The sequence below is a fragment of the Arachis ipaensis genome, chromosome B9, assembly GCF_059453495.1.
Source record: "Arachis ipaensis isolate K30076 ecotype BB chromosome B9, ASM5945349v1, whole genome shotgun sequence".
Lineage (NCBI taxonomy): Eukaryota > Viridiplantae > Streptophyta > Magnoliopsida > Fabales > Fabaceae > Arachis > Arachis ipaensis.
Window position 1 is genome coordinate 10570671 of NC_142444.1, and position 72089 is coordinate 10642759.

At 35.4% G+C, this 72089-nt stretch overlaps 5 protein-coding genes and 1 long non-coding RNA gene across 6 annotated transcripts; 3 read left to right on the forward strand and 3 right to left on the reverse strand.

Annotated features, from left to right (window-relative positions):
* Nucleotides 1–2417: 2417 nt before the first annotated feature.
* On the reverse strand, nucleotides 2418–3599 carry LOC107614969 (uncharacterized). The gene is made up of 4 exons (XM_016317093.1): nucleotides 3465–3599; nucleotides 2967–3254; nucleotides 2805–2906; nucleotides 2418–2669 (listed from the first exon to the last, which is right to left on the reverse strand). Exons 1-4 carry the CDS (start codon nucleotides 3597–3599, stop codon nucleotides 2418–2420), a joined length of 777 nt encoding a protein of 258 aa, XP_016172579.1.
* An 8867-nt stretch (nucleotides 3600–12466) lies between these two features.
* On the forward strand, nucleotides 12467–13566 carry LOC107619589 (uncharacterized). Its single transcript, XR_001615697.3, has 2 exons — nucleotides 12467–12605; nucleotides 13054–13566. It is a non-coding gene; the product is annotated as an uncharacterized LOC107619589 (long non-coding RNA).
* A 1083-nt stretch (nucleotides 13567–14649) lies between these two features.
* On the reverse strand, nucleotides 14650–17427 carry RPL4 (ribosomal protein L4). Its single transcript, XM_016321090.3, has 2 exons — nucleotides 16357–17427; nucleotides 14650–14898 (listed from the first exon to the last, which is right to left on the reverse strand). The coding sequence occupies exons 1-2, from the start codon at nucleotides 17201–17203 to the stop codon at nucleotides 14855–14857; spliced, it is 891 nt and encodes a 296-aa protein (XP_016176576.1). The 5' UTR covers nucleotides 17204–17427; the 3' UTR covers nucleotides 14650–14854.
* Nucleotides 17428–25841: 8414 nt separating this feature from the next.
* Nucleotides 25842–28745, forward strand: LOC107617685 (ras-related protein RABD2a). Its single transcript, XM_016319512.3, has 8 exons — nucleotides 25842–26031; nucleotides 26987–27059; nucleotides 27251–27298; nucleotides 27378–27425; nucleotides 27586–27657; nucleotides 27760–27915; nucleotides 28081–28184; nucleotides 28433–28745. The coding sequence occupies exons 1-8, from the start codon at nucleotides 26018–26020 to the stop codon at nucleotides 28527–28529; spliced, it is 612 nt and encodes a 203-aa protein (XP_016174998.1). The 5' UTR covers nucleotides 25842–26017; the 3' UTR covers nucleotides 28530–28745.
* A 9038-nt stretch (nucleotides 28746–37783) lies between these two features.
* On the forward strand, nucleotides 37784–41914 carry LOC107617684 (ras-related protein RABD2a). The gene is made up of 8 exons (XM_016319511.3): nucleotides 37784–38176; nucleotides 39221–39293; nucleotides 39485–39532; nucleotides 39613–39660; nucleotides 39820–39891; nucleotides 40535–40690; nucleotides 40859–40962; nucleotides 41603–41914. The coding sequence occupies exons 1-8, from the start codon at nucleotides 38163–38165 to the stop codon at nucleotides 41697–41699; spliced, it is 612 nt and encodes a 203-aa protein (XP_016174997.1). The 5' UTR covers nucleotides 37784–38162; the 3' UTR covers nucleotides 41700–41914.
* Nucleotides 41915–43396: 1482 nt separating this feature from the next.
* LOC107617941 (RGG repeats nuclear RNA binding protein A) lies at nucleotides 43397–47409 on the reverse strand. The gene is made up of 7 exons (XM_016319834.3): nucleotides 46894–47409; nucleotides 45737–46061; nucleotides 45584–45649; nucleotides 45311–45443; nucleotides 44936–45091; nucleotides 44685–44741; nucleotides 43397–43902 (listed from the first exon to the last, which is right to left on the reverse strand). The coding sequence occupies exons 1-7, from the start codon at nucleotides 47078–47080 to the stop codon at nucleotides 43729–43731; spliced, it is 1098 nt and encodes a 365-aa protein (XP_016175320.1). The 5' UTR covers nucleotides 47081–47409; the 3' UTR covers nucleotides 43397–43728.
* Nucleotides 47410–72089: the final 24680 nt, after the last annotated feature.

Sequence of the window (72089 nt, forward strand, 5' to 3'; positions counted from 1 at the left end):
GATGACCTTAAAATTAACTTTCCCTGAGAACACGCAGCACAACAAAATTCACTAGTTTTAAGAATCTTCTGGTTCTTTAGTGAATGTCCATGAGAATTTTCAATAATTTTCCTCATCATGGTTGTTCCCGGATGACCCAATCGGTCGTGCCAAGTTATGAACTCATTTGGGCTAGTAAACTTCTAGTTTACAATGGCATGTGATTCAATTACACTAATCTTCGTATAATACAACCCAGATGAAAGTGAGGGTAATTTTTCTAATATAACTTTCTTATTTGAATCATGAGTTGTGATACATAAATACTCATGATTTCCCTTATTCATTGTCTCAACATGATATCCATTTCGGCAAATATCTTTAAAGCTCAACAAGTTTCTACGAGACTTGGTAGACAACAGTGCATTATTTATTATTAATTTTGTTCCTCCAGAAAACAAAATTATAGCTCTTCCGGAGCCTTCTATCACATTGTCTGAGCCAATAATAGTATTAACATATTCCTCTTTTGGCACAAGATGGGTAAAATATATATCACTTTTGAGAATAGTGTGCAAACTTGCACTATCCGCAAGGCATACATCTTCATTACATATCCTTGTCATTCTCTTCAAAAACAAATAATAATAAAATGAGTAGTATGCACAGTTAAATTGAATACTTGATCAGAATTATTTTTCTAAGAAACACTGTACATAAAATAATGTCATATACTAAAATTTTATTTTAAAATTTGACACATTTAATAATTTCAAAATTCATAAACATTAATATTTCATTATTTATTTACATATATACTTCACAGTCCCACATATTAAACTATTCCATCATTGATCAAATGACCAATATTTCCTTCAGGATCCTCAAAGAAATCAGATACATCATAATGAGTGGTGGAGTTCTCAGCATCATTTGAGACAAAATTTGTTTCCTTTCCTTTGTCGTCCTTTTTCAAAGATGCCTGGTAAAGATCGACTAGGTGCCTTGGGGTACGACAGGTACGTGACCAATGGCCCTTTCCACCACAACGAAAACACTTATCCTCTGTTGATTTATTCTGCCCAATATTCCTTTCTCTATCCCACTTCTGGTGAGATCCTCTCTTTTGAACATAATTCTTTTTCCTTCCATAATTTTTCTTATTATTAAAACCTTGCCATTTACCTCTTCTGGGTAATTTGCCACATTTACTTCAGGAAATGGGGCAGCGCCAGCTGGGCGCGCTTCATGATTTTTCAATAACAACTCATTGTTGCGTTCAGCAACAAGAAGGCAAGAAATTAACTCATAATATTTTTTAAACCCTTTCTCTCGATACTGCTGCTGCAGGAGCACATTCGAGGCATGGAAGGTTGAGAAAGTTTTCTCCAACATATCATGATCAGTTATTTTCTCCCCACACAATTTCATTCGTGAGGTGATTCAAAACATTGCAGAATTATATTCATTTATAGATTTAAAATCTTGTAAACGCAAATGTGTCCATTCATATCGGGCTTGAGGAAGTATCACCGTTTTCTGATGATTATACCTTTCTTCAAGGTCTTTCCAAAGATCTGCAGGATCTTTTAATGTAAGATATTCTTTTTTCAATCCTTCGTCAAGATGACGACGAAGAAAAATCATGGCTTTAGCTTTATCCTTCTGGGATGTATTATTTTCAGCCTTAATGGTATCTCCAAGATCCATTGAATCAAGATGGATTTCAGCATCTAATATCCATGATAAATAATTGTTTCCAGATATATCAAGAGCATTGAATTCAAGATGAGAGAGTTTCGACATAATGAAAAATTTGTTACCTGAGTCTTCCTAAAAATTTGATCAGAGTCTCGTGCTAATAACGTGTTATAAAATAACTAAATAAATAAATAAGGAAGAGGTAATATAAAATAAAATGTAAATAGAAGACTCTAATATTAATATAAGTAACTTGATAAAATACTTTATATATATATATATATATATATATATATATATATATATATATATATGCAGCAACATAAAGATAGATAAAGAGAAATTATTAATAGTGTATAAAGAGAGAAGATAATTTTATTGTTGTAAAGAGAAAGAGAAAGAGAAGTATTTGTAACTGTGTAAAATCCATTTGCCTCGTTCATGCTTTTATAGGCAAATAAATTCAACTATTCAAACTTTATTAATTGTACTTTTCCATGAGAATTTGCTCCTTACATAGGAAATTAGATCCACCCTTAAATGAGCATTCATCCTTATCTATCCATGCTGTAACAACCATTAAATTAAAAATTTTTAGACTGCGTTTATAAGAGAGATTGAGATTTTTTTTTTGAAAGTAATAGCTCAACACTTAAGTGGAGCATTGTAACAAATTAAAAATGATAAAGACGTAACAACTCCTATGTCATATCTGGCATGGCCATCAACAACATGAGTTATTTACAACACCATTCTTTAGCACATGAGAAAGATTGCTCCACACAGTCACCAATTCTTGTTATCTTTCCCTGAAAGATGGAACCATTTCTGCTTCTCCAGATACTCCATATAACTGAGAAGAATCCAACTAGCCAATGCTTTCGCCTCTCTTTTCCCATTGGCACTGATCTCCAACTCTCAAAATGCTCTTTCACCGTACCAGGGACAATCCACGTTTGTCCAAATGTCAAGATCCAAGCACACCACACCTGCCAAGAGTACTCACATGTAATAAATAAATGTTGTAAATTTTCAATCTCTTTCTGGCACAGCACGCACACCAGATCATTCTGTTGTAAGATTCCCAGTCTACTTAGTCGGTCCTTTGTGTTGACCCGACCTACCAAGACAAACCATGCGAACAACTCCACTCGAGGCAGAATTAGTCCTTTCCATATCTCCTTTGTAAATCTGAATCGCATAAGCTCCTCATCCAAAGTTTCTTCCTGCAAAACTTGCACAAACGAATTAGTAGAATAAATGCCTTCCTTGTCAAATTTCCATACCACTCTGTCCTGCACATTCGCTATCAGTCTAACAGATTGCAAGACATTAAGCATTTGGTTCAGTGTATCCGTCTCCCATTGTCTCAGCTCTCTTCTCCATTGTAATTGCCATACCCACTCTATCCCATCCCAAAACCCACAATCCCCAATTACCGATCCTCTTTGGTTTGAAATTAAGAAAAGTCTCGGAAATGAGTCTTTCAGCTTTCCCACTTGCAACCATGTATCCTCCCAAAATCTGGTGGATCTTCCATCTCCTACTTCTATAGCCAGGCCATCAATCATCTTCTGCTTGACATGTTGATCCCTTATTTGCACATGACATATGTCCTTTCACGGTCCCCCTTTCTTTGGTAACGTCTGAGTTGACAGCAAGTGATTTGGATTCAAGCTGTTACATGAGCATACAACCTTCTTCCATAGAGGACATTCCTCCTTAGAGAACCGCCACCACCATTTAAATAGTAAAGCCGAATTACCGACTACCGCGTCACCTACCCCCAATCCTCCTAACTTCTTCGGTGCCTGTATCAGCTCCCACCTCACAAGGGCCATGCCAGGTCGACCATCATCCTTGCCCCAAAAAAATCTCCTCTGTAAGGATATAAGTCTTCGAGCAACCGCATTAGGCATTTTGTATAGACTCAAGTAATAAATAGGCAGGCTGTTGATTACCGCCTTAATAAGTACCAACTTCCCAGCGTTACTAAGTATCTTAGCTTTCCACAAGCTGAGCTTCTCTTCCACCTTTTCTATAACCGGTTTTCAAGTTTTTACCAACCGCGGATTTGCTCCTAAGCTAATGCCAAGGTATCTTACCGGTAAAGCTGCCTCTTGACATCCTAGTAGCTGGCACATCCGATTAACCCACTCCTGGCTGCAGTTCACTGGTATCAAGTTAGACTTCTCAAAGTTGATGCTCAACCTAGACATCACTTCAAAGCACCTCAGAAGTCTCTTATAGTTCCTCAACGTCTCCTCCTCCGATGGACAGAATAATATTGTGTCATCAGCAAATTGTAAGTGTGATAACTCTATATTATCCCTACCGACTAATAATGGAGACACCCTACCATTTCTAACTACCTCTCCGATCATCCTGTTGAGCACATCCACCACTAGGACAAACAAGAACGGAGATAATGGGTCTCCTTGGCGTAGTCCCCTTTCCATTTTGAACGGTTTTGATGGAGAACCATTAACCAGTATAGAGATAGAAGCCGAAGTAACACACTCCCTAACCCACGCCCTCCATTTTCTTCCGAAGCCCATCTTCTCCAGCACAGTATCAATAAAGCACCATTTGACTCTGTCATATGCTTTTTGAAAATCCAATTTAATAATCGCTGATTTCTTCTTCTTCAGCTTCAACCATTGCACGGTTTCACAAGCAATTAACGCTCCATCGTGTATCTTTCTCCCCTTCACAAAGGCACTCTGTGATTCTCCGACTAAGCCTGGCATAACCCTCCTCATTCTTCGTGTCAACACTTTAGAGATAACCTTATAGACACACCCCACCATACTGATAGGCCTTAGATCTTTTATCTCCTTAGCCCCAACGAATTTCGGAGCCAACGCTACCCATGTGACATTAGCATCTGCTGGCAGTCGTGCTGTCTCAAAAAACCCCATCACAGCTGCAGTGAATTCCGTCCCTATCTCGTTCCAACACTTTTTAATGAAATTCATGTTGTAGCCATCACTCCCTGGAGCCTTCGAAGATTCACAATTCCATACTGCCTCCTTTACTTCCTCTATTGAAGGTAATGCCTCTAATGTTTCCGCTTCTTCCCTCTCCAACCGATTCACTAAACCTTCCCTAAAGCTTACCTTTGGGGATGCTTCCTGATGGTATAGGCCTTTGTAGAAGTCCCGAATAGCCACCTTGATTCTTGCTTGATTCCTCACTACCCTCCCATTTATCACCAGCGACTCAATTCGGTTATTCCTTCTTCTCGCTGATGCTATATTATGGAAGTACCTTGTGTTCCGATCCATCTCATTGGCATACCGAGACCTTGACATTTGCTTCCAATGCATCTCCTGCCTTATATACCACTTTTCGCAGCACCTCACTAATGCCCTCCTCCTTGCCTCTATTGTACCATCATACCGTCCGCTACTCACCATATCATCCACCTTCCTTATTTCATCCTCAAACTTCTTAATTCGCTCAGCCATATCCCCAAAGTGCTGCTTATGCCACCTACGTAGTGGGTCTGATAGTGCTTTCATCTTCTGTAAGAAATGAACATCGCCTAGTTCTCTCCATTCTTCCTTTACCATATTCAAGAACCCATCATGCGTGAACCATGAGTCCAAGGTCCCCATACTCAATTAAGAGAGATTGAGATTGTCAATGAGTTATAACTCAAATAGCATAGTCTTTCCATATTCAATTAAGAGGTTGCGAGTTCGAGTCTCCTATCTTTGGTAAAACAAAAAGAGAGATTGAGATTAAAATTAAAAGATTAAAATTAAGAGATAAATACTAAATTAAATTTTTGTATTATATTTGGTATAAAATATATTAGATTGAATTATGTCTTAATATTATATTTAGTTTAAGATAAAGGGTTAACCACCAAAAATGCTCCCGAATTATTCAAACACTGACAGAATTGCACCTGAATTTTATTATTGACAAAAATATCTTTAAATAATTTAAAAACATAACAACAATACCCAACAGTAAATATATATTTTCAAAAAATGCCTTAGAGATTTAATTTTGATGTGATTTTTTACAAGAATAATTAAAAAAATGAGATATTATTATTCTTAAAATTTGATAATTTTTTTCTAAGTATATATTTTTTGTGATTTTTTAAAAGTATTATTAGTTGTTAACAAAAAAATTACAAAAAAAAATATATATATACACAACGAAAAATCACCAAATTTTAAGGATACTAATATGTAATATCTCATTTTCTTAATCATGCTTGCAAAAAATTGTACCAAAATTCAATCTCTAATATATTTTTTGAGAAATATATATTTAATGTTAGATAATCTTGCAAAAAAACTAACATTAAATATGTATTTCTCAAAATATACATTAGAGATTGAAATTTGATGCAATTTTTTGCAAGCATAATTAAAAAAATAAGATATTATTATTCTTAAAATTTGGTGATTTTTTGTTAAGTATATATTATTTTGTAATTTTTTAAAAGTATTATTGGTTGTTAACAAAAATAATTATAAAAAAAATTATATACTTAACAAAAAATCACCAATTTTTATGTATAATAATATATTATTTTTATAATCATACTTGCAAAAATTGCATCAAAATTCAATCTCTAAGGTATTTTTTGAAAATATATATTCATTGTTGGATATTGTTATTGTGTTTTTAAATTATTTGAAGGCATTTTTGTCGATAGTAAAATTCAAGTGTATTTTTGTCAGCGTTTGAATAATTCGGGAGCGTTTTTGATGGTTAACCCTTAAGATAAATATAGAGATTAAGAGGTAGATTTGAAATTTGAAAAGTTAAATGAGAGTATCTTTTAAAAAAAAAATAAATGGTCCTTGACAATTACTTTGAAAGATAACAAGACCCTCAACAAAAAAAAATATCCTTTCTAATTCCTGATTTTTATTTTTATGAGACTGATTAGTCCTTTTGTCAATATTTTTTATTATTGGCACATGGACTAATCAATCTCATAAAAATAAAGATCAAGGCCAAAAAAGATATTTTTTTATTTGGGGCCTCATAATTCTTTCGAAAAAATTATCAGAAATCGAGTTGGATATTCACTCTATTTTAAAAAAAAATTATTAAAATTTTAGTCTTTATTTTAAAAAGATTTATTTCCTATATTTTTACTTTTTAAAAATATTTAAATGACTAAAATTTTGTATCAAAAATTTAAAATTTTAATTTCAATCTCTAATCATTAAATACAATTTCCTCAATCTCAATTCTAATATCCGAAAACAAATCCTACCTTAAGACCACTTACTCTACTATTACTCTATGAGGCTTCAATACATTAGATTAATGGAAGAAACTATATAATTTCCTAACATAAAGATTCTTGTCCTTAAACAGGATCAAGATTAGGATCCTAAGTGATGCGAATAAAGGAAAATAGACTTATAAATCAAATTGGAAAAAAAGAAGATTTCAATCTTCAGTGCATGCCTCCATTGTATTATTGCCTTCACAAATCAGAACTATAATAATCTATGTCTGTTTCAGCCTCTGCATAAAAAAAGGCAACATAGATTATGGTATGCCTTGATACAGAGAGTAGATAGAGGGCAAAAATGTCCCCAATAATACAAACAAGAAGTAAATAGACGTTTTTAAATTTTAAATTTTTTTTAAAAAATTTATTCCAAATATAAAATAACTTTTATCTGTTAATTTTTTTTAAAATAAAAAATAAATATATTTTTTTTAAAAACCAATTTAAATTGATATAAATTCACCTATTCCTACTTTGATACATTGCTAGCTACATTATAATGGAAACTGAAAAATCATATGTCTACAACGAAGAGTTTTGTACAAAAATAATAATTATTAATTGCAGTTGTTTAAAATTGACTAATTATAAATTATTTATCTATATCTTTTTATATTCACAATATTCCAAACCTCATCATTTGAAATCAAATTAAAATCTCTTTCCTACCCCAAAATTTTCAATGAATAAGATACTAATTAAAATTTAAATAATAGAAAACATTGTGAAAAAAATGTTTTCATTAATAATAAGTAACCAAACCTAATCAAATCTTATTGTAAGCATGCCTTCGAATGCGCATTTGTACTTTTATTTCTTCCTTTTTTTTTTAGTCTTCTTCTATTCTTTTTTCCTCTTTTTTCTGCATCATCGGTTTTTTTTTTTTCATTATGCACTCTTCTTTTATTTCTTTTTTTTTCTTTGTATTTTCGTAAGTCTTTTCCTCTTTCTCTTTCCTCTTTTTTTTACATTATCATTCTTTTGTTCTTTTTATTTGTTCTGTGTTTTGGAATGTGTTTTCATTTTTTAAAAAATTTTGTTACCTTTTGTTTCATTTTTTATTTTTTAGCAATAAATACATAAATATTTTAAGAAAACTACAAAAATTTGTAAATAATAACATAAAAATTTCGTGTTTGTGTAGAAAAATTATTATATTTGTCAATCAAAATTTTTTTTTATTTTTTTATATAATTATTTTATGTTCAATTTTATAAAATTTTGTGTTTCATTTTTCGTAGAATTTTGTAACTTTTTATTTATTTTTTTCTCCTCATTTATTTTGTCTATATAGTTATTTTGTGTTCAACTTTATAAATTTGTGTGTCTAACTTCACAATTTTTTTTATGAACTCTAAAGATTTTTGTTTACTCTTTTTTTTGTTTCTTCTCTTTCACAATAAACAAAAAAAAAAGAGAAAATGACAAATCGATCATTGACTTTTTGGTTCGTAAATATTTAAGTCCCTAAAAATGTAAAAATACATTTAATTTCCTAATCTCTTCAAAATCTGCACATATTCATCCTTATATTTAATTTGTTCTATTTTAAAAACTTTCTCATGAGTGCATCCATATCAATACAACGGGAGTCATGTTTAATTTGTCTCTTAGGTCAGACAAATCGAAGTGAACATGAGAGATTAATATGTCCAAGTTTTGAAAAGGTCAGAAATTTAAATGTATTTTTAAATTCTCAATAACTTAAATATTCACATATTAAAAGGTTAAAAATTTATTTGCCATTTCTCAAAAAAAAAAAAAACTTTATAAACAATAACACAAATTCTTCATTTTTTTCTGCTCTTCTTTTTGCTTTTTCAAAAAAAAATAAAAAAAACAAAATAGAAAAAATCACAGTAGTAGAATAAGAAAAAGTAGAAGAAACAAACAAAAAAAAGTTAAAGGTTGTAGCAGCAGAAAAAGAAAAAGAATTGTGTGAATAATTTTTGTTGATCCAATCAATAGTAATTGACCAATTTAGTAGAATTTAATTATTAAAAACGCTTTTACGTATAGCAACTTCGATATATTTATTTTATCCAATCAAATAATCACTAAGAAGGTGAAGAAGTAAAATTTTGTAAAATCAAGGTTTTAATAAGCACAAAAAATAATAATTGTATTTGGTGAAATAACTCTTATCAATTAACTAAATATAAATTTAAATATTTATTAATATCTAAAGTTATATTAAATTTTTTTTATTTTGATAAATATAAATAAATTTTAAAAAATATCTCTTTAATAAATTTTCATAAGCATTCCTAACTTTTCAATGAATACAAGTACATACATTTTTAATTTATTAAATATAAAATCAGATGTTTATACTTTTAAATAACACAAACCGTTATATAAAAAATGTTACCAAATACATTGGTGATTTAAGACTTTTATGACTTTACTTTATCCGTTCAATTAAACTATTTTCATTTTAAAAACACAAGACCGCTTAAAATCCTTGTTAGAAAAATCTCTATTCTGATAATAAGTTGATTTCACTATTTTATTTTTTTTATAATTACATTTTATGTTAATGTTGACTTAGTGTCAAACTATCAATCTGTTTTAGAAAAATACAAACATTTCATTTCATTTGTCCTCTTTTGTTGTTGTATAGGAAAGTGAATATATTCTTCTGACCAAAAAGAAAAGGATAGGGAATATATTCCATTCTGAAAACCATGATTCTGTTTTCCGAATAAGGGCCACGAATCTTCGATCGTCATGATTCCCTTCAGATTCTAATGAGAAACGATATTATACATTTAAAATAACGTTTTATGTGTCAATTTAAGGGGTTTTTTTGGATTTAAATTAAATAAATATAAAATTTACGAAAATACATATAAAGTATAATTAATTACATAAATGCACAATCGACCATATTTCGAGGGCTAATTTTTTTTATATGAGATTGATATGTGAGTTATACTGAGTTATGGAGTATTAGAGAGATATACACCACGTTCAATTTTTTGTTTTAGTGGAAAGAAATCGGACCGTCCGATTTTATTATAGAGAGAGAGAGTGGATACACAAATCAAACCCAAGGTTTTCTGTGTACACAAATCGGACCCAGAGTTTTCTGTCAATACACAAATCGGACCTAGGGTTTTCAGTACCTCCAATCGAACGGTCCGATATGTCTTGCACAATCCTCATACCCTGGTAAAACACCATATACTTTCATAATTCTGTTATACACCAACTCTCTCTCCATATTAAAATTAAAAAGTTCTATTTCGAGTATCGAAAAAAATTTCAAAAATTAAATACATCTAAATATGTGTCATAAGCGTTAAATGAAATCTCAGTACTGAGAATGAGATACATGCGAGAATAAAATATGAGTTCAGTATCGAAAATATGCACAATGTGCAAATTAATGACTCATTACTCGAGATATGGTCATTTATTTTAATTCAAATAATTTTAAATTTTAAAATTATAAAAATATTTCATTTAAAATTTAGATGATTAAAATTTAAATTAATAATAAAAATAAATATTGTATTAATTATTTATGAGTATTGCAAATTTTATATTTATTGAATTTAAATAAAAAAAGCCATCAATTTAATGGGTTATGAGTATTGCAAATTATTTATGAGTATTTGTTATGATATTTAAAAGTTATTGATTAATTGCTAAAAATAAATAAATAATTAATTTTAAATTTAAAAATATAAAATTTAAAAAATTTTAAATATTTAAAAGATTATAAAAAATAAGTTAGACAAAAATTAAATACCAAATAAAAATAGTATAAAATTTATCACAGACATATTGTAAGTTCTATTAGACAAAATGCAAGACTTTTTTTTTTCGAATGAAGATTTTTATATTTCAATACACTAAACATATAAAAAATACAATAAAAAATTTCCTTTATTATACTATTAATATACTGTTTCTTTAAAGTGCATTTTAGCTTTAAATTTATTAATTAGATTATAATTTGTTTTATTTTATTGTTTATCTTATTGGTTTACTTTTAAATTTTACACAAACAGGTGAGTAACATTCACTCACATTTAAGTTAATACTAGTAAAAAAAAAATGTTCTACTAAATATGAGGTCTCTAACATTCTCCCAAATTTAATATGTTATCTCAAATAATTAATAAAATATATAAATAATTAAATATGCAAAAAGTACACGTCGATTAATTTTGGTGACTCCATTTATTTTCGTTTAGCATTTTTTGAGGACCTTATAGCAGTAGTTACACACAAGAATAAAATCTACAGAGATTAACATGAAGTATAAATTAGAAGTTTGTCACGGTAAATTTTAGAGGGTTAGATTTAACAGTGTTTGTATAGTTTTCTGGAGTGTTTGAGAATACTCTAGATGGTTCCGGAACGTTCTAGAATGTCCTAGAAGGTCCCGGAATACCCTAGAAGGTTCTAGAAGACTCTGGAAGATCATAGAGTATTCTAGAAGAGTGTAGATGTATATAGAAGTATAAAGAGTGGTATGGAATAATCTAGAAACATTTAGAGAGTTGTGGTAGGATAGATATTTGTAAAGAAGGTTCTGGATGATTAATCTGGACCGTTGATTAGATTTAATCATAACCATCCATTGAGGAGGTGGATGGCTATAAATAGGGGTGAGAGTTAGAGTTTGGGTGTGTGTGAATCATTTGTAACCAACACTTGAATAATAAAGTGTTCTTTCCACCAAAGCTTCCTTTCTCTTGTGTTCTCTTGTGTTCTTAGCCTTCTTGCTAAGTATTGAGAGTTAGGCTGACTTGGTCTTAGCTCAAGAGGTTGAGTAAGTCCGAGTGCCGGCACGGTAGCGTTGGAGTGTGTCCAAAGCCGTGACAAGTTGCTTGAATATGTGCATAAAAACTAGAAGTGTACTCATACAATAATTGAACATGTCAACTAATATAGTATCGAAAAAAAATATATCATACCCCTAAATAATTTTTTATTCTCAAATAAATGTTTAATTTATTTTCAAATCAATGTAGTATTATTTCAATGAAACTCCAAAATTAATATTGGATGAGAAAGAATAAATATAGTAAAATAGTTAGACAAATAATTATTACCATTAAATTCTACCATTAAGGATACGACTTAAAAATATTAAATACTGAAAAATGGCAGTTTCACAAGACAGAAATAAAAAAAAAAAAAGGCATTCAATAGATAAATTCAAATCTAAATCACAACATTAAACACCATAAAATAAATGTTTATCATTAATAACTAATTTAAATTAATTTAATGATTAATTTATTAATACAAAAAATTAAAATTTCGTGCATACAATAATTCATTTACTAATAATAAATCCTTTAAATAAAGCAGATCAATTCTTTACTTCTGAATACATGAGATATGGTAAAAAACTAAAAACTATCTATGAATGACAGACCCCACAACAATAATTACCATGTAAAAAACGGATATCGCCAGTTAAATCCAATCGATTCATATCATAATAGGCTGCTAAGAAAAGGTTATGTAATTAATGATAATTGGGAGGAGATATCAGGCAAGGCTTCGTCACGTTGGCCTATAAATTCATATCACTTCACACACAAACAACACGTCACTTCTTCAAGCGGCAGTGTTTATCTCAACAATTCTGTGCAACTGTGGAAGCTGAAGCTGCTTCATCAGTAAGGTAACTCTTCAATTTTTTTTGTCAAATTTCAATTCTATCTCTTTCACAATTACTCTTCTCAATACTCCAGAAATAATTCTTCTCTCTTATTGTTATTTTTTCTTTTTAGTGTAATTTATTTATTTTCTTTATAAAATAGCAAAAAACGAACATTTTCTCTAAAGTTGAATTTTAATCAAGTCTTTCAAACTAACCTGTTTCAAATGAGTCCAAAGATCTCGTTTTATCCCATTTGAATTGAACTGTTTTTTAATTAGCGTTTACTTGAGCTTATCCGGAGAATTTTTAACTAAACCTCCATACAAATCGATCCTAAAACAACAAACTAAAAAGCCTATGATCTGTTCCACCTATCTATATATATAGAAACTTGACTCTTCTAAATGAGAAAAAAAAATATTAGTAACCAAAGAGTTGGAGAAGTGCACTAAGCTTTGTGTTTTATAAGTTTTTGAAGATCAAGATCATCATCATGAGCAAGAACGAAGGCAAACACTACGTGGTGTGGAAGGGAAGGGAGCCAGGGATTTACAAGTCATGGGACGACGCTAATGCGCAAGTTAACGGCTACTCGCGAAACTCCTACAAGGGCTTTGACAACTATCCCGAGGCCAAGGAGGCCTATAACCGTCCTAGCCTTTGGGAGAGCGACAAAGCCTCGTCGCACTCCCAAAGTGCGGAGTCTAAAAGCTATGGGAGTTCCACCAGCGGTGTTACGTCTGCCGGATCCTACCAGTCTAATGGCGGTTCGCAGTGGCAGAGTTCCAAGAAAAGTTATTATTGAGGAAAGAGAATATGACTCTACTAATGAAGATAATGGGATAATAATGTTGTGATCAGTCTGTTAAGGTTTAAGTGTTAGTAGTATGCGTGTTTCATTTTGCTTTAGCGTTTTATCTGTGTTTTTACTCTTCTGTAAGACTGTAACTAATGAATAATTGGTAAAATCTTTTTGCCTTAATTTAGTTTTATATAGAATTATTATTCCTACAGGACTTCTATTCTCCATCTAGGGTTTCTTTCTCCGTCATCTCCATTGACACTCGAACCCAGAGATGTCCTTTACAACTAAAGATCATGGCACTATCGAACTTTACTCTTCAAAGTAAAATTCAAACTTTAGAAGATCCAAATCCAAAACTTTAGAAGATCCAAATCCGACTTTAATGGTTAAGATCAATACAGACAGGTACATAAACAGTGAAATAGAAGAAATTTAACCCACAAAATTGAAACTACCCTTTACAATAACTAAACACATTTTTTTGTGTCACATAAATCAACAGAGGGACGACAAATGACATTTGAGCTACAGCTCATCGGCGACACACGGGCCCAAACCATTCGAGTTGAGTTACGTTGGTCTGGCAACCCATGATGGCCCAAACCATACGGGCCAGGCTGCCTGTTGACAGCCCAAGGCCCTCCACCATAAAATGTGAATCATTAAAAATAAGGATCCATTCTTGCACCGACATAAAGTTGAATGGGATGGTCCAGGGTTCCGGGTAAAGAACTACCAAATTTAAATATTTAATACATTAAGAATGACCTCATCTTCAATAAGATTATATTCAAAGCTGATTAACAGCCTAGACACAGGGCTAAAAGATACGAACATGATTGCATGACAATTTGACATAGCAAGAAAATAACAACTAACAAAATAAGAGATCAATATACATGCACTTGAGCAATAAAGACTACACACAAAAAAAAAATTAGAATAACAATTAGATTCTCGAGGAATTTTTTTTGTTTTTTTTGTTAGTTTACCCAAACGGTACAGGTTGAGGACTAATTAGTTTTTGAAAAAAAGAAATACCGATTAAGTTTTCAACTATAACAAACAGGATATATATGTCCAATTACCCATATATTTTGTTATTTACAGTGCTACAAGTCCTACCACGTCAGCATGAAAAACAATGTAGTTTTGGTTATCTCTTGAGTTTTCATATAACTTTACCAATTGCTTTTTATGGTGAAGGGACAAATTAGTATTTTTTTTTCCCTCTAGGCTAATTAGTCCAAGATCAAGATCTTCAGAAATCTAAGTGTTACTTTACTCAGCAAAAAATTATTATTCAATGAATTACAACATGTGGGTAAAGGCACAGATCCTTAAACACTATTAGGATTAGAATCCTAAGAAAAAGAAACAAAAATTAAATTGGTAAAAACAAGAACTCAGGCCTTCCTTCCACTGTATCGACATTTTTTCCTCTATAAGATACGGCAAAGACCTCTCAGTTTACCACATCAGAATTATCCTCCTTGTTTGTTTCAGGTCCTGTATCCCAAATTGAATAAAGCATAAGATCATAAATTTATCACCCAAAATAACAAACTACTTCCAAGTTATATAAAAAGTGAAAAGTTGCCATTAAAGCCAAATGTGGATTAGAATGAGAAATGTATACATACAAACAGAAGAAAACTCCCCAAGTTAAGAAATAACATATAGGTAATGAAAAAGTATATGAAACCAAGAGGTGATCAGTCAAAAAGTAAACAACTTAACTAATTTATAATTATATTTAATTAATTTTATTTGTTTTTAATTTATAATATTTGATATTAATTGCTTCTCACCCCAAATTAAAATTCTGAATGATACGTTGGAGAAATAGGGGCGGGGATCACGGAACTTCCAACAATCCCGATTCTTAGTATATAAAAAAATTTATAAAATATATAAAAGAACATCCATTTAGTATGAAAAAGAAACATTCTGATACTTAGTTGAAGAAACATCCTAATGTCTAGTATAAGCACTATCCACGTTGAGGTTTTGGATTCACCCATAGGCATTTGGCTGGTTTTTGACTGGTACCCTCTTGGTTCCCTAGCATTGTTGATAAGTAATTCTATTGAACTACTGTATACATGGTAGCCACGATAATAACTTTGGAAAGAAAAATCTCAAAATAAACTGAATCCAATAACTGATGGGATTATCCAATATGCAGAAACACGTTGAATAACAACAATGTAACTTGAATTAAGTAACAGCAAGTGGAAACCATAGCTTTGCAGATTAGAATTGTAGTTTCCGAAATAAATTAATCAGAATGCAACACATTTTTATAACACTAGCAGTGTAAAATGGCTTGGTTATTGTTTCGGACTTGGTATATGAATTTGTATGAAATCCATAGTGCAGAGAATAGAAAAACAAATAATTCTCAAAGCTGAAGAAGTTCAAAACTTTCAATAGCAGCAAAACTCTAAAAAACTTTTCAGATCCCAGTAGCATCTTAAGTAGTGACATGCTACTATACCATTTGGACAACAATAACCTTCAAGATGCTTGGCAACACTACCATAATGATTCAATTACAAAGTCCTAACAATGGAACCGCAAACTTAAGCCAATGAAAAACAACAAATGCAATGAACACAATTCAAGGTAACAACTCTATCAGCATTATTGGGCCAATATGAATAATCTGGCAATTTCAGGTTAGGACATTGATTAGGTAAACACATTTATGACACGACGACTTTAAAATTATAATTTGTATAAACTTAAGAGATTATTCAGCCAACTAAGGGTCCTTGTTCGAATAGTGTTCTTACAAGCATTTTTCAACATACTTCACTTCTAACTTAATTCCACTTCAAAAAGATTTAAAACTAAGTATTTTTCTAATTCTGAAATTTTTGGGAGCCTATCTAACAAATCATTAACACATGTAACTAGTAACCGTAGCAAGTAAAAATTGCCCAAGAACACAAAATCAAGTACCTTCTTCTGCTACTCCTTCATCTTCATAATCTTCTTCTTCTTCTTCTTCATCATCTTCATCATCACCACCCTGGTAATCAACCCCATACCTCTGATTCAAGTAATCCACAGCAGCAGGTGTAAGCACAAGCTTATCAGCATTCAAAATATCAAACAAATTCAGCGTCCTCGGCGTCAAAACCTTCACCGTCCCAATGTTCCGGCTCGAAAGCACAACGTTCTCCGGCACCTCCATCATCAAGAACATGGCCTTTTCCTTAGGGTCCAGTCCCCACCGCTTCATCGCCGCAATGAACTCCTTCGTCTTCGGCTTCCCCTGAAACTCCTCCGCGAAGTCCTCGACCACGAACGTGTTCACCGCCGCGCTCGCCATCGCGGTGGAAATCGCAAGCCTCTTTTCCTTCCTGTTTATTTTGATGCTCCAGTCCCTGGGCTTGGGCCCGAAAATGACACCTCCGCCGGGCCTGAGCGGTGTCCTGTTGGACCCCCTGCGGGCCCGGCCGGTCTTCTTCTGCGGATAGGGTTTTCTCCCTCCGCCGCGAACCTCGGCCCGCGTTAGGGTTGAGGCGGTGCCACGGCGCTTGTTTTGGAGGTCGGTGATGATTGCGCGGTGGACGACGGCGCGTGCGGTGTCGGGAGGGGCGGCGCGAAGGTCGAGTTGCGCTTCGCCGATTTTGTCGCCGGAAAATGAGAGAAGCGGTAGGGTTGCGGCTTTGCACGCGACGGAGAGAGAGTGAGAGAAGGGTTTTGATGGTGAGGGTAGTTTGGGGATTTTGGTATTGTTGAAGAAGATAGAGGAAGAGAAGAAGGAGAGGGAGGTTGAGGGTGGTGTTGTGAGTGAACACATTGTTGTGGTTTATCCGAGTTTCGCTGAGTCAGTAACTCGCACTTCTGCTGTTGTTGCTGCTGCTTCTATCCTATCCACTAAAGGGATAGATAGGGAGTGGTGGTTACTCGGGAAATTGGTAAACCAGCTAGCTTAACTTAACTTCATTATTACTGGAGACTTGAGAGTTGAGACCCTTTTCTTTCTCGTTATTTTTCTTTGGAAAAGTATACGGAACTAAGTATGACGAGCTATTAACTGAATAACTCAATTATTTATAATTATTTTATTTAGTTTTATTCAATTATAATATAGAATATTTGTTATTAATTGCTTGATATATTAAAATTAAGAGGTCTGCTACACATACAAGTTTTTTTGGCTTACAAGTTTTACAAGTCTAATAAAACACATGCATTACATTTAATTAACGCATTACACACTTCCACATTCAAGAGTAAATAAAACGCACGTTATTCAACAACTTCCTGTTTCCAAAGCGCACTACTCACTATACATTATGAACGACTATTCTTCTTCTTCCTCCATGAAAATAATTTTCTTGCCAAATTTGAAGATAATAGAACTTCAAAAATACACACAAACGATTACAGAAATACACCCAAAGGATTACAGAAATACACCCAAACGGTTACAGGAATTCACCCAAACGATTCTAGAAATACACCCAAAGGATTATAGAAATACACTTAAAGGATTACAAAAATACACCCAAAGGATTTAAGAAATACACCTAAAATTCGTTGAAGTACACCTTATGCATATTTCAGAACTCTTTCTCTTTCTCCTCCTCATCTTCTGCTGCTTCTTCTTCTTCAAAAACGATTTCAGAGCTTGATGTCAAAAAACAATGGAAATTGAGAATAACGAAGAAAGAAAACAGAGAGAAAAGCACGTAAATGAAGAAGAAGAACAGAAAGAGGAAGAAAAACGTGCAGCAAGAAGAAGAAGGAGGAGAAAGAGAAGGCAAGAAACGAAAGAAAAGAAGAAGAAAAGGAAGAGGAAGAAGAACGTGCAAGAAGAAGAATAACGAGAAAGAGAAGGCAAGAAACGAAAGAAAAGAAGAAGAAGAAGAAGAGGAAGAGGAAGAAGAACGTGCAGCAAGAAGAAGAAGAAGGAGAAAGAGAAGGCAAGAAATGAAAGAAAAGAAGAAGAAGAAGAAGAAGAAGAAGAAGAAGAAGAAGAAGAAGAAGAACGTAGACCTTGCATCGCGTTTTTAGGATTTATTCGTTAATTAACTTGTAAAGCATACAAGCCCTAATGACTTGTATGCAGAGTTTTTCTGTAAAATTAAATTGAGTAATACGTTTAACCAATTTCGATAGGAATCACGGAAGTGGACTCCCAGCTTTTGTTTCTTCACTTTTTCTCTTTTTATAACTACGGTGCATCGGTTCACTCTTCCACACAGCAACAGCGCCGACCTTTTTCATTTAACGGGTTAATACTCAAATTCGTCCCCGAAAGATTACGCGATCTTCATTTTCGTCTTCGAATGATTTTTTTTTAATCAAATTAGTCCCTGAAAGATAAAAAAAAAAGAGTCAAATTAGTCCTTCTATCAGTTGGACGATGACATGGCATGTTAAATGCCACGTGTCACTTGACATGTAGAAAAGATTTTTATAGTCAAAATAGTCCTTAAAAGTCCAAACGTATGTCATTTTCATCCCTCAAATTTTAAAAATTAGTCAAACTAGTCCTTATATAATTTTTTTTATTTTTTCTTCATAATATTAAATTTGAAATATTTTTTGATATTACTAATTTTAATAGAAATGTAATTGACAAACAAAACATTAGTAATTGTATCTTTTTCTTCTTAAAAATTTTTTTCAATAAAATTATCTCTCTCTTTTAATTCTTCTCAAAATCTCTCTTATTCTTTTCTATTCTAAAATATTTTTCTTACATACATTTTGCTGGAATATATATATATATATATATATATATATATATATATATATATATACTCAAAATTGAAATGTATGTATTTATTAACCTAAACAAAGTTATATGCTCGAAATCAAAATTTATGTATGTTAAGCTAAACAAAGTTACACCACTATTTTTTTCTACTACATCTTTTTTTTTGTCTATTACGGTATTACTTACGTATAGAATGTAATGATAGTAATACTTAGAGTCAAAATTTGTGGATCTTCTTGAATTTTGACTCTAAGTATCACTACCATTACATCCTATATGTAAGTAATACCGTAATGGAAAAAAATATGTAGTAGAAAAAAAAATAGTGGTATAACTTTGTTTAAGTTAACATACATAAATTTTGATTTTGAGCATATAACTTTGTTTAGATTAATAAAAACATACATTTCAATTTTGAGTATATATATATATATATATATATATATATATATATATATATATATATATATATATATATATTTCCAGTAAAATGTATGTAAGAACAAGGTTTTAGAATATAAAAGAATAAGAGAGATTTTGAGAAGAATTAAAGGAGAGAGATAATTTTATTGAAAAAAAATTTTAAGAAGAAAAGATACAATTACTAATGTTTTGTTTGTCAATTATATTTCTATTAAAATTAGTAGTATCAAAAAATATTTCAAATTTAATATTATGAAGAAAAAATAAAAAAAATATATAAGGACTAGTTTGACTAATTTTTAAAATTTGAGGGATGAAAATGACTTACGTCAGGACTTTCAAAGACTATTTTGACTATAAAAATCTTTTTTACATGTCAAGTGACACGTGGCGTTGACCGTGGCGTTGACCTGCCACGTGGCGTGCCACGTCATCGTCCAACTGACAGCAGGACTAATTTGACTTATTTTTTATCTTTCAGGGACTAATTTGATTGAAAAAATCATCCGGGGACGAAAATGAAGATCGCGTAATCTTTCGGGGACGAATTTGAGTATTAACCCTTCATTTAACCATCCTATCTGTCATCTCCTGTTCGATTTTTTGCTGTCTGTGCCACTATTAGCAGTGTTATTTGTGAGCGTGGTGCAAATATTGTTCAAAGTTGTAGTGCATCCTTTAATTCATCTACTCATCAATTGTCTCTACCCTCTTCATCAAATCATCCAACTCATGGTTGCCTCGTCGCTTCTTCTCATTGTGTGCCGTAATTAGCGGCGACATTCGTGAGCGTGGTACAAGTGGTGTTCACAACTTGATAACATCCCCATTCTCCCGCAAGGACCATCACGCCTAGCCTTTCCTTCACAAAGAAATTGTCGTCGTGGTGCAAGGCTTCCGGAAGAGGCATCGTCCATGGAGTTTTCAATCCTAGAAGGAGTATTGAATAACACATTGATCAATTCAACGGAAGGCAATGAAGAATTGAGTATGGGTAATGTTGTTATTTAACAGGGATCTAAGGTATGTTGGAGAGGTTGGTCTTGCATTATAGAAAATTTTATGACAATGTGTTATGTATGTTTCTTATTCATGCTAATTAGATGTTTTTTTAGTTGATTTATTTGGGAAAATCTGGTACAATAATGTGGTTACTCGAGATATTAATGAAGAGGTGTGTTTTTATCTTGAACATGTTTTAGTTAACACTAGTTTATATATCGGTATGAGTGGATATCTCTTGGTGTAAACGCTCGAAAAACTATTTTGCTTGACTCCTATATGTGTTTGCACTATTTTTTGATATTTTGTATTGAAGTGGTTCGTTATATAGTAATGATCTCAAGTTGATAAAGGTTTTTTTTTTTGTGTCTTTGATTAAAAGTCGACGAAATTACCGATATCATTGTGATGGAAAAAGATGAATTGGAATTGAGACATGAGGTTTGAATTATTCCTTGTTGTTTGTTACCACATTATAATTAGTTCGTTCATGCTAGTTTTAATTGGTACTGCCATTGAACATTTGGTTTTGTGAATTGCATTACAGTTGCCGAATTATAGTGGAATCAGTGAAAAGGAAATCCCAGTCATAGGAATGTGTTTTAATTCGTTGTCTCTGGCATAGAAATTTTATGTAAATTATGCAAAGAAAGTTGGGTTCGTAACTAAAGTTAAGAACACGAATTTCGACAAGATGAAGAAGGAATCAAAGATACCCATTAATCAATCTATTCACTGCACCCGAGAAGGTTATTGGGAGTCTCAAGTGAAGGCAGCAACTCAGAAACACAGAATAACAGCCACGAGATGTAAAGCAAGGATGTATGTCATGTTGGACATGGAGAAGGAAAGTTGGATTGTGTCTAAATTAGAATTGAGGCATTCCCACCCCTGTTCGGCTAAGAAAGCGATCCACTATTATGAGTACAGGGAGTTGACCATCCATGATAAGTGCGTCATTACGGATAACAACGAGGCTGGCATAAAATCCAACAAGACATACCTAGCACTGGCTAACGAGGTTGGTGGGTCTTCAAACTTGAGTTTTTCAGAAAAGGATGTCAGAAGTTAAATCACAAGCAAACTCCGCTGTGTTGACGAGAACGCGGACTTTAAGGAGATGATGAATTACTTCGTTCAAATGAAAGAGATCAATCCCAACTTCTTTTATGCCATAGATGTTGACAATGATAATAAGTTCAAGAGCGCACTATGGATATATGCAATGTGCAGGGCTTCGTATGAATATTATGGAGATGTGGTGTCGTTCGACACCACGTACGGAAGAAACAAATCTGTATACTTATGGGTCAATTGCAAAAGCATTTATTTTTTTAATTTGTTTTTATGTCCGTCATTTGTTGCTGGTGTTTTCGCAGGCATGGTCTACTGTTTGCATTATTTATCGGTGTCAACCACCATGAAAAGTCTACTCTTTTTTGTTGTGTTTTATTTGGGAGCGAGGAGATCCTTAGTTTTGAGTGGGTGTTCACGCAATGGGTGAAATGTGTGGGGAACTGTGTAAAACCCGTGAAATTAATGAATGATTAGCCAATAAATTAATTACTAATCCAAGAAATTATAAAATCGAATTTTATAGTTTAATGAGGCAGAACTAATTAAAACATAAATTTTGACACTAATTTTAAAGAATTTGACCCAAGATTGAGCCGAACGGACCGAACCGGACCCGAACAGGGCCCAAGGCCCAACCCAACTCAACAAAACAAAAGAGCTTCAACACTTTCTCCCCTCTCTCATTAAGAAACACGCTGGAATCACAAAGGAGGAGAAGGAAGAACTCAAAACCCTTCGTTCTTGATTCAATCTCACATAACTTTTGATCTAAAATTTCGATTGTCGCACCGTTTGCGGCCATGTGTTCACCGTGTCGAGCTCTACAAAGCTCAGTACTCAATTTGGTAAGTAATACATATCTTCAGTTTCAATTCTCTCATCCCCAATTTCAAAAATTCAATGTTGTGAGGTGTTGAGATTTTGATTTTTTTATGTTTCAGGATCCAATTAGCTTGAAAAATTAGCGAGTTTTTTTACTTGAGGTACGGGTAAAGTAAGGGCCCTCAAACCCTAGTGAATCTCTTGATTATATTTGTTTTGGTATTGAAATTTGGTATATGAATGTGATAATATGTGTTAGGTAGTGTATATGTGAATTTGGAACTCATTTGAAGAGATTGGAAGCTTGGTTGAGCCTTGGGTGCTAAAGTTGTGGTGTTGGAGGCTTGTGATCTTGCCATTTTGGGTGTCTTTGGCTTAGGGGAGAAATCGACCAATGTATGATTTTGGTTTCTCGTATGTAATATATAATATCTTGTGAAAACTTAGGCTATACAACCATAGGATAAGATGAATCACATGTTGGTGTATATGTGGTAGTTTTGATTATTAAATTATGTGTTATTTGATGTGGGTATTAGGTATGTTGGTTGTTAAATGGACGTGGTGAATGGTTGATGAAATAATGATTATTTTAAATAACAATGATATATTAATGATTGAGTATAGATGTGGTATTGATAGTGAATGGTTGAGGTTGGAATTGGTGAAGTTGTGTATGGAAGTGCTATGATATGAATGTGAAATAATAAGATGTGCTTTGGTATGTTTTGGTGTTGTTTGAAGGCTTAGAGTGTTGGTATGAGTTATGATTTTGGTAAAATAGAGGTTGGAGAAGTTTTGTGAAAAACTGAATTTTTGGACAAACTTTGGCGAGGCATAACTCGGCTTTCGGACTCCCAAACTTTTTTCAAACTTATTTTATATAAAAATTAGGTCCGTGAAGTTTACACCGTTCAAAGAACGGATGAAAAACGATTTTTAACGAAAGAGTTATGCGCGTCGGAAGTTGGAGATGTAAAATATGAAATCTGCAATTGTATCAGCTTTTTAAGGAAAACGCAGGTGGCACGTACGCGGACTTATGGCTGTGTACGCGGCCATTTGCCTTTGTCCGGAGAACTTGCGTATGCGGGCAAGTGCTGCATACGCAGGATGGAAAAATTGACACCCCGCGTATGCGCAACATGGCATGCGTACGCGGGCCCCTATTTTTCAGCAAACTGAGTTTTCTGATTTAAATATGATTTTGAGCCTCTAAACCCCTATTTTTACTCTCTAGGACCCTAGAATTGAGTTGTAATTATAGTCAAAAGGGGTTGAACTATGAAGGGGTAGTAACTTAGGAGTGAAGCAAGTTGTGAAATAATTGAATGAAAATAACAGCAAACAAAAAATAGAATTGAAATGACTGAAATAAAAATGGAGTCTCCCAATACTTATATTTTCTGAGCGTCAGTGTGACTAGAAATTTTTAAAGTGAGTGAGTGTGTGAATGAATGGAAGCTCCTCTAACTTATTGAAATTAATCCTATTTATAGAAAAAAAAGTTCTAAGTTAATTGGTATAACTTTGGACTTTAAGCAAATTTGAATTTCAAGTAGTTTTTGCACCTCAAGCAAACTTGGGCACCAAGTATAAGATAACTTGACCACTAAGCCTAATTCATTCTTATTTTCTCCAACCATAATATGCTTCATGCATGTATGATCTTTGACTTTAATTGTTGAATTCTTTCCAACGTTGACTATTTGTACCAAATTTGGCATAACAATAGGTTTAAACAATCCTTCCCAAATGGAATGGACTAATTACAACCTTATCAAATGCTTTATATAGAATTAAAAACGTTTTCGATGTGTAAATAGTCATTTCTAATCGTGAAAGATTCGAACACTGATAAAACTGATCATGAAATAACAAAATTAAAGTTGTATCCATAAAAGATCGACTTTCTACAATAAAACTATCTAAACCCTAAAAAACTACCTAAAAACCTTAAATTACCCTTCCCTCACTCATCATCATCATCACATTACTCTCTCTCTCTCTCTCTCTCTCTCTCTCTCTCTCTCTCTCTCTCTCTCTCTCTCTCTCTCTCAGAGCACAGGCTTGCCGCTCAAATCCTCCTTTTCCCCCTTCCATTCACCATTGCTATTTTCGGGTCCCTCTCTGCATGCGTCTACCTTCACTACCACTATCTTCAAAACTGATGAGCAATGGATTCTATTTTTCCCGATTCAAGCTCTTCCCACAACCTCTAGCGCCAACCCAGGCTTGCTTTTGCGACCTTGTGAAGCTCGGAGAACTCGCCGTTGAAGCTTAATGTGAAAACTTTGGGGAAGAGAAGAAAGTTCTACTTTTCGGTTGGAATTCGGGTCAAATCGGTTGGTATTTGGATTTTGCAAGTGGGACTAGGAATGCGTCGCTGAGGAAAGCGAAAGTGGTGGCTTTTTCGGCGCTGGAGACAGTAGCGACTCCGAATGCGAGTGGAATTTCGAAATGCACCGCCACAATCTCCTGCTCCAAAGGTTGAGTGACCAAATTCACCGTTGAACACCTTTAACATTAAACAGATTCAACAATGGCAGCAAAATGTTCAAGTATAGAGCAACGAAGTGGTCGTATCTATTCGAATGACTTTTCAATTCTTGTAGAAGAAGGAAGGTAGTTTCATTGGGAATAATAATGTTGGAGGAGGGAGTAAAGGTTAGGAATTTTTTTTTTGGGACTTTTTTTTATTATTTCTACTAACTAATATGAGCTATATTTTGTTCAATTTTAGATGGAGTTGATAATTTTGATGATGTTCTTTTTGTTCATGTTTTTAATTTTGTGGAGAATTTTCTAGAGTAATTCTATGACTAATGCTGATGATTTTTTTTTTGACAAATTTTCTGTGATTAACCCCATTAGCAGCACGCTTTAAAATAGGAAAAAAATGTTATAACCAGCACTGCAAAAAAAAAAAAGAACAAATAAAATTTTTTGGTAGTCTTTTAGAGTTTAGATAGTTTTATTTTTTGGAGTTGATCTTTCATAGGTACAACTTTAATTTTATTATTTTATGGTCAATTTTATTAGTGTTTGAATCTTTCATATTCAGAGCTATTTACTTGTTTTCATTCATGTAATTTTATTTTTAATATTTTTTATTTATTTTAAATTTATTCCTAGACGCTTTTGATTTTGTTTTTAACATTTTAGATAGAATTAACGTTTAAAAATAATTTTGATATAAATAAAAAATATTAAAAATAAAATTAAACATGAGTAATAATTTTAAAGAAAATAATAAGCGGTACTAACAAAAATCATGTTTTATTTTATTTTATTATTACTATTAATTATTTTCACTAGCAAGGATTGCGCATGACTGGATTTTATTTATTTTAATTTTTAAAATTTAATTAAAAAAAAAAAGAAAAAGAAAAGCAGCAGAACAAACAAATAGATCTTAGTTTTTGTTTCTCCTCTTTCAACTCCGTTCCGTTTTTTCTCCCAAATCCCCGGTTCCCTTCCACGTGGAGCACCGGATCCTTTCTCCGCCATTAACCCTCCTTTTTCCGGCGACTTCACGGCTCCCTCCGATTCTCCTCCTCCATGAATCCCGAGTAGTACGTCCCTCTATTTCTCTCACTCCCTCCATATTTTAGTATCGGCTTTGAATCTCTTGTGCCTCTTCGTGAATTGTTTCGACAAATTCAATTCCTTTCGTGGTTTTCGTTTGGAGTTCCTCGAAACAGTAATTTCCGTTGATTAGTTGATAACCCTAGATTGGATCAGCTTCATATATTATGCTGTGAGGAGGTTGATAACCTTAGAAGTTGTTTATTATTATTGTTATTATTTTTAAAAAGTACTAAAGTATCTTCTGTGGAAATGGATTTTTACTCTTCAAATTGTGTCCTTTTTTGGGTTGGTTCAGTGGTTCCTTGATCTTGACCATTATTGGTGAGCTTCTGTGTTTTACTTCCGAGTATTTTAGCATTTTTATAAAAATTGACCAAATATAAGAATGAAAAGAAAAGAAGAGAGAATACAAACGAGAATCTTAGTTTATGATCGAATTATAGCTCCCTTAACATTTTTTTTTCTTTTGCGGGGGGTGGGGGGAATAGGTTACGTTACATTCGAAATTCCTGAATAAATTTTTCTTTTAACCAAGTTAGGTTAGTGTGATGAGGACTAATGACCCACCTTTGGAATTATTGCTTCCTACAATAATGCCAATTGATAAGATTTAACATAACAATTGACACGGATTTCACCCTTGTGTTATTACATCATGTTTTAGGGCTTCAAATAGATGGATCCTAAGGAAATTGCGAAAGAACTTGTCAAGAGAGATTTAATCATAAAGGGACCAAGTTCAGACATGATTCTGGATAGAGCTCAATAATGTTGTTTGATCCGTGGAGCTGCTAAAACATTGTTTTTGTTGTTGTTGTTGTAGTAGTAGCAGTACATACTATGTTTGTCTTTATGTACATGAAATGATTTTGGTTGTCCATGAAGTAGATCTCTGTCATTTAGTTGGCAAACTTAATCTGTTGCGGTTATCCTTTGCAGTGATTATCTGTTCAAGCTCCTTCTTATTGGAGACTCTGGTGTTGGCAAATCATGTCTTCTTCTGAGATTTGCTGTAAGCCATCTACCGCATCTAATTCTAAAATTTTTCTTTGTTGTGTTCTTTTACCTTGCTGTCATTGTTGGTCTTTGAGTGAAAATGTGATGCGTATTAAAGTAATCTTTGAAGCATTACTTATTGAATTTATATGCATTACTGTTGCTGCTAAATACATTAGTTAAATAAATTTTATTGTTTATTTCCAGGATGATTCATACATTGAGAGCTACATTAGCACCATCGGAGTTGATTTTGTGAGTACATTTGCAAATATTTAGCTTGAACTCATTTGAAAATGTGTTTTAACTGATCATTTCGTGTTGTTGTCTGTAGAAAATACGAACTGTTGAGCAGGATGGGAAGACGATTAAACTTCAGATTGTATGTATCTGATTGCTTTATTTGCTAACATTTCTTTTGATTAAGCTTAAGAAATATGTTTTAATATTTCTGCCATGTTTATAGACCATGTGGATAACTGAACTTCATGGCCATATTGATTTATTGTTTCCTACATTGCTTTACAATCTGTTTCTTGTAGTGGGATACTGCTGGACAAGAACGGTTTAGAACAATAACCAGTAGCTACTATCGCGGGGCACATGGAATCATTGTGAGTGATGAATGTCCTGACATTTAATTTTAAATATTGAAAATTCCCTATCTATGGGGATCACTTAAGGTGAGCTACTGACTGCTTTTTCTTTGCTGGCAGATTGTTTATGATGTGACAGATGAAGAGAGCTTCAATAATGTGAAGCAGTGGCTCAGTGAAATCGATCGCTATGCTAGTGACAACGTCAACAAACTCTTAGTTGGAAACAAGAGTGATCTGACAGCAAATAGAGTTGTCTCATATGAAACAGCCAAAGTACAGCTTTAATACACATACTCGATTTTCTGTTGTTTTCTCATGAAGGAAATAACTTCTACTCTTCAACTCTGTTCAATTTTTCTGCTAGTGGGGTGATTCATATTGGTCTTGTTTCTGCTTCAGCATTTGTAACCAGTTCTTTTCCTTGTACTCCTATTGCAGGCGTTTGCCGATGAAATAGGCATTCCTTTTATGGAAACTAGTGCAAAAGACTCTACAAATGTCGAACAAGCATTCATGGCCATGTCTGCTGCCATCAAGAATAGGTAATTTGTTCCTGATTCTTATTTAATGATAGATGATAGATATTAGGGAAAATCTCCAAGTTTGGTGTCACTTGGCCAGTTGGCCATGTATTGGTTATTGCCTTCCTGGAATTATGATTGATAATTTATCAACGGTGTTTTGACTTTTGAGAGCTTTAGTGTCAAATCTGAAATTTTATGCTATTCTTTTCTGGCATTGATTTCGTTCAAGCATGTTATCTTACGCTTTATTTGTGACATCAATATAGAATGGCGAGCCAACCAGCCGCAAACAATGCAAGGCCTCCCACAGTGCAGATCAAAGGACAGCCAGTTGGACAGAAAAGTGGGTGTTGCTCTTCCTAGTCAGATAATGTTACAGATCCTTTTTCACTTGGTCTGCTAGTTGCTCTGTTCCATGTAAGATTTGTCATTTTAGTAAGTAGTGGATCCATGTCATATAATTTGTCCTGTGGTTTGAGAATTGACCTAGATGATCCCATTCTTTACATATACTTAAATGGTATGTTTGGGCTTATTATATTAGCACTCGTTAATGATAAATCTATATCTTCCAGCTCATATCTTCACTAAGTTTTCTTTCAGTTTCTGTCTTAGAACTGTATAATTTTGCACAATATGTACCCTATAATAAATGTTTATCTGGTTCTAGCCGTCACTCCCTGACTTGTATAAAAGGAATTGATTTTGCTAACATGTATATCTTGGTAACGGATATTAATGGATATTAATGAAGCAAGAAAAGATCTTGGTTCTAGCACCTGTTCAAAAAGGCAGATTTGAACCTCATGCCCAATGGCACACCTAATTTCACGTGAAGCTTTGGACTTGTTCGGTTGCTCTATTTGGTTACACAGGAAAGTGCAGGAGAAATTCTACATCAAATTGCCATACAACCGATAAAATTTTTTGGGCCTTTTCCCAAAGTTCTATTTGTCGATGTTTTTTTAAATGAACGTCCGGTGATGCAAAATACTGAGCCTCTTCGTATGGAGGTTTTGGCTTACTATTTTTACTAGATAGAATGGAGATAAAATAAAGCAAGTTTACAATAGAAATGGTAGAGAGCTACTAAAATTTATTCTTTTTTGACTATTATTTTTAATCATCAATCTAATTTTTTTAGTTTAGTAATTTAACAATATACTTTAGCTTATATATTTAAACATCGATGACTAAACGATAAATTCTATTGGTCTTTTAACATTTTTCAATTTACAATCATCGCAAATATTATCTGGGAAAATAAGGATGGATTTAGATTCTCTAAAGTTTGAATTTCACTTTAGAGAGTAAAGTGTCTCTTACTATTTATTTTATAGGTAGGACCAAGAATAAATATGAGAGAGAAACCATTTAAGGGTAGAAGATTATACTTTATCCTCTAAAATACAAATTTAAAATTTAGAAGATCCAAATTCAATAAGGATATGATATTTTATTTTTTAGAAATGCATTATGGTAATAGACAACTTTGTGAGTAAAAGTAACTTAGACCAATTGACTCATAAAAGGGATTGGTCAAGTCAATCGTTCACCCACCTTAACTGAAACAGGTTTTTTGTTTCAAATATGCTTGTAAAAATGAGATGATTAATAGGTTCGAGTCAATTAACCCGTGAATTAACCTTAGAAATGCAGAATATAGCGCATCTTGCAAAACAAGCATGGAGAGCTTTGAAGAATCCTGATGCAATTTGGGTAAAAATTCTACAAGCTGTCTATTACCCAAAGGGCAATTTCTGGGAGGCGCAGGTTGGGAAGAATTCTTCGTGGATATGGAAAAGCATTCTGCATGGACGAGAATTGCTAAGGATGAAAGGAAAGTGGAGTGTTGGAAATGGGTCAAAAATTAATATATGGAGGGATAATTGGATAGCTGAAGTAGGTAAGGTGCTGGGGAATGGTAGACAAGATAATCAGAAAGTTGAAGAGCTCATTGAAGAGGGAAGGGGTTGGAATGAGAGAAAAATCAGAAGCATGTTTTCGCCAGAAATTTGTGATGCTATCATTAGAACCCCAATTAGTTTTGTGAATAAGGAGGATGATTTATACTGGCCTGCAAGAGATGATGGTATATATACCATAAAGACAGGTTATTTCGCAGCAAAAGGAGAATTTCAATCTCGAGATCATGGGAACCCATCCACAAGTGATGCTAGGAGGGAGTTATGGAAAGAAATTTGGAAAATGGAAGTTTCCTCTAAAATCAAATCATTTTTGTGGAAGGCAGCCCATGATATCGTGCCGGTAAATTCAAATTTGTTCAAGAAGAGAATTGCTGGGAGTCCTATATGCCAGATTTGTACTAAAGAGGTGGAGACAACAGAGCATGCGTTATTGCTATGTGAGTGGACAAGGGCTGCATGGTTTGGAGCTGATTGTCAGTGTATTCCAACAACAGAAACAGTTACTGAGTTTGGAGACTGGTTTATGACAATCATACAAAAAATCAAATTAGTAGGGGGGAGGAGGAAAATAAAAGAATTAGTAAAATAGGATTTCTGGTGTGGGAGATATGGAAGACTAGAAATCAGAAAGTGTACCAGCAGCAAGAAATTAATCCTAGATGGACTATAAAGAGGGCTAAACTAATGGAAAATCTGTTTTGGAGAATAGCGGAAAAGAAGATAAATTTAAAAGAAAGACAGGTTCAAAAAGGAACGAGAGAGGTTCATTGGAGGCCACCCCTGCGGATTGGATCAAAGCAAATGTGGATGCTTCTTTCAAAAAGAATACAGGCAAAGGAGCTATAGCAGTGGTGTACAGAGATAATAGAGGAAAGATTTTATTAGGTTTCACAGGATTAATTCAAGCAAACTCAGTCACAGTAGCAGAAGCTTTAGCAATCAGACAAGCTCTAATCATTGCAAATAATTTGTTCATGGAAAAAGTTCTCATTGAATCAGATAATCTAAAAATCATACAAGCAATTAAATCCAAGAGTCCAATTGGTGAAGCATGGGCAATTATTCAGGATATTCAGTTGTTATTGGAACAATTACCTGGTAGGGGCATAACTTAGACTCCTAGAGAAGGAAATCTTCTTGCACATAAAGTGGCCAGAGAAGCAGAATTAGGGAACCTTCATTTAAATTGGAGCATGCAACCACCATTAGAAATTCTGCGTATTATGCACAATGAAAGTAAGAATCAATAGAAAGAGCAATATATGTGAAGAGACGAGTTATATAGAAAACATCACATGTTCTCATATTTCATCGATAATACAAAAAAGAAACGTCTCTTAGCCAGATCATATGTGATCTGAGGCAAAAGCTCTAAATGTTACCCAGAGTGACTCGGTCCAAGAACAGGATGGCCCAGGTTATTATGTCCATGGATGAGAGCTGTATGGTTTGGAGCTCAAATTCAATGGAGCCCCAATACACAAACAGTCTCCTCACTAGGATGTTGGATGCTAGAACTTATCAACAGAATGAAAGTGTATGGGAAATAATTACGAGTAAATACCCATAGTCGTCCCTGAGATTCACGCAATTACTCATAGTAATCCCTAAGATCCCGATTTTCCCATTGTAGTCCTCCAGATAGAGCTCCGAGCACTCAAACTAGTCCCTGGCCATATTTCAGGTGATGACTCATCACCGGAGTGCTGACGTGGCTGCGGATTGCCACGCTGGAAGGCTCCAAAACGGCGTCGTTTTAGTTTGGTGCCCTTGATAGCCAAAAATGTCGCCGTTTTGACGTTATTTAACATAAATATCAGTTTTCTCGCCAATACAAACTTCACTCGTCTCTTCTTCTTCCACCCTCTGACTCCATCTTCGTATACTCATCAATGGCGTAACCGTAGGATTCTAATCCCTGGGTTGAAAAAGTTGAGAGAAGAAGAAGCAAGAGGTTTTCGTTCTTCCCCTCCATCACCAGAAGCAAGAGGTTCGGACTTTGTGATCGTATTCAAGGTAATCTCCCTCCCTTTTTTTACTTTGCATTTTCGATTCAGTGTTGGTTGTTGATATGCAAGTTATTTGTGTGTTTGAGGTTCGGAAATTTTGGGGTCGTTGTAGTGTCTAGGGTTTGAAGGTTGGTTGGAGTTTGTGGGGTTGCTATATTTAACCGGAATAAAACAGGGATATGGTTCAAAAATGTGTTCTTGAGGTGTTGATGTCACACTCCAACACCAAAGTTCATACTACATCTAAAGTCACACAGCCACCACCAGTGTCAAAGACTCCTACCCAGCCCAAGGTGCCAACAAAAAAAATCCCAGCTTATGAACAATTTTTCAAATATCAGTTTAATTTTTCAGAGATTCACTTGATCTTGGAGTGATTTTTTTTTTGGCCGTCCTGCAGTAGCTCCTGGACTAATTACTTCTATTTGAGGACCACTTGTTATAATCTTTCCAAGAGCATGTTGATATTCCAAAAATTTCAGGGGCAAATAATGAGCTTTTATCTTAATTTTATTTTTGTGCACTTAAGTTTTTGTAGTAAGATGAATTTAAGAGATGAGTTTTTATTTGATAGTGATTTGGATATGAGTTAAAATATACTAGTACTACAGTAAATTTATCAAAGCTTACATTGTCTTGAAGTACACTATTGATTACTATATAGTTAAGTTTGACAGCAAGGTGGACTTGTTTTGCCTAAAATGTTTCCATGCTTGGATAAATGCCTCTTTGAAATTTGTGATAAATGTTGTGTAGGAGGAATTGCCTAATAATCTAGTCAGACTAGATATGCTATTTCAAAAAGCAGTGGAATCTGAAATTGACATCAGGTCTATTAATGATTTATTGTTATACTTAGATTTTAACAAGAACTAATTGAATGGTGGAAAATTAGTTACACTTTTAATAAGAATAGGAAAATAAAAGTGGTGTTTTTATCACAAAAAAAAAGAATAAAAAATAAAGTTGTGTTCTGCCAGATTTGTTGGACTTGAGGAAACTAACAACTTGATGCATTTATTCATTAGCAATTTTGTAATTTATTTATAACATTTAGTCAGAAAACCTTTCCATCATTTTGCAGTGTAGATCAATTAGTGGAAAAGAGATTTTCATTCTCATATTGTCAGGGAAATAGATTGCTATTGCCTTAGTTGACCAAAGCAAATTGAGGTATAGGTTTTTTCTTATATGTTCTGTTCTTTTTTGTCTTCAATACTTAATTGATGATAGCTTTTCAACAGTAACATACCCCATGTTCTTACCAATTTTTTACATGGTACCTATGGTAAACAAGTTTATTCATTTGATACCATCTTTTTTAGAAGAAATTTGTCACTCCAATTGCATTATAACACATGTTTTTTGTTTATAGTTTAGCTCCTGAATCATTGTCTGATTATATGCATATCTGTTAGGAACTTTTATGGAGATCGATTGTAAATTTTAAGGACCTTTATGGGGATAAGCATAAATGTTAGGGACTATTATGGGTCACGAATATAAAGTCAGGGTCATATATGTGTACATTTTGTTGAAGCTATATATGTATAATGTTTTCTGAATCTGGCAGGGACTGATATCAGCAGTGAAAGAGGTGATGCCTGATGTGCATCACCGTTTCTGCGTCTGGCATTTATGAAAAAATTTCAACAAGAATTGAAAGGACTTACAACTACGAGAACTTTTGTGGGAATGTGCAAGGGCAACAACATACCAAGAATTCAGAGATGGAATGGACAAGATCAAAATGTTAAATGAGGATGCTTGGGCATATTTAGAGAAGTGGCCGATGGATGCTTGGACCAGAAGCTCATTCAGCCATATTTAGGAGTTTCTGTTTTGTGTAATTATTCTTTTCCATCGTACAATGACTAGATGGTGAATTGTGATCCAAATGCCTTTTTGATATGTCATGCTTTTGATGAAACTACAAATAGCAGCATAATGATTTCTAGGCTGCCTTTTATCTTCATCTTTTGTTGTTTTTTTATAAACAATGAAATTTATCTTAATATACTATGTTTTGTGGTTTACTATTCAGGTGGAAGCAGTTTTTTTTTTATTTTTTTGATAAATAGTGAAATATATCTTAACAACAGTTTCATAGTTAACAGCATTTTTCATTCCATCAACAGGCAGTTTTTTTGATAAACAATGGAATTTATCTTAACAACAGTTTCATAGTTAACAACATTTTTCATTCCATCAAGCAGTTTTTTACATCAAGTGTTCATAACACGCAGCGGAAGTAATAAAGTAATCCTATTGATTTATTTTGTGCTTAAAACTTTATTGAAATAAGATGGGTTAGATGCCAATACCTGAGTACCCTAGTGAATGAAAACTTTCTCCTTCGATAGTACGAAGGTACTATGTGTATCCACACCGAGACTGATCCTTGTTGTCAACTCCTTGACTAATGGATTTAACTGAGAAATTTCTTGCAACTCCTTGCACCAGCAATTCTTCACTAAGAATTGGAATATTTGTGTATGTGGAGGTAAAAGAAAAACTTATGTGTTCTTTCTTTTATCATATACACATATATATAGTATGAGATTAGTGACTGATTTGTGAATCAAATTACAATTTAATTTGAAACAGAATCAGTTGGGATCTTATCCATATTTAAAACTCATCATAGAATAAATAATTAATTATTTAATATTCTCAATTATCATATTATTATATTCATGGTGCTAGCAAAGAATATAATAATATTCCATTTGAATTAATATAATTATTTATTTGATCAAATCAAAATAATAATTAAATGATTATTTACCAAGGATTAGAACACTCGTTAGTGTGTGACCCCATAGGTTCAATACTAAGCGGGTAGTAAATTAGTCATACTAAATTTACTAATCAAGGTTGGCGTCTAGCAACGCTCCTTGATGACCCGATAGTATGAAGTAATAATATTTTTATTATGAACCCAAGATGAACAAAAAATACAACTCCTTCCATCTTTTCAGCTCTTGGCTAACTTTTAGAGTACGGTTTAATTGTCAAACTCTAACTTGTTACCATTATTATAATGAATTATGAATGACTTAAGAAACTCATTTCTTAATTCATTCAAACCCCTTGGCCAAGGCATTGTTTATTCAATTCATTATAATCGTAGAGTTCAAACTCATTATCATAGTTGATGGATTCCATTTTGACTAATCATTAATTCTACAAGTATTTAAATCATACCCAATGTCCATTCAACTAACACCGTAGGGTGTTAGGTGTCCGGAATCAAAGTATAACAAATACATTGTCAATTACTATGATAGTCGCAGGTCAAAGGAAAATTCTAATATTATGTTCATCATAAGAATATCCTATTGACAAATATACGGTAACTATAACCATTAGAAATTCTTATAGTGAGTCAGTTCAATGGTTATATCTCTCTCTCTCTCTCTATATATATATATATATATATATATATATATATATATATATATATATATATATAATTTAATAAATGAGATCTATTAATCTTCATCCAATGAAGACTATTATATATATATTAATCTATCCGAATCACTAATGTCCCATTTTTAGTGATTCTACGATTAAGAACAATTTAAATTAAAAGTACTCAAAAAACGTATATCTCATTATTACGATCCCTATCGTAATTATTCGTTTCTAATTTTAATTAAGGACACTATCATAAATTATAAAAGTTTATTCTTATAAAAAGAAATAATAATAATAATAATTCACAATAGTATTTTGTTGGACATACACACTTATCTCCAACAAATACAAACACAGCTAACACTAACAACTGGGTAATCACTTTTTGCATCTGGACATCCTCCTCCAACCTTCGAAGCCTCCAATCAAAATTCATCTTCACTTCATCACCACACGATTCTGACTTCTCAACCTATTCCTCATTCACAGAATCTGCCCGGCCCACACAAAAAGCCCGCAACATCTCTTTCCACTTGTCTGTAACCAAGAAAGGATCAAAGTTCAGAGAGGAACAACACAAGAATAGTCAGGGGAGGAGAATCATAACAACACAAGTAATTATTCTAACCCACATTATAGTTGGAGCAGCCATAAAACAGTTTGTTCGGATTCGAATCTGTGACAGACCATCTGAGGACCGGCCTGCAGCCACAGCCGCACCATTCTGGCGGGACCGATCTTCTGCTCTTCGTTTGCGTTCTACTCCGGTTCCAGCTAGATGGGGAACGAACAGAGCTTCAACCTGCAGTGCTACCACCACCCATCATCGACATGAGTAGCAGCCCCAGCTGAAACTGTGTGAGAGTAGAAACAAGTGTATGAAAGAAGAAGAAGAAGAGATGAACAAGACGAAGGGATGAAGTATCTGAATTTGGGGATTTAGGGTTATATATAGTACGAGGGACCAATATGGGTACAAATTGCAAATTAGCCAGCTCAGTTAGCCGTTGGGAGCCCTCCAGCGTGGCAATCTGCGTCCATGTCAGCGCTTCGGTGATGAGTCATCACCTGAAATACGGCCAGGGACCAATTTGAGTGCTCGGAGCTCTATCTGGAGGACTACAATGAAAAAATTGGGATCTTAGGGATTACTATGAGTAATTGCGTGAATTTCAGGGACAACTATGGATATTTACTCAAAGGATTACATATACTACATTAGTAAAGCAGGATTTCTCATGTGGGAGGTGTGGAAAGCAAGAAATCAAATAATTCACCGGAAAACAGAATTAAACCCAAACATGGACATATTCAAGGCTAGATTACTAGAACATGAGCATGCAGAGAGAGCTGCTGAGAAATTAAATGCAACAAGCCAACAACACATACTACAAGAAGAGGAGAAAGAAAAGTTACCTGCCATCCACCACCCAATGATGGGATAAAATGCAGCATTGATACACAGGCAATAGTTTTACATGGATTATAGAAGAAGGACATCGATCAGCTTCACAATCCAATGAATCCTCATAGTTGGTGCTGCATCATTTGAGGGGGAAAAGATAGGAAAATGTGTGTGCGCTTCAAAATAGATTGAATGAATTAGGATATTTAGGTTGGGTTGGGATTGGGCTGTGTTGTTCTGTTGGGTAGCTCGGACCTTAATGGCCCATGTCCAAAAAAAAAACTTTTTCTCATTATTTTTTTATTACTTAATATTTTTAACAAAATTTTTAATAATCCAATTTGAATATCTCAAGTTCTAACTAAAATATTTTAAGTTTCAAATAACAATATATATTAAAGAGGCAAAACACTTTGATCTAAAATTGATATTTTTTAACCTAGGAATTGATTTTTTTTTTTGTTAATTAGACATTGCTTATGCAGACAATACAATAAAAAAATAACCAGATTAATCCAAATAAACTGATTAATCCGTTTCGTCCAACAATTTTTTTACTTCTATTTTAAGGATCAATATATACTTTAGAAAACATTTCAGGTGCACTGGGAGTACCAGTACACCAATTATTTTAACCGTTGATTTCAATTAATATATATTATGTTTCCTATACTTTAATTTGCTCACTTATTTAAACCAATAAATTACTTTATCAGTCCTAATCAAGTTTGGGCGATCTGTGTGACAACTATACAAATACTTTAATTAATACTTTATACTTACTTTTAACTTTTATTAATCTTTACTTTTTATTATTATTAATATTATTAATTTTTTTCATTGGCGAGAAATGCCCATACCTCAAACATCAAACTTTGGTTTGGGATAACTTAATGCCGATTGCCAAGGTAGGAAGCACCCTTCTCATAGGGGATTGGCCAAACTCAAAACTCAAATTAGGACCATAAACGCCACCGTATTGGGTCCACGCATGATACCATTTTATTTTATTTACATTTAATTCAAAAATAAGAAAAGCACAACACAGCAGAAGAAAATGAAGAAATAGATTTTAGTTTTTGTTTCTCCTCAAAATTTTCAACTCCGTTCCGTTTTTTCTCCCAAATCCCCACTCCCCCCCCCCCCCACGTGGAGCACCGGATCCCTTCCTCCTCGCCATTAACCCTCCTTTTTCCGGCGACTTCACGGCCCGCTCCGATTATCCTCCGCCATGAATCCCGAGTAGTACGTTCCTCTCTTTCTCTCACTCTCTCCGGCGAATTGTTTTATTTTTAGTATTGGTTTTGATTCTCTTGTGCTTCTTAGTGAATTGTTTCGATAAATTCGATTCATTTATCGTGATTTTCGTTTGGAGTTCCTCGAAACATTAATTGCCGTCGTGATTAGTTGATAACCCTAGATTGGATCAGCTTCATGAATTATGCTGTGTGGAGGTTGATTTTTCTTTTTTTTTTTTTTTCCCTATTAGAAGTTGTTTATTATTATTATTATTATTATTCAAAAAGTACTAAAGTAGGTTCTGTGGAAATAGACTTTTACATTTCGAATTGTGTCCTTTTTTGGGTTAATTCAGTGGTACCTTGATCTTGTCTATTATTGGTGAGCTTCTGTGCTTTACTTCCGAATGTTGTAACATTTTAATAAAAATTGACCAAAAAAAAAAAAAAAAAAAAGAAAAGAATTAAAGAAGCGAGAGTACAAACGAGAATATTGGTTTATGATTGAATTATGATTCCGTTAACCTTCATTTATTTTATTTTATTTTGTGAGAGGTGGGGGAATAGGTAGAGGTAGTTGCATTCCAGATTCCTGAATAGATTTTTCTTTTAACTGACTTAGGTAAGTGTGATGAGGATTGAGGACTTATGGCCCACCTTTGTAATTATTGCTTCCTACAATAATGCCAATTGATAGGATTTAAGATAACAATTGACATGAATTTCACCCTTGTATTATTACATCATGTTTTCGGGGAGATGGGAGATAGCCTGATGGCTTTGAATAAGTGGATCCTAAGGAACTTGCGAAAGTACTTGTCAAAAGAGATTTAATCATAAAGAGGCCAAGTTCAGACATGATTCCTCATAGAGCTCAATAATGTCATTTGATCCATGTAGCCGCTTAAACATTGTTGTTGTAGTAGTAGCAGTACATCTATGTTTGTCTCAGTGTGCATGAAATGATTTTGGTTGCCGATGAAGCTGAGTGTCTGAAGCTGATCTTTGTCATTAGTTGGGAAACTTAATCTGTTGTGGTTATATTTTGCAGTGATTATCTGTTCAAGCTCCTACTTATTGGAGACTCTGGTGTTGGAAAATCATGTCTTCTTCTGAGATTTGCTGTAAGCTATCTACTGCTTCTAATTCTAGACATTTTCTTTGTTGTGTTCTTTTGCCTTGCTGTCATTATTAGTCTTTGAGTGAAAATGTGATGTGTAATAAAGTAATCTTTGAAGCATTATATATTAAATTTATATGCATTACTGTTGCTGCTAAATGCAGTAGTTAAATCAATTTTATTGTTTATTTCCAGGATGATTCATACATTGAGAGCTACATAAGCACCATTGGAGTTGATTTTGTGAGTACATTTACAAATATTTAACTTGAACACATTTGAAAAATGTGTTTTAACTGATCATCTCATGTTGTTGTCTGTAGAAAATACGAACTGTTGAGCAGGATGGGAAGACGATTAAACTTCAGATTGTATGTATTTGATTGCTTTACTTGCTAACATTTATTTTTAGTATCCTTAAGAAATACGTTTTAATATTTCTGCCTTGTTTATAGACCATGTGGATCACGGAAATTGATGGCTGTATTGATTTGTTGTTTCTTACATTGCTTTACAATCTGTTATTGTAGTGGGATACTGCTGGACAAGAACGGTTTAGAACAATAACAAGTAGCTACTATCGCGGGGCACATGGAATCATTGTGAGTGATGAATCTCCTGACATTTAATTTTAATAGTACAATGACAATTAGGTCTTGAAGATTTCGACTTCAGACTAATTAGTCTCTGAAGAAAAAAAAGTACCAATTTAGTCCTCCATGATAGCAAACGGTGGATATGTTATGTCTTTCTATCAATTTATCACATAAAACTTAACGGTTGTATTTATATGTACCGTTAACTACTGTGACATGTCTATTTATGAAAGATTGTTATATAGATAACTTTTAGGGTGAAACTTCACCTGTTTTAGTAGAATTTGTAATGAATAGAGAATAATTGATAGAAGTTATATGGAAACTCAAAAGATAATGAATGTTTCATTGTCCAAAATTACATCGTTTCCATATTCATGTGACAGCAATAGGACATGCACCACTGTAGATAACAAAATACATAGGCAACTCCATTTCGTTTTATACTATCCATTGACGGCAGGATATACATGTCCACTGTTTACTATCATGGAGGATCTAATTGGTACTTTTTTTTCTTCAAGGACTAATTAATCCTAGGTTGAAATCTTCAAGGATCTAATTGTCATTTTACTCTAATTTTAAATATTGAAAATTCCCTATTTATGGAGATCACTTCAGGTACTGACTGATTTTTCTTTGCTGGCAGATTGTTTATGATGTGACAGATGAAGAGAGCTTCAATAATGTGAAGCAGTGGCTCAGTGAAATCGATCGCTATGCTAGCGACAACGTCAACAAACTCTTAGTTGGAAACAAGAGTGATCTGACAGCAAATAGAGTTGTCTCATATGAAACAGCCAAAGTACAGCTTTAATACACATTACTCAATTTTCAATTATTTTCTCATGAAGGAAATAACTTCAAGTCTTCAACTCTGTGTTCAATGTTTCTGCCAGTGGGGTGATTAATATTGGTCTTGTTTCTGCTTCAGCATTTGTAACCCGTTCTTTTCCTTGTTCTCCTATTGCAGGCATTTGCTGACGAAATAGGCATTCCTTTTATGGAAACTAGTGCAAAAGACTCCACAAATGTCGAACAAGCATTCATGGCCATGTCTGCTGCCATCAAGAATAGGTACTTTGTTCCTGATTCTTTTTTAATGATAGATGATAGATATTAAAGAAAATCAAGTTTGATGTCACTATGGAATTAAGCCCGGGAAAATATTGGTTATTGCCTTCTTGGGAGAAATTATACTTTAGCATAATTTCAAGTCTATCTGATGCTTATTTCTGTAGCTGAGGTAGTTAAATACAATTGAAGCATAAATGTCATTTTTTTCTGAATAATAATAATAATAATAAAAGGTATATCACTAAATTGTGTTACTGATAGTTGATTTGAGAAATCGGTTGTGTTAAAAAGGTAACAGTCCATATCAAATAGATAATCAAATTGATATCAGATGAAATAATAAGGTGTTCATGGAACTGCCAATTAGAGATTGTTAAAATTCTAGGTGGAAATATAATGACTGTTGTTGACTTGTTGGCATTGGAAACAAAGTGATAGACACTAGATAGAATATCTATAGATGGACCCAAAAGAGGAGTATGAATTATGATTGATAATTTATCAACGGTCTTTTGAGAGCTTTAGTTACACATCTGAAATTTATGCTGTTCTCTCTCCCTATGAACATTTCCCTTCTATTTTTCTGCATTGATATCTTCCAAGCATGTTATCTTATGCTATGTTTGCGACATCAATATAGAATGGCGAGCCAACCAGCCGCAAACAATGCAAGGCCTCCCACGGTGCAGATCAAAGGACAGCCAGTTGGACAGAAAAGTGGGTGTTGCTCTTCCTAGTCAGATAATGTTCAGATCCTTTTTCCCTTGATCTGCTAGTTGCCGTTTCGCTTGTAAGATTTGTCATTTCAGTAAGTAGTGGATCAATGTCATATAATTTGTTCTGTGGTTTGGGAATTGGCCTAGATGATCCCATTCTTTACATATACTTAAATGGTGTGTTTGGGCTTATTATATTAGCACTCGTTAATGATAAATCTATATCTTCCAGCTCATATCTTCACTAAGGTAACACCAAGTTTTCTTTCATTTTCTGTCTTAAAACTCGAAATTGCATAATATGTTCCGTATAATAAAGGTGTATCTAGTTCTAGCTGTCACTTCCTGACTTGTATAAAAGAAAAGGTTCTAAGTTCCAGCTGGTATATCTTAACACACATTAATGAAGCAAGAAAAGATCTTTTTATTGAAAAGGATATATATATATATATATATATATATATATATATATATATATATATATATATATATATATAGTGTATTGAATTATTAAACGCTCCAAAAAGTTTTCTTCTTCATTCCTTGTTAAAAGTATTAGAAAAGTACGAAAAGTTGAACGCCGACTGCAAAAGCGTTAGTTTCGTAGCTCATCATGTCGATTTGAAAAGCAAATGCTCTCTATAAGCATTTATATTCGAACTTGTTTTGGATTTTGATTAATCAATTCAATATTGACGGTATTGGCTTATAGCAAAAAAAGAACCTGTTCATACAAGGCCGATATTGAACTTCATGCCCCATGGCACAACTAACTTAAAATGAAGTTCTATTTCTAAACGTTTTATTAATAAACGTATGATGATTCAACGTAGTTAAAGCCTCTATATAAAGGTTTGAGTTACTATTTTACAAGATGCAATAGAGAGAAAATAAAATAGACTGGATTACAATCATCGCAAATATGATATGTGGAAAAAAAGGACATGGTATTTTCTTTTTTTTAATGCGTTATGGTAATAGACAACCTGATGATAATAGACAACCTGATGATATTATAAAAGCAACTCAGAACAATCGACTTGACCTATCACTTTTATAGTTATAAATGGGCTCCTAGTTTGAGTTTGACACAAGATTGCAATATACTTTATAGGAAACATTTCAGGTGCATCGGGAGTACCGGTGCTCCAATTGTTTTAACCGTTGATCTGAATTATAAAAAATATATATAATATATATTAATTGAAATCAACGGTTAAAACAACTGGTACTGCTCCAATTGTTTTAACCGTTGATCTGAATTATAAAAAATATATATAATATATATTAATTGAAATCAACGGTTAAAACAACTGGTACACCAGTACTTCCCGTGCACTTGAAATGTTTCCTACTTTATAATTTTGGTGAGCATAAAACTGTCCGACTTGATTTAAGCAATTGATCTGTATAAACTATAATACATTAAATTATGAAGAAATCAACCTAATTAACGTAGAAATCAACCTGCACAGCGAAAACAATTAATCATTTTAATTCCTAATGACGAAATTCCATTAGAAAGATATCAAGTAAAAGCTTTCGATTTTCAGATCTTAATGCCTACTGCAAAACTACTGTAGAAGATGCACAAAACCAAACTACTTCATGAGTGCAGCATTAATATTAGGCTCACGTTTCTATTTTTTCTAATATTTTAGTTATTTAGAAAAATAAAAATACAAAGTTGCATTTTAATGCGATGCCAAACGGGCATATTTGAAGCAAAACTGAGGATTCAATCTATAAATAAATAAGGAAACTCAACAACATTTGATTTTATCCGCCACCATAATAACCCCCCAAATGTCAACCACAGTAAAAAACAAAAAAGACATGACAGAGGAAACGGCTACATGCGATTAAGGGAACAACCTAAATTTACATTGTAAAGAGTCATAATAAAAGTTGAATAACCCTTGTTCTTCTAATTCAGGAAGAAATCCAATGTTTGTTTTTCCTGTTTAAGCTTAAAATCATAGAACCCCAAAATTGTAAAGAAGAGAGGACAGACAGGGAAATTTTTGGAAGGGTTCTTGGAATGGAAACCTCACTTGCCACCCAAGGTTGGGAAGTGCCCAGGATCTGCAATCGACGGGGCTTGGGTGTTGCTGCCAGCATTTCCACCATAACCTCTAGAACCTTGGCCACGTCTGGCACGTCCGCCTGGGTTGTAGTACCTTTCTCCTTCGGCAGGCTTCAGAAACTCATTGATGCTGACAGACTAAATTTACCCAGAAATCCAAAATTAGCCCGTAGAAGAAAATACCAAAAACAAAAAACATTGACAGTGCCAATTAAAATCCATAGAAAAATATTATCAGGGTATATTGACGCTTGAATCAGAGAGATCCTTCAAGAAGGAACACAAACCGAAATTACCCATCAAGAACAATACAACCATGCAATGGTGACAATAAAGTTGAGTTGAAAAGGACAAGGAGCAAGAATACATACATGGGGACACAACAACAGCCTCATTTAGATCTCAAAAAGAAAAACCACAAAACAAAGAATAAATCAAATGCCAGATGCATAACATCTCCTGGTCTTGCAAAGGGAGTCAATATCAGCATCAACAATGTACAGGCAAATCCACAAACAAGAACATGACAACTGACAAGTAGTCACAAAATAACCAACTTTACAATGAACTAAAAGAAATAAAGTAAAAAGATCGTGTGTTCAAAAAATGTAATACTCAACCCTTTTATTTAAAATATCGAGTAACCTGGATCTAAGCAATGGTTTCCATATTTATTTGAGGATAGGAGTTCACTATTACTACAAAACTCGGTGTTTATTTTAAAAGATAAAATTGAACCAGTAAAATCAAGGTTATGGTTAAAAAAAAAAAAGCAAGTGCATAAGGATGCACCATAAGTTAAATAAGCAACTAAATTATCATTTAAACCAAGTATTCGAGGCAGATAGATTTGATGGCTGATAGCCAAATAATCCTTCATGGAGCTAAAATTAAAAGCTAGAGTGCTAAAAAAGACAGACCTTCTTGGATTTCTCCTCCTTCTCCAAAGCATCTTTGCGCTTATCCTTGTCCGATCCCTGAAAAGATAATTAAGACATCAATAATTGTTTTTGAGATAAAAAATATCATACAGCAGTAACAACAAAGACTTCAACCAAGTAGATTGAACTTATTCCCTCTGTTTGCTTTACATAGATCAACAATGGGTCCATAGAAATTAGAACAACAAGAAACAGCTATAAAAAAAACAAAACTAAAGATAAAATCTCACCAACTTAATGAAGATGTCATGGTTGTCTTTCTTGCTTGACAGTGGCTGCATGGATTCAAATTCCTTAATATCCACCTTTCTCTCCTCAGTTTTGAGCGCTTGTAATGCCTTCCGTTTCTCTTCCAGCACCTTCTCATATTCCTCCAATGTCATCTCCTATCAAAGTATAACATTATTTGGTAATGAACAAATAACAGCTGATAATAGTAAACTTTGAAAAACCCACTAAAAGAAGCAACCATGTGTTAAGACAGCAAGAACAAAAAATGCAACCAATCATTTTCTTTCTCATGATCCAAAGGCGTAGAAATGTCAGAAGATATACAAGAAAAGGCAATATTTAGTGAAAAAGCTTTAATTGAGCCGAACACTCACCTTCTCCTCCGGCTCCTTTTCTACAGCTTCATTGGCAGGATTGTCCTTGTTTGCATCTTCTGCAGCTCCCTCGCCAGCAGGGTTCTCCTCACCCACAATCTTTTCAGTTTCATTCACTCCCTCCTCAGTCACCCTACACAAATTTCATACAAGTAGAAAATGTAAGTAAAAAGGACCTGTCGAAAGCAAAAAAAAAAGAAAAAAACTCTAAAAGACTAAAACCATGCAGCGAGTATATTTGTAATATATATTATGTAAAACATAATTGCTTACGGAGCAATTTCATCAGCAGGGGTTCCCCAGTTACCACGCCCAGAGCCTTCACGTTTAAGTTCATTGCTGCAAATAGAACAAATGATATCAATGTTGATAATTGATAGAAAAACTACATGAAGAAAGAAACCACTAGTAAGTAATGATGTTCACCCGCGGCCTGTCCCACTGCGGCGTTCAAGTCTCCGTGGACGCCCTTCTTCGCCAGCTTCGCCATTGCTGAAACCTCCACGACGACCACCAACACGATAAGGCCTCCCAACGCCATAGCCACGCCTTTCTGAAGGCCTCCCATCATCTCCTTCAAAGGCAACTTGGTTTGCAGGGCCTCCAGCAGCAGGGAATGAGGTATCATCGCTTGGAGAGTCACGGTTAAATCCAGGGCCCCCACGACCACGTCCATATCCTCGTCCACCTGCTCCTCTTCCACCTCCACCACCACGACCACCACGTGATGATTCATTTTTTGCATCCCTCACTATAAAAGAGACAACGAAGGTAAATGAAGACAAGAAATGAATTCAACCAACATTATCAATGCAATCAACCATTCAGGAACTAGTACAGCAGAAAACATATTCAATATTATCTTAACACCAAAAAATAGTATATACACACCAACCGGCGAACATTCAATGCTTTACACAACAAATAATGCAAGAACTTTACAGGTTAACATTTAAATGTATCCCTATAAATTAATTTCAATTAGAAATTTTACTAGTATTCCCTACATAAAGGAGTCAAATTCCGCAGAAATTTATGAGCTTATGCAAACATCCAGAACACAGTGAGAGTATGTTCAACCGTATGAGCTTATGCAAATGCAGAAAAAAAGCATGCTATCAGATCCCCTATGATACATTAATACTCCATTTACAACAACAAAAATAAACAAATTAATAAATGCAGCTGAAAAAGAAATGATGACGTGTTTAAATCTCATGTACACGTGAACATTTATGTAGACTAAGACAGCAACAAACAATATAATTTGAAAAAACCGACAACATAAAAACACCAAGACTCATCATGTGTCTCATACTGCAGGATCAAGCAAAACCTAAAAAGCAAGCATGTGCCCAGCAAAGACAATATATAGTACAGGAACAAAAACACCCAGCAGATAAATCTCAGTTCACTATTGAAACCCATCAATAAAAGCCAGCATATTTTCAATACCCAAAAAAAAAACAAACTTTTCAACAAAAAAACAAAATTAAAATAAAAAAACCCAAAAATCAAACAACACAAAAAGGGAAATGAAGAAATGATAAACGAATAAATCAATCAGAAAAAGGAATGCTCACCAGCCTGAGAAGGAGGAACAGGCTTAGAAGGCAACTGAGCTGGCGGCTTCTGCTGCTGAGCCGCCGCCGAAGCTGAACCCTTCTTGGGTGGAGCCACCGCAGCAGCCATAGCTTCCGCGGCGGCGAGTTGCTGCGAGGGGTCCTCGGCGTCGTCACCTAACAAATCGAAAGGGTTGGCCGTCGCCATTTGTGGAAAACTGTGACCGACAGAGAAGAAGAAACCCCCCTCACACGAAACAGAAACCAGAAAGCTCTCTTCTTAGGGTCTGAAATTAGAGATTTTTGGAGTCCATCGAGAACGGAATAGAGATCGAAGAGAGAGAAAGAAGAAGAAGAAGAAGAAGAAGAAGAAGAGTGAAACTGAAAAACCCTAGCAGCCGCGAGAGAGAGAGAGAGAGAGAGAGAGAGTGAGAGTGAAACCCACAGAGAGCAACCTAATCTCTAATTCCAAATTCAATGAATCTATTTATTTATTTGCGGTATTCGGTTGGAACTTCTACTTGCTTACAAATGCTTATGCATTGCGCCCATTTTATATTATTATTATTATTAATAAAAATAAATATACTTAAAAGTAAAGATATTGATCAAAATAATTTTAAAAAATAAAAATGATAAAAAAAAGTTTTTAAGAGATAATATTAGTATGTAAAAAATAACAAAATAATACTATCGTGCTTTATAAATGGTAATTGACTTCTTGCATATTTGATTAAATACATTATGAAAATATTTCAATAATTATTTTAAAAATACATAAAAAAATCAATGCAAAGTTTTTTTTTCAAAGGTAGTATGTTATATTTTATTAATTATTAAAAAATAAAATACGCAGATGTTTAAAAATAGGACAGCATAAAAAAGGTGGAAATTTTTTAAAATAATACACTAAAGATATTCATCTAATAGTGCATAATCAAAAAACGAAGAAAATTTTTAAAGAAGAAAAAATAATAATAAGTCAAATTGAATAAAACTAAGAGTTTGTCTCATGGAGACGACGATTTAAATGAGTTCTTTGGATTTCACAGAGCAACTTGATAGAACTTGCTAGAATGGTAGACAGTATTGAAATAGAACCTTCAAAAAGTAACTGGTTGCAAGCTTTGCAACAGTTCTAGCAAATAATGGCAAGCAATTGAGGATTACGGTCAGCATTTTTCAACAGGTTAAGCTTCTCTGTTGATGCAGCTCACCATGTCCAAAAATTGTTAAGACTCTGAGACCATACTTCTTTAATTCTAGAGCAATCGATCAAACAATGAGTGATTGTTTCTATTGCTTCATGACAGCAGTGCCATATTGGCAATATAGATAGGATGCGGCAGTGAATCTGAGCAAGCACCGAAAGCCGACCATGGAGAGCTTTCCAGATAAATAGCTTAATTTTGTGAGGCAAGTTCAACTTCCATTGATCAATCCACGACTTTTTTGGTTGTATATAATTAGGCCAAAGTTTCAGAGGTGGATGGTGAAATAAATAGCCAATTCTGTAAGTTGAAGTTATATCATATTGCTTGGATTTGTTCAAATTCTATTGCAATTTGTCCTTACTCTACTGAATTTTAACTGACAAAATCCTGTCTGCAACGTCTTGGAAAAATAATTCTTGAATGAGATTCTGATTCCAATTCCTATTTTCAGTAATTAAGTCTTTAACTCTTGGAACCAACTCGGAAATAACATGTATGTTTGGCATGTCAGAAATCATTAAAGAATATGGAGGAGGCAACCAAGGATCCTCAAAGGTTCGAATATTCTCTCCAGTACCCACAACCCAGTTAAGACTTTTTTTTCAACAATCTTTCGGGCCTTCTGGTATGCTCCTCCATCCCCAAGAAAGTAAGACTCCAATTTCTGCGGTTATAACATTACCATTGCTAAAGTATTTACCTCTTAGAATTTTGGATAATAGAGAAATAAGTTGTGTTACAAGTCGCCAAAACTATTTGCCTAAAAGCGCCATATTCTGAATTATGAGATCTTTAAATCCAAGGTCTCCTTCTCTTTGTGGGCGAGTCATAGTGCCCCAGCTAATCCAAGTCATCCGCCTTTTAAAACCGTTTTATCCCCATCAAAACTGAGAAAATAGAAAGTGAATTTCCAAAATTAAACCATCAGGCAACTTGAAGCAAGACAATGTATAAATAGGAGTAGCTTCTCCCACTGCCTTAAGCAATACCTGTCTACCACCCGACGATAGAAGATTATGCTTCCACCCTTAGATTCTTTTCTGAACCTTCTCTTTAATCATACTAAAAGAAGCCTTTTTCAATTTAGAGACTGTAGAAGACAAACCAAGGTATCTATCCTGGGCCCCAATATGATTAATATTCATAGAGTTAGCCAGTAGTGTACAAGTAGTGGAGGAAGTGTTGTGGCTAAAGAATACAGCAAATTTATTAAGATTCACCCTCTGACCACTGATGCTTTCATAAGAATTCAATAAAGCAGGATGTTTGAACATGCCTCAGGATTAGCCTTACAGAATAAGACAGAATCATCAGCAAAGAGGTGGTGGTTGATCTTGAGGCATCGCCTATGTATCTAAAGACTCTGAATTAGTCTGTTTTGTTCTGCTTTGTGTAGCAAAAAGGAGAGTCCTTCTACACAGAAAAGAAAAAGGTAGGGAGATAGAGGATCTCCTTGTCAGATACCTCTATTTGGTTTGAAAAAAACCATAGGGTTGTCCTTCCACAATAATAGAATAAGAAACAGTTGTCACTAATTCTCGAATCCACATAATCCACCGAGAGTCGAAACTAAACTTCTCCAATATAAACTAAAGAAAGTGTCATTCCACCTTATCATATGCCTTACTAATATCTAATTTTAGCGACATTTCATTTTCGAGTCCTCTTTTTTTGTTCTTCAAGTAATGCATACACTCATGAGCAATTAGAATATTATCAGAGATTAATCTGCCTTTAATAAAAGCATTATGCGTAGGGCTAATTAGTCTATTCATCATACTATGAGGTCTATGCACAAGTACTTTAGAGATAATCTTATAAAAGACTGAAGATATGCTTATTGGTCTTACTTGAGTCATATCTTTTGCATCAGAAATCTTGGGAATAAGACATATTTGAGTGTTATTGAAACCCTTCAAAATTCTACCCCCTGAAAAGAGCTCTTAACGGCTAGAAACACATCACCACTAAGGATGTTCCAAAACTCTTAAAAGAACTTTGCTGTCATGCCATCATCTCCTGGAGCACTTTGAGGATGAATGCTAAATGTTGCACATTTCATTTCTTCCATACTCACTGGTCTTTGAAGCCTACGATTCATGTGATCTGTAACCTTAGCTTCAAAATTAGTAAACAAAGGTTCAGGATTCTCATGACAAGTGGAGGAGAAGATGTCCTTGAAATAAGATTCAGTGACAGAAGCAATACCAGCATTTGAAGTAGTCACTTTACTATCACTGCCACTTAGTTGCCAAATTTTATTCCTTCGGGTTCAATTTTTAAATTCTGATGGAAGAAAGCTGCATTTTGATCACCAGATTTGAGCCATTTGATTCTAGACTTATCTTTCCAATAAGATTCATCACTCTGCAATGCTTTCTCAAGCTTTTCCTCTAGTTCTGAAACGATGTCGCCTGCATGAATTCCTGCTAAACGAAGTTCCTCTAATTCAGACTGTATTACATCAATCTCCACCTTTAAATTAGATCTGTTTTCTTGCTGCCATCTGACAATCTTATACTGACAATGCTTTATTTTTTGAGATAGGATATATATGGCTGAACCATCAATCTGTTCGTGCCAAAACTCTCTAACAATCTGCCTTATTTCATCATCAGTGTAAACTTTGAAAAATTAACGAATAATTAGTCAATAAATTAATTTTTATAAAAGAAATTAAAAATATGAATTTTATAGTTTAATGAGATAGATCTAATTAAAATAAGAATTTTGACACTAATTTTAAAGAATTTGGCCCAATATTAAGCAGAACGGGCCGAACTAGACGAATCAGGCCCGTATTGGGCCCAAGCCCAACCTAAACACCTAACAAAGGGTATGGCTTCAGCCACTTTCCCCCTTTCATGAAAAACACACGCTGAACTTGGGAAATTTGTGGAAGGAGAAACCAAAAACACCAAACCCTTAATCCAATTTCAAATTCACTTAACTTTTAATCTAGAGCTCCGATCGCTGTATTGTTTGCGGCCACACGACCACCGCGTTGAGCTCTACGAATTGATTGGAACAATTTCATAGGAAAGCCTCATTCTCTTTCCCAGCTGCTCATCCCCTAAATTTCAAAATTTTATGAATAATTATGTTGAATTTTGTGTAATTTCGGTGCTTAGGTTCGAATTAGCTTGCAGGTATCATCAAGTTTAGCTCACTTAAGCTGTGGGTCAGGTAAGAACCCTCAAACCCTTTATGGAATGTTGAATTAGTGAACTTTATATTGAGTATGGTAATAATTGTGATGTTAGATTAAAAATTTATTGTTGGTTGGAGTCAAGAATTGAGAATGTGGAGCTTAGATTGAACTTTGGTGGCTAGAGGGCTGTTTGGTGAGGTTTTGGAGTCTTGGAAACTTGGAAAATGCTGAATTGTGAGGTGTTTCGGGCATTAGGAGGGATCGGCCAATGTATGGGTTCGGTCTCTCGTAACTAAAATATAATGTGTCGTGAAAACTTAGGTTAGATAACTGTAGGATAGGATTGAAATGTTTATGTTGTTGAGATTGATATTTGTTGGTATTTATGAGGTTGATGACTAGTAATATGAATGAGGATATTGTTATTGAAATAATAATTTTGAGTGATTAATGATACATGTTGATAATTATGTTTATAGTTGTTTTGAATATGAATTATTTTGTTGAGACGGATAAAATGACGAGTTGGAGTAGTATTGGATGAATTAGGAGTGTTGAGATATGATTGGGTGAATTTAATGTAGTTTTGGTAAGTTTTGAAATGGTTTTGAATTTGGAAAGGTTGGGAAAAACTTGAGTTTTAAGTTTTGGTCAAAATAGAATTTTAACGAACTTCGGCGGTTCATAACTTGAGCTTCGAATTTTGAATTTGAACAAAATCTATTTCAAATTAAAGATATTTTCAATAGCTTTAAAATGATATAAAATTTAAGAAAAATGAAACTTTGTAGAGAAAGTTATAGACGTCGGAAAACAAGTCCAGAAAATTGATTTGGTTAAGTTGCAGAATTTTTGAAAATGCTGATGTGTGTGTGCACGCACACTACTGTGCGCTTGCACCGGGCAGAGTGTGAGTTTCGGTTCGTGCGTGACGCACGTTACGGTGCGTACGCACACGCATGGAAAGACTTGTTGTTGCGTTCATACGTATACCCTTGTGCGTACGCACACTTTTAAAAGATTGAGTGGAGTGTGCGCACCCACACATGTATGCGTACGCACACTACCCTATTTTTTCAAAAACTTTGTTTTTCACTATTTGACCTTCCATCCAAGCCTGTAATCCTCCGAAACTACTACTTTGAGTAAAATTCACTATTTCTACACTATTAACCATTATTCTGGTTTTTTCTAAACTCCTGAAAAACTTTGTTTAAATCCTGATAGGTGGTTATTGGGTATTGAATTTTGACGGCAAAATTCTTAATTAGGTAGGTAGGATGTAAATCCCGTAAAATTAGCAGATAATTAATCAATAAATTAAATTTTTATAAAGAAAATTAGAAATGTGAATTTTATATTAAAATAGGATATAACTAATTAAAATGAGAATATTGACACCAATTTCAAAGAATTTGGCCCAAGATTGAGCCGAACGGGCCGAACCAGTCGAACCGGACCCAAAATGGGCCCAAGCCCAACAAGTCAGCACAAAATAACTTAAGAAGAAGCATTCTTCTTCCCCTCATTCAGCATAAACACTGAAGCAATACTCATGGTAAGGGGGGAAAGACAAAACCCTAGCACCTCAATCAAACCACCACAACTTCTCACTCCGAGCTCCGATTACCACTGTAACAGTGCAGACCACCCACTAGCACGATATTGTCTACTTTGGCATACAAGGCCTCACGGTTTTGCCTTTGATGATAGGGATGATAGCCGAAGCCCCTTACACTCACTCGTCAAAACGCGTCATGCTAGGAAGAGGTATCCACACCCTTATAAAGCATGCTTCGTTCCCCTCCCCAACCGATGTGGGACCTTACAATCCACCCCCTAAGGGAGCCCAGCACCCTCGCTGGCACATCGATCCGGGCTTCGGCTCTGATACCATCTGTAACAGCCCAGACCACCCGCTAGCACGATATTGTCCGCTTTGGCACACAAGGCCTCACGATTTTGCCTTTGATGATAGGGATGATAGCCGAAGTCCCCAACACTCACTCGTCAAAATGCGTCATGCTAGGGAGAGGTATCCACACCCTTATAAGGCATGCTTCGTTCCCCTCCCCAACCGATGTGGGACCTTACAACCACACCGTTTGTGGCCACGCGATCACCGCGTCAAGCTCTACGAATCTATCGGAACAATTTCATAGGTAAGCGTCACTCTCACTCCAGTTTCTCTATCCCTTGAATTTTGAAATTTATGAGTATCTATATTGAGATTTTGTTGAATTCGGTACTCTAGGTTCGATTTAGCTTGTGAAACTTGTTGGGTTTGGTTCGTTTGGTCCGTGGATCATTAACCCTAGTGAATTCATTGATTTAGTGTGTGGGTATTGAATTTTGTATATGGATATGTGAAAAATGAGAATTTAGGTGTATATACATATATTGGAACTTAATTTTTGGCATTGGAAGGCTTGGTGGAGGATTAGTATCAATGCTTTGGTGATTTTGGACTTGTGGGGCTATGTTTGGCTTTGGTGATTTGCCTTGGGTAATACGTTAAAATCAGCCAAGGATGGTTTAGGTTTCTCGTATTTTAATATATAATGTTATGTGAAAACTTAGGCTAGATGACCATAGGATTGGTTAGAACGTATGAGTATGTTTAATGATTAGCACCCTTGATATTGATTGCTATTTATGATGATAGAATGTTAAGTGGTGAGTTGATAATGATTGATATAATGATATGAATGTATGGATATATTGATTTAGTGAATGATAATTTTTTTGATGTATTTGGAAAATTGATGCATGGAATTGTTAAGGTTGAGGAATGGTAGGCTATGAAGGTTGTTGTGTTGATGATTTTGGTGTATGTACGTTGAGTTTAAGTTGGGTTTTAAAGAAAATTGAGGTTTTGAGGTTTTGTATAAAGTTGATTTTTGGCTGAACTTCAGCGAGTCATAACTTGGCTTCCAGACCCCCAAATGATTTCAAATTTGTTTCATAAGAAAATTACGTCCGTGAAATTTACGCCGTTCGAAAAACAAATGAAAAAATGATTTAAAACAAAAAGTTATGCACGTCGGAAGTTTGGAATTCAAAACTAGATTCTGCAGATTTTTAGACTTAGCCAAATTTTTACAAAAACCCCCTTGCATGCGTACGCATACCCTTCATTTGCGAAGGGTCGCTTCTGCCTCGGGTATATGCGTATGCGGACAAGGCTATGTGTACGCGAAATGGGCCAAAATGCCAGCCCACGCGTACGCGTGACCTGTGGTGTTTGCGTACGCGTACTTCCTCATATGCGGTCGTGCGCTTCTGCCTAGTGCACATGCATATGCGAGGAGGGGGCTACGTACGCGAAATTGTCCAACATGCATGCCCACGCGTGGCCCCTGTTTCAGCATGAACGGATTTTTGTGTTTTAAAGTTCAAATTTCAACCTTTGAACCTCTATTTTCATTCTTTTAAGCCTAGATAATGGTAGTAAGTCTAGTAATAAGATGAAGCTAAGAAATGGAGGTAACTTGGGGTTGAAGTAAGGGTTGAAATTGATGAATTATAAATGGAAATATGAACATTTGGAGTGCAAATGGTAGTATGACTTTAATGATATGAATATGCTATGTTTACAAATGATTATGAATATTACTTGGCTTATGCACTCAATTATCTGAGATACGAGTTTTCCTGGGTAAAGTACCGTGGCTTGCCACCATGTGTTCCAGGTTGAGACTCGATACTCTGTTGAGCTAACGTTGTAAGATGTGACCGGACACTTACAAATTCCTGGGAATGTTGACCCCCATTGAGTAAAGTTTTATATATGTATGAATTATGAATAAAGAGAAAAAGCTATGCATAGACTCATGGGATGCGCGACGGAGGGACAGTCCAGGGTTTAGCAGCCGGACTTGTCGGGTTGGCTTGATAACCGACAGATGAGCCTCATCAGCCATAGGACAGGCATACATCATGTGCATGTTGTTTGCTTTGTTTGGTATGCATTAATTGGGAATGCCAAGTTGTTTATAGTATGTTAACTGTTATACTTGCTAACTGTATTACATGTACTCTACTATGTTTGCCTTTGTTTGTTTGTCTGTCTATGCAAACTCACCGGAGATGGAAGAACGGATGAAAGGTGGAAAGGTTAGCGTTAAGGTTAAATTTAAGCTAGGCTTGGATATTCTTAGAAGGCCACCCATTTATGGTTTTTGTTTTAGTACTTTAAGCTTTATAATATGAGTGTCGGCGTTCTAGGATTACCTCTGGCATTCCCAGAACCTTATCTCTTATGTGTGTGATACATTTACCATGCTGAGAACCCCGGCTCTCATTTCGTACAATATTGTTGTTTTTCAGATGCAGGTCGAGAGGCTCCTCGATAGGCGTTGATGATGAGCCCAAAGCGGGTTGAAAATTTTTCTCAAAATAGAATTGGCATTGCAAGTATAGTCCTAACCCACAATCGACTCACAATCAAAGTTTGAATTCAAAGAGATGTCACTATTAAAAACCAATTCAATTCTGGGAGTGTTTAGTTCCCGGGTCGTCTCCCAAGGACACTTGAGACCAATGAGTGTACAATTCCAGTTGTGATGCTCATGGGATTTTCAATGAAGGGATAAACATATAAAGCAATAAAAGAACATGAAAAATTGTGATAAATGAACTAATAAAGGAATTAACGAATTAACTATGCAATATAGACAAGTAAGGTATAAAAGGGATTAATGTAAATGTGTATGAAAGATTTAAAGCATAAAAGGTATCTTGGCTTGGAATGAGCTAAGGGTCCTTTCCTTGTTGGAACCACAACTATGACAATTAGAATGGATTAATCTCACTCGATTAACCCTCACATCGGAGAGTAAGTTAAATGAGCATAAGTGTTCTTAACCCACAAATCCTAAATTGCTTGCTAATTGCGTTAGTGGGAACAAGAACAATTAACAATCCAAGAATTGACACTAAATGTTGAACATTTCAACTCTAGAAACCCCATTGCTCACTTTTCCCAAGCCAAGAGATAGAAAACTAACCCAAAATCATAATTGACATTTTGTCGAACACTTGGTGGGCAAAAATACTAAACATGGAAAAAATGAGAAAATGCTTGAAACTAAAAGCAACAAATGATCTCAATCAATAATAACAACTCAAGAAAGCATATAACAATCATCAATCATCAAATTCATCAACAAGAAATTGAAATTGTAAAAGAAAAGTAAAATTGAACTATAACTTGAAATATAAGAAAGAGTAAGAACAATGTAGCTATAAAGAGTAGTAACAAAGAGATACTTACAATGGAAGTTAGCAAAATCCAAGATAAAAAATGGAAATGGCACTTGAATGTAAAAACCCTAGTATAAATCCTAATAAAAAACTTGATGATGAAAAACTTAAAGAAAAAAACTATACTAAAGCTTCCTACTACTACTCCTAAGCTACCCCTAATGTTATGTTATGCTATGATCTTCATTTTCCCTTCATTATGAGCTAAATGGCTTCAGAAAAGGGCCTCCAATACACCAAAATCGTGAGTCACATGCAGTTTTAATGAAGGCATGTGCGGACACCTGTGCGTACGCACAAGAGGTTGTGCGCACGCACACTAGGCGATGCTTGAATGGATGCGCAACGTGCACGATGCGGCTCACACGCACGCATGGCTCTGCTCTGATGGTTGTGCGTACGCTTGCAGGTCTGTGCACACGCACACATCGCTGTGCTCTTCTCCTTTGATTCTTCATGCTTCCTCCACTTTGCATGCTCCTCTTCCATTCTCTCCAAGCCATTCCTACCTTATACATCTGAAATCACTCACAAACAATATAAAGGCATCAAATGGAAGGCAAATGAGATAAAATTAATCAAATTAGGCACAAAAGAGCATGTTTTCATAATCAAGCACAAATTAGGAGGAAAGTTCAAAAGCATGCTATTTAAGGGAATAAGTGCAAGTTTATATGATGAAATCCATCTAATTTCAACCAAAAATCATCATCAAATATGGATTCATCAATTCCCCCATACTTAAACACTAGCATGTCCTCATGCTAAACACACTCAAAGGAGACAGATGAAAGGAAAAATGATTTATTCTATGTACTACCTAAAATGCATGCAACTATCCTAAAGGTTACTACCAATATGTACTATGCAAGGAGTTGGTAAAACAAACCATGAAATTTCAATCCATCACAAGAAAGCTTTAGGGCCAATGCAAAGAGTTTATGCACTAAAATCAGTGTCCAAAGAGTTGAATTGAAAATTTCAAAACTAACCAACAAACAACTTGCAAGAAGACACAACATGAGATGCAAGAACATAGAATTGAGCGATCGAACCCCTCACCGGATGTGTATTCACTCAATTCGCTCAGTGTTTAGAGCTTAATCACTCCATTCCCCTTTAATCATGCTTTTCAAAGATTTGCAAGTCATCTAACAATCAACTAGTATTTGATGCATGAAAAACAAATATCATGAGGTCTTTAGAGGGTTGTAATGGGGCTAGGTTTAGGTAGGATAAATATGGTTAAGTGGACTTAAAGAATTAGTTCTTTGATTAGCTTAAGTGTCTACCTAATCCTATATCGCCTATATACTCATAACATTGCAACCTATCTACCCATTTTCTCCTATCTCACCCTACTCATGCACTTTCTTTTCGAAACATGAACATATGCATCCTTTATTTCAACTTTTTATTTCACATTCTATTATGCACAAGTTTTTTTTTTTTTAATTATTTCTTGTCGTTGTTAGCACAAGAGATGCATATGACTTAAAACAATGAATGCATGAGCATTACCCAATTGCCAATTTTTCACAATGAGTTCCATGCCTCTATCACCAATGCTTCCCAACAATTTCCCCCACACTTAGAATATACACACTAATCCACCCAAGCTAATCAAAGAGTAATTCAGGGACATCAATGGTTTTTCGCTTAAGGGAGAATAATGTGCTAAAATCAGAATAAAAGGGGATTTACAGGCTCAACAGATGTTCACAAGGGTGAATGCAAGGGTTGGCCATATAGGTTGGTGAGTTCAACATCAAATATGGCCTCAATCATGCTAAATGCATCCAAACAACAAATACAGGACATAAAGAATCATGCAAATCAATGATCACAATAAAAAAGGAGTATAATTACACAAGAACAAACATTATGGTTGAAAAATGCAACCATCTATTAGAGCTCAAATCTCACAAGGTATGTTGTTCTAGCTCTTTTCTATGTTCTACAAACAGAATACTTCAAGCAAGTTGAAAAACACAAGATTTTTCTTCAATTCAATCAATGATATGCCCTAAGAAAGATTTCATGGAAATTTCTTGGTGTTTCACCAAACTTATTCACTCTATCATGCAACATGCAAACATTAACTACCATAGAACTATGAACAATAAAGAGATATATACAAACAAACCAACCAAGATGCAATAGAGATAAAGCTACTAAAAATGAAGAAAAAGAACTAAAAGAGTATTGCAAAGTGTTTTGAGAAAAGAATTTTACCCCCACGAAGTCGTCGATCCTCCCCCACACTTAGTTCGTGCACGGTCCCCCGTGCATGCTTACAATCTGGGAGAAAAACAACTTCAGGGGTCCACCTTCAGCTGGTGGTCTCGGAAAGGGGTTGGTCACCTTCATCATGCTCCTCCCCAACTAGCTTGGATGAAGCCTCAGGAGTTGGGCCGGGGTCTCTTCCTTCTAGCTTTGCCGCTATCCACTCGAAACACTTTTGCTCCAGATGCTCCATGTGGTGGATATCGTGCAAGATGTCCTGGAATAATTCCGGAAGAGGCCGGAGAAACGGTAAAGGAGTTGATGAAGTTGGTAGACTTGATGGTGATGTTGTGGGTGCCTTCCTCTTGGAGGGTGTTGTCTCTGTTGATCCTTCCAGATCTCCCCTCGGAATGAACTTGTTGCCTCTTGAAAACTCGAACATGATGTCCTTTGGTTGCCTCTCTACCCCCACTGCGATTGCTAAACGCATCACCATCGATGGAAATGGAATGTTGATATTTTTCTTCTTAATGAGTTTCCAAATCGATCTGTGCATCAAAGGTACAATGGCTATGTTCTTCCCTTCCATAATAGCTCAAAGTAGTAAAGCAGTTCTAAATCTGACATGGGTAGCATGGGTGCTTGGGATGATGTAGTTAGCCACAATCTGATGCCATATAAGCGCCTCAGCATTTAAATCGGAGTAAGCAATACTAGTGGGAACAAATTTTCTCCCTTTGCTAAACTCCCAAGATGCATTAGGACGGCCAATTCTCTTAAGAATAGGAGCCAAAGACATCCTTCCCTTGAACACATCCGCTTTGATATTTGAATAATCATCCTTCTCAGGCGGGATGTGGGGGGTGTTCAGAATAGCCTCTAGAGCTTTGTTGGAAGTGTCCAACATCTTTTTCCGGAGGAATACCGACTCTTCTTCCCAAGCTTGGTAGTTTGTATAGAATTCCCGCACCATGGATTCATTAACTTCAATGGGTTCTTGCTCAAGAAATTCCCAATGAAGTGAGGCAATCCTTTCATGAATAATCGCCTTGTACTTGCTTGGAACCTTCAGTGTCCTCTCCCAATGGATTGTTCTTTTCTCAATTGCTTTATATTGGAAGTCGGCTCTTCAGTTAACCAAGGTACTTGATTTCGCACCTTGGCGCTTCAACCAAATAATAGGAGGGTGAATTGTTGGTTGCACAACCGGTGGTGTAACCAGTGCTTTACCTTTCTTCCGCATCTTAAATAGAAGAATCAAAACAAAAGGTTTAAAGATTATCCGGCAACAAATAAAACAATATTATTGAGGAAGCACCAATAAACTGAAGAAGAGTTTAAATTCCCAATTGGAAGCTTTCAAAATAGTGTGATTTAAGAGACAACAGTGTGTGTATTCTAAAAATACGCGCGATAAGAACACACACACCGGCTTGATAAAAAGGCAATCACATTGTAAAACAATCAAAGTTCGATGCTTCTCAATCAAGTGTTTAAGTTGCAAGACTAAAGCATGGACATGAAAGCAACTTCAAGCAAGCACCAAATGATTCATTTAAATTCTTTGAGTGGAATGGTCATTGAGGTTGTCGGCATGAAAGTTCTTTAACAAAAGAGGTTGTACAACAACAATAACCATTCACTCAAAGTGACTTGTCAATTGTTCATTTTCAAGAAGTGGTAATCACATGTACAATGTTCTTGATTTAAAGCCAAAAGATATTTGATCAAGACATTATCAAAAGTTGAACATTTGTAAAGTGATCACTTAATCAAAATTCCATGATGAATAATGAAATTTTTATTCCACAATGCATTTTCACCAAAATCACCCATCAACAAAGTACACAAGTCATGAAAGGGTTGGGTGTTCGGAACTTCAAGCATACAAACAAGGAAATGAATTGGTAAATTCATCATCAACAACCATATTTGAACTTGCACAAATCATAACAAATACCACACAAGAGAATGTTGAAAGCATATGATGGCCAATTCACATGAATCAAACAAAAGTTTCATAGAGGCATTTCATCAAACAATTAATGTGCATTGTGCAAACTCATGACATTTAAGCTTAAAATCAATCAAATACCAACACTTGCAATACAAAGAGAGACAAAGAAAGCAATAAACTTAATCTAAGCAACATGAAAAGAAAATAAACACAATTTCAAAAATCAACACAAAAAGAAAATAAGAACCTTAAAATTGAAGGTTGAGAAAACAAGAATTGGGGAAGAAACAATGGCACTCCTTATAGTTACTGCGAGCTTGCAGCAGTTGGGTTCGCCGGAAAAGCATCGGAGGAGAAAAACTCACCGCTGGTGAAGAAAGAAAAGAGAGAAAGAAAGAAAAGAGAAGTAAGAGAGAGAGGGTATGAGAGATAGAGATGGCGGCGGGCAGACAGCGGCGGGGTCGCCTGAGAGGCTGGGCAGAGGTAGAGAGCAGCAGTAGTAAAAAGAAGAAGAAAAGAAGAGAGCTGCTGCTCAACAAGGGAGCGTGCCCTCTTATTGCCCAAAACGAGTCGTGTGCGTACGCACAAAGACCTGTGCGCACGCACAGAAGGCAGAAATTAGAGGGGTGCGAACGCACACAACGTTCGATCGCTGCAAACAGAGGGTGTGTATTGGAGTGTGCACACACACAGCTGTGAGCACGCACACAGGGGTGGCTAGAAAGAGGGGTGTGCGCGCACGCTGGTGCGAAATTTATAACCACACTACTAACCGGCAAGTGCACCGGGTCGTACCAAGTAATACCTCAGGTGAGTGAGGGTCGATCCCACGAGGATTTAAGGACTAAGCAACAATGATTGATTAATTGGCTTAGTTAGACAAACAGAAAAGAGTGTTTGAATATTCAAAGAGCATTAAACAATCATACAGAAAGTAAAATAGTAAAGTAAATGGATTGGGAGTAAAGTATGGAGAAACAGTTAAAGCTTCAGAGTTATCTATTTTCTGAATTAACTTTTCTTATTAATTTATTTTAATCATGTAAGATTTAATTCATGGCAACTATATGTGACTAGACCCTAATTCCTTAGACCTTTCTAGTCTCCTCTAAAATTCATCAACAGCCAATTCCTTGGTCAATTAATTCCAATTAAAGGATGAAGTTCAATTCTAGTTATATGCCACAGAAATCCTAATTAGCCAAAATATAAGAAGATTATATGTCACGTATCCCGTTAAATCCAGATAATTAAAATTTAGGAGAATTTGTTTTCAAGCTATTGTTCAAGTAAAGAGCTTTTCCAAGTTATACAAGAACGCAATTAGAAAGAGGGTCATACTTCCGTTCCACCCAAATTCATAGAATAAAGAACGAAAACAATTCTTGAATTATAAATCAAAACATGAATTAAAATAGAAAAACAATAAAATCAATCCATACAATAGACAGAGCTCCTAACCTTAACAGTGGAGGTTTAGTTGCTCATGGTGTAGAGAGAAAAACTAGGATTGTAAATTGGAATGGAATAATGTTGTGTTGGAACCACCCTGTTGGCATCCCTTTTTATATCTAATCCTAATAAAATTTAAAATCTATCTTCTAAAACTAAAATAATATCTTTTCCTAAAAATAATATTTGAATTTTAAATTAGAATTAATTAACAAGTCTTCAGTTGATGGGTGGGGACCACTCGTTTTGTCCATTTTGTAGCTTCTAATATGTGTTTTCTGGGCTTAAAACTGAGTCAAAACAGCCCCGAAATCGCCCCAGCGTTTTTCTGTGTTTTCTGCACGTGGTGCATGTCACGCGTACGTGTCAGTCACGCGTACGCGTCGATGGCCTTTTTCGCGTGCCACACGTACGCGTCAGTCACGCGCACGCGTCGCTGTGCAAATCTTCAAATCACACGTACACGTCAGTCACACGCACGCGTCACCATGAAAAGCTCCCATTCACGCGTACGCGTCAGTCATGCGCACGCGTCGCTTCTCGTTGCCATCTCCTTTGATTCTTGTACTGCAGAAACTCCATCAAATCTAGCCGAATGCTACCTAAAATAAACAAAATTGCACAAGACTCAAAGTAGCATCCATATTGGTTAAAAGATAATTAATTCTTTATTAAACTCAACAAATTAGATGCAAATTCACTAGGAAAAGATAGGAAAGATGCTCACGCATCACACGCACAAGACGCAAAAAAGATAAGGGGATGCGAGCACACAAAGCGTGCGATCGCTCCCACCAGATGGGTTGCACTAAAGCGTGTGGACGCACAGGGGCGTGCGCTCACACAGATGGTTTCTTTTTTTTTCTTTTTTAAAAGAAATCGAAAAGAAATTGCTTGAGGTACAGAATCATGTGTGCGTGCTCACACAGGTCTATGCGCACGCACAGAAGCAAACATAGGGAGGGTGTTCACGCGCACAACTCATGCCAACGCTCCCACCAGAGGGCTGTCAATTGGTGTGCGGACGCACACGTCTGTGCGGCCGTACAGATAGCGCAAAAAGGGAAATACGCGCGTACGCACAAAGCCGTGCACACACACAGGTCATAGAAAACAGGAAGTGCCCACGCACAGACTGTGCTGGCGCTGCAACCAGAGGGTACTGCAATGGGTGTGCGGACGCATAAGCTCGTGCACACACACAGATGGTGAAAAATGCAGTTGTGTGCGTATGCACAGCAGGGTGCGTACGCACAGATGCCCTGTTTCACAAAAATTTTTCTTTTCAAAACTAAGGTACCAACCCTTAGTGCATCAACATATCAATCCCAAATCATACAAACATTCACAAATTCATGATCCACAAGCAATTCAACTTATTTAACTAAAAAAAAATATCAAACCAAACCTAAGCTAATCATCATATCACAAGAAAACAACTAATTCAAAAAGCTATAAACAAAGGATAAAGTTGGAACAATATTACCATGGTGGGGTGTCTCCAACCAAGAACTTTGGTTTAAAGTCCTAAGTTGGACTTTGCATGGCTTCATTGATCAATTTGAGACTTCTCCAAGGAGGAAAATCTCCAACTCCTTGGCATTCTTGGGTTGAGTGTGATCCATTGAATTAGACTTCTTGGCAACATTCTCTTCTTCTTGTTCCTTGCCAACCTCAATCACTTGATCTTCAATTATATCGCACCCAAAGATAGAGTAGGCTTCGAGAATGGGTTTCTTGAATTCCTCCAAAGTGAACTTTACTACCTTGCCATCAGCCTCAAAAGAATAGACTCCTGAATGTGCATCCAGCTTGAACCGGGATGTCTTCAAAAATGGCCTTCCAAGTAGAATGGATGATGGCTTGTCTGAGTCAACGTGAGGGGTCTCTAGGATGTGAAAATCTACCGGGAAGAGTAAACCTTAGATGTCAACTAGGACATTTTCCGCAATCCCCACAACTGATACAATGCTCTTATCTGCCAACACAAATCTCGCCCCGGACCTCTTTAGGGGTGACAAGTTCAATCTCTCATAAATGGGGAGTGGCATAATGCTTACGCACGCTCCCAAGTTGCACATACAATCCATGAACATTATCCCACCAATCAAACAAGTAACCAAACATGGACCGGGATCATTGTATTTTTCAGGAATTAGAGAAGAGATAGAATCATCTACCGGCCTTTTGTTGAATTCGCCAATCTTGTCCTTATGTGTGCAAACATCTTTGAGGAACTTGGCATACTTGGGCACTTGTTGAATGGCTTGAAAGAGAGGGACGGTGACTTCAACATTCTTAAAAATTTCCACCATGCTGGGGTCAAGTTCTTCTTACTTCTTAGCCTTCTTAGCCAAAGTTGGAAATGGGATTGGCATAGGCTCTTCAAGTGGATTCTTCCTCTTTGGCTCCTTGGCCTTGAGTGGTTCGTCCTTACCTTTTGCAACATTTTTCTCCTCATCCTTCATCACTTTCACATCACCTTCCACCTCTTCATTGTGGGTTTCCTCACTCAAACTTGTAGGCACAACACCAATTTCATCCAACTTGGTGCCACTCCTAAGGGTGATAGCATTGATGCTTTCCTTTGGATTCGGTTGGGGTTGAGAAGGTAAACCACTAGAAGTTGAGGCTTGTTGGGCATTTAGTGTAGTCGGAGGAGAAAGAGTCAAACGGAAGAGAGTTTCGGCAATAGTAGCCATATATGTTTCTTGTTTCTTGTGAAACTTCTGTTGCTCTTGCATAAAGGTTTGAAGTGTGTCATTCATGTAAGGTTGATTAGGAGGAGGGGCTTGATTACCTTGAGAGGGTTAGATCTACTATTTGGATGTTGATACCTCCCTTGAGGTTGAGATTGTGGTGGTTGTTGGTAGGATTGTTGGTAGGGTTGTTGGTATTGTGGTTGACCTTGGGTAGGTTGATGATAGTAGGCTTGCATGTTTGGGTATGGTTGAGCTTGAGGGGCTTGGTTCTACCTTTGATTAGAATTATCCCTCCATCCTTGGTTTTGATTTCCTCCATGTTGAGGAGTTCCTTGATTATAGCTGGACCTTTGTGGGTATGGATTAGCTACCGCTAATGTAGTGTCCTCTTGGAGTTGAGGGCACTCATCAGTGTAATGGTTGTTACAAGCACAAATACCGCATGATCTTGGTGGTCCTTCGATTCTTGGAGGTTGAGGTGGATGAGATAGCAAATCTTGGGAAATTTGTTGCCCTTGGGTGATTTGTCTCAACAAAATTGTCATCTCACCGAGGGTCATAGTCAAAATGGCATCTCCGGAAGGAGAAACTTCACTTAAAGATTTTGGTTGTGGATTTCTCGCCCTTGAGTGTTGAGTGGAGTCCGCCAAGTCCGCTATGATTTTCCAAGCTTCCGAGGCAGTCTTGTTTTTGGTGAGGGATCCTCCACTAGAGGCATCTAGAAGAAGCTTATCTTGGGGGTTCATCCCTTGACAAAAATAACTAATAAGCACCAACTCGTCAATACAATGGTGGAGCAAGCTTCCAACAACTTCTTGAATCTCTCCCAGTACTCATAAAGAGTCCCCCCATCTCTTTGCATAATGCAAGAGATTTCCTTTCGCAGCTTATCTGTCTTCTGAGGATAGAACTTTTCCAGGAATTCCTTACGTAGCAAGTCCCAATTGGAAATCACATCTCCTAGTTGAGTATAGAACCATTCTTTTGCTTTTCTCTCCAAAGAGAAAGGGAAAGCGAACACCAAAACTGCTACTTCATCCGCACCATGTCTTCTCGCAGTGGAGCATGCAACTTGAAAGTCCTTACGATGCTTAAGGGGGTCTTCTCCGGGTAGTCCATTGTATTTGGGGGGCAAGTTTATCGTGCCGGTCTTGAGCTCAAAATTTGGATCCAAAGCCGGATACCGGATTTGTATCAGTTGCAAGTTAATATCAGGAGCTCCGGCTTCCCTTAAGGTGATTCTACGAGGTGGATCCACCATGGTGTTGTCACCTGAGTCACTCAAAAAAGATTTCAGTACTCTCCACAGATGAATATAAGATTTTCTCGTTAATTGAAGAATGATGGTCACATATTGATGGTGATAGTGAATTGGTGTGCTCTTCAAGCAAGCTCGATTCACTATTCATAAATGCTAGCCGGCGCTGAGCTTGCCTAATATGAGTTAAAGTTCTTTCTATTTTCGGATCAAAAGGGGCCAAGCTCGGGTCTGGAAGCGACCGTGTCATTCAACTGAGGAAGTAATAAAAGCATGCAATTATGAAAAGTAAAACAAGAATAGACAAATAAACAAAAACTAACTTAACAATCAATAACAACTAAGACTAGCTAGATAGAAACGCTATCTACAAATTAGTGCCAAGTAGCAAACAAAAATCAAGTATTCACACTATTCACATATTTACAACAACCAAAATTATAGCACTCATTGAACTTAAAGTGAATCCCCGGCAACGGCACCAAAAACTTGATGATTAGCCCAAAGAGGGTTGGGAATTTTCCTCAAAATAGAATTGACGTTGCAAGTATAGTCCTAACCCACAAACGACTCACAATCAAAGTTTGAATTCAAAGAGATGTCACTATTAAAAATCAATTCAATTCCGGGAGTGTTTAGTTTCCGGGTCGTCTTCCAAGGACACTTGAGACCAATGAGTGTACAATTCTGGTTGTGATGCTCATGGGGTTTTCAATGAAGAGATAAACATATAAAGCAATAAAAGAACATGCAAAATTGTGATAAATGAACTAATAAAGGAATTAACGAACTAACTATGAAATATAGACAAGTAAGGTATAAAAGGGATTAATGTAAATGTGTATGAAAGATTTAAAGCATAAAAGGTATCTTGGCTTGGAATGAGCTAAGGGTTCTTTCCTTGTTGGAACCACAACTATGACAATTAGAATGGATTAATCTCACTCGATTAACCCTCACATCGGAGAGTAAGTTAAATGAGCATAAGTGTTCTTAACCCACAAATCCTAAATTGCTTGCTAATTGCCTTAGCAACAAATTAGCGTTAGTAGGAACAAGAACAATTAACAATCAAAGAATTGACACTAAATGTTGGACATTCTAACTCTAGGAACCCAATTGCTCACTTTCCCCAAGCCAAGAGATAGAAAACTAGCCCAAAATCATAATTGACATTTTGTCGAACACTTGGTGGGCGAAAACACTAAACATGGGAAAAATGAGAAAATGCTTGAAACTAAAAGCAACAAATAATCTCAATCAATAATAACAACTCAAGAAGACATATAACAATCATCAATCATCAATCATCAAATTCATCAACAAGAAATTGAAATTGTAAAAGAAAAGTAAAATTGAACTATAACTTAAAATATAAGAAAGAGTAAGAACAATGTAGCTATAAAGAGTAGTAACAAAGAGATACTTACAATGGAAGCTAGCAAATCCAAGATAAAAAATGGAAATGGCACTTGAATGTAAAAACCCTAGTATAAACCCTAATAAAAAAACTTGATGATGAAAAACTTAAAGAAAAAAACTATACTAAAGCTTCCTACTACTACTCCTAAGCTACCCCTAATGTTATGCTATGCTATGATCTTCATTTTCCCTTCATTATGAGCTCAATGGCTTCATAAATGGGCCTCCAATCCACCAAAATTACGAGTCACGTACATTTTTAATGAAGGTATGTGCGGACACCTGTGCATACGCACAGACGTGTGCGCACGCACACTAGGCGTGCGTTTGGTTAGTGGGTGTGTCTACCCAAGACATAGACACGGAAGCACACGTTCTTCGTTTAGTTAGTAAGATACAAAATTTTGATAGACACGAGAAGACACAAAGGCACATAAAGACACAAAATTTGTGTATAGCAGGGAGGGGTGGAACACTAAACTTGAGACATAGACACACTATTTTTAACATTTAATTTTCATAATTACCCTTCAAATTCTTCTCCTTCCTCAGTCTTCTTTCATCCATTTTCCCTTCCACTTCCAAAATACAAAGAGTTTAACCTCTCATCTTCTCTTCTTGTCACTCCGACCACCGCCGCCTCTCCTACCGTCGTACCACTAGCCTGCCGCCGCCTCTCCTCCCGTCGTACCACTAGTCTGCCGCCGCCTCTCTTTCTCCTTTCCTTCTACCCAAATCACTGCTGCCTCTCTTCTTCCTTTCCTTCCACCTTCTTTCTTCCACCCAGACGACCACATCTCCTCCCTTTCTTCCACCCAGACCACCGCTACCACCCTATCCCTTCCTCCTTTTTTTCCTCCCTCACTTTTTTTTTCTCTTCGCCGCCGTCACTTTTTGCAGTTGTTGCCTCTGCTTCACTTCTCGTCAACAATATATATCTGCGCACCGTTCTCTCGTCTGTCACCATATTTTCAGACCGTTCTTCCGCGCACTGTGTTTCTAGATCTGTACTTTGTTACTATGTTTCAGATCAGTTCTCATTTCTGGCACTACTTTTTTGTTTTTGTATAATTTCATTTTTTATTTGTTTGAATTTTTGTTAAAATAATTTTGTATTAATTTTGTTAGATTGAATTTTTTGTTGATATTTGTTAGATTAAATTTTTAGATTGTTATTGGTAGTTATTTTTTGTTGAGATGGTGGCTGAATGGTGGTAGTTTGGTTGAGATAGGAGTTGTGTAGTGGTGGTACTGATAACAGTTTACAATAAGGGTAATATTGAAATTTAATATGATTGTGATTTGTGTCTTCTGTTTTGTATTTGTATACCAAACAAGTTTAAAAAAATTTGTGTCTTATTGTGTCTGTATCTTCAATGTCTATGTCTCTGTGTCTATGTATTAAAGGATACACAAAACAAACGCAGCCTAGGTGATACTTGAATGGATGCGTGACACGCATGATGCGGCTCACGCGCACGCGTGGCTCTGCTCTAATGGTTGTGCGTACACTCGTAGGTCTGTGCGCACGCACACATCACTGTGCTCTTCTCCTTTGATTCTTCATGCTTCCTCCACTTTGCATGCTCCTCTTCCATTCTCTCCAAGCTAAGACATTCCTACCTTATACATCTGAAATCACTCATGAACAACATCAAGGCATCGAATGGAAGGCGAATGGGATAAAATTAATCAAATTAGGCACAAAAGAGCATGTTTTCATAATCAAGCACAAATTAGGAGGAAAGTTCAAAACCATGTTATTTAAGGGAATAAGTGCAAGTTTATATGATGAAATCCATTCAATTTCAACCAAAAATCATCATCAAATATGGATTCATCAGGCGTCTGGAGATCTACAGCGAAGTGGTTTCTGGGACTTTATTTTGGTGTATAATTGTATATAAACTTATATATTTAACTCTCCGACAACTTACTTTATTTTGTACCTCTTAGAGGATTAAGGAGAACTAGGGTTTATGTACCTATTTTAGATTTCGGGTTATGTATATATGTATGTAAATATTCTTCGGCTAGCCTTAGCTTCACAGGCTAAGTTAGAAGCTTGTTATTTTGTATTTTTTTGACCCTCTATGCCTACTTTCTGTTTAGTTATGCTTATTAAACTTAGATTTCTTTGCTCGCAAGTAATCTCTTCCTCTGAGCGTTGCACTTTTTATTTTACGATTTTGCTTTATCCATTTTTCAAGGCTCCTTGTATACTATATCCTTTTCAATATATATATATATATATATATATATTGTTTTAGAAGTCGTAATACCATACCACCTATGTTTTACGGCTTAAGCGTAAAGCTCTGTGTGGTAGGGTGTTACATTATGGTATCAGAGCAGTTCGTTCCTATAGAGCCTGGAGGATGGACTGACTATGCTTCTGGGCATACTCTGAGTGTCTATACATGCTGATTAGGATATCTAACTGATATATATGGCATGAATGTCCATGAGCATGCATTTGGGACTTTGAAACACTAGACTTGTGATATTGAGACTGATCACCTTGATATCACTTGCTTGGTGAGAACAGGAACCAAATGACGTCTCGTGGGCACAGTCACAGGCGTAATCGAGGTCGGAGACGGAGAGGTAATGAGGTAACCATACCGGCAGGTAGTTTGACCGATCTCGTGACCACAATGACGAGTGCTGTTGCTGCCCTCGGTGCTGTTGCTGCTGCGACAAGCCGAGCGATGGATAGGATGGAACCCCAAGCTAGAACTGGCAATGACGGTGGTAATAGATATGAAGGCAGAAATAATGTTTTGAGTACAATGGAAACAATGAATTATCCAGAGCAAGTTAGCACAGAACTAGCAACAGAAGAAAGCTCTAGGAGGACTGAGGTGACAAGGTGTGTTCGCCGGGAATCTGTCACAGAGAGAAAGGGAAATAAGATTACACCAAGGAGTCAAGTTTTCAAGAGGGGTCGTTTTGCTACTCCACGTTCTCAACGCCGGAACAATGACCGAAGGAACGACAACCGTCAGGGACATGATTCAGAAAGGTAGACTAGTACTCAACCAGAAGACTTAAAGTGTCCAAGATGTAAAAAATATCATCCAAACAGACCATGCAAGGCTAGACTAGGCATATGTTACAAATGCAGGGAACCAGGACATGTATCTCGGGATTGTCCACACCGGAAAGGCCGGGATGCAATCGAATCTGATTCTCAGACCCGAGGTAATCGCAAAATAGCAGCTGAATTTCTAAACTCCTTGCATCCCATTGATATGTAATATTCATTCGTGACGCATGACATGTTTTGATAATCATGAAGTCCAAGTTAATAATTAGTCGAAGACTATTAGTTGTTGAGATGGAGTGATATTTAGTTAACTTAGAGGAGTGGCTAGGCTCTTGGAGGATAAGAATTAGAGTGACGCAGCGGAAGCGGGTTGGATTATATCTAAAGAATCAAAACTGTTGAGAGCTACGCGGAGTTATCGTTTGAAATCCAGTGACGGTAAACTGCGAGGAAGAGGAATAGAGCGGATTCAACCTTTAGTAGCTAATTGTTTAAGAGACGAGTGGAGATGAAACCAAGTCCCTATACGAGAGAACTTTCGAGACAATTCTTGAAGGTGTACCAGAATTTCCATCTCAGAGAGAGAGTGAGTTTGCGATAGACTTAGTGCCGGAAGCCGGATTAACTTCGATTGCACCATGATAAAAGACACCATGATAATCAACAGAAATTAGAAGGCAGTTGAAGGAAGTAGCAGAAAAGAAAGCCATTCAACCAAGTGTTTTTCTGTGGAAGGTACTGGTTATGTTAAGTGAAGAGGAAAGACAGCAACAGGAAGCTCTATGCGAGAGTAAGGGTGCGCCAACTAATCTTCACAACTTAATCTAACCTTTCTTTTATAGCTTACATTGAAAACTCTATCTTAAATTCCTTCTTGAAAAGCCGAATTCATCGTTCTTCTAATCCTATTCCTTGCTCACATAAAGCTTGTCTCTTTTAGAATAAGCCTGAACTTGTCCTAGTAGGCTAGTATAATTACATAATCCTTGATTCTCAGGAGCTCGTTGTGAGTGGAGTTGCTCTTATTCGCAAATTGTGTTCTTCAGAATCAGCTGAGACTTCTTTGACTCTATACGCTTTGTTCTTTCTACCAAAGATCCTTGATTTGAACTATTTTCTTGAGATGCACCTAGATTTCTTTTCTTGTGCATTCCATTATTTTGGTACAACTCTGTTTGACCGTACACAAGATTTTCTTTCTGAATTCTCACAAACACCGTTCGTGTTGTTCATTCGTCTTTCTAGCTAAATGTCTTTTTGAAAATCAACTCGAGCCTATCTTAGTATCGCGTATGAATCCTAGCTGTAACCATCAAGACGTTGATTCCTTAGAGCAAGATTTTTAGACGCGGAAGGTGAAAAATGTAAGTGTGTGCCATCCAGTGGAGTTTTGGAGCTTTAAATTCTTGCCAATTGTGATGCTTATGATTAGGTTAGTGCGCTAGAATGCACCATCTGCATGGATACCTAAATGTGAAGAAGCTTGCTGCTCTTTCAGATCCATATGTTAATGATGCATTT

Excerpts from the sequence above, each read along its gene's own strand:
- LOC107614969 (XM_016317093.1), bottom strand. The coding sequence starts at position 3,599 with ATGCCTAATGCGGTTGCTCGAAGACTTATATCCTTACAGAGGAGATTT. Across the intron at positions 3,255-3,464 it reads AGAAGTTAGGAGGATTGGGG|AAGATGATTGATGGCCTGGC; the intron begins GTAGGTGACGCG and ends CATGTCAAGCAG. Across the intron at positions 2,670-2,804 it reads TGTTCGCATGGTTTGTCTTG|GTGTGGTGTGCTTGGATCTT; the intron begins GTAGGTCGGGTC and ends TACTCTTGGCAG.
- RPL4 (XM_016321090.3), bottom strand. The coding sequence starts at position 17,203 with ATGTGTTCACTCACAACACCACCCTCAACCTCCCTCTCCTTCTTCTCT. Across the intron at positions 14,899-16,356 it reads TGAAGGAGTAGCAGAAGAAG|GACCTGAAACAAACAAGGAG; the intron begins GTACTTGATTTT and ends TTTGGGATACAG.
- LOC107617685 (XM_016319512.3), top strand. Across the intron at positions 27,060-27,250 it reads GTCTTCTTCTGAGATTTGCT|GATGATTCATACATTGAGAG; the intron begins GTAAGCCATCTA and ends GTTTATTTCCAG. Across the intron at positions 27,916-28,080 it reads TCTCATATGAAACAGCCAAA|GCGTTTGCCGATGAAATAGG; the intron begins GTACAGCTTTAA and ends CTCCTATTGCAG.
- LOC107617684 (XM_016319511.3), top strand. Across the intron at positions 39,533-39,612 it reads GCACCATTGGAGTTGATTTT|AAAATACGAACTGTTGAGCA; the intron begins GTGAGTACATTT and ends TGTTGTCTGTAG. Across the intron at positions 40,691-40,858 it reads TCTCATATGAAACAGCCAAA|GCATTTGCTGACGAAATAGG; the intron begins GTACAGCTTTAA and ends CTCCTATTGCAG.
- LOC107617941 (XM_016319834.3), bottom strand. The coding sequence starts at position 47,080 with ATGGCGACGGCCAACCCTTTCGATTTGTTAGGTGACGACGCCGAGGAC. Across the intron at positions 45,092-45,310 it reads AAAAGGAGCCGGAGGAGAAG|GAGATGACATTGGAGGAATA; the intron begins GTGAGTGTTCGG and ends ATACTTTGATAG. Across the intron at positions 44,742-44,935 it reads ATGACATCTTCATTAAGTTG|GGATCGGACAAGGATAAGCG; the intron begins GTGAGATTTTAT and ends TTATCTTTTCAG.